The following is a 72089-nucleotide window of genomic DNA, read 5'->3' as shown; positions in this document are numbered from 1 at the left end:
TTTTACATGTGCATAATATATAGAAAATAGTTAGATCTCTAAATCGATGCATATGAAGCTACATATATATTCTTGGTCATAATCCCCTTATCTAAAGGGGATGGATGCATGGCTTCACGTCGTCGTCGCTTTCATCGTCGCATCTTCGTCGTCCGAGTAGTAGTACTTCCCGCATATTGTTCCGTCGAACACCTTCACCGTGAGCACATCATCGCCTTCATATTTGAAGTGTACGAAGCAGCCGAAATCCACACCGTGCGCGATGGCGAATTTCTCCCAGCCCTTGTCGAGGTACATCCGGCCTTGACCGTCAAATAGGACCTCCATGGTCCAGAGACGAGGACCACAGTCAGCTGCTCGCAGATACACCTTAGCTGGCTCCTGGCCGTCAAGATAGTCCGCAAACTTTTTTGGGAGAGCCTGCAAAGAGATCGAGCGCCAATCGTTTGAAATTAAAGGTTTTTTAGAACATGCCCATAATTAATCACATGCATCATATATGTGGGAACGCGTACGTACCTTCTTGACCAAAGGGTCTTCATAGACGATGATGAAGAACTCCTCTATGATCAATGGCAGTGTTGACGGTGGTGGTGGCAATGATGATGATCCACTTCCCCTTCCCCTTCCCCTTCCCCTTCCCCTTCCCCTTCCCCTTCCGGTCCGCGTCCGAGACGTGGAAGCCATGGCAATGGATCAAGTGTATGTGAACGAAGAAGAGAGAGGCAAAACCTATTGACACAAGGGATGGCCGTGTGGGTGTTTATAAGGGAGAGATGACCGTTGTAGGGGTTTACACAATAAAATAAGGAGGAGGTGAACGTTGGTGGGGGTTTACACAATAAATTAAGGAGGAGATGACCGTTGTGGGGGTTTACACAATAAATTAAGGAGGAGACGACCGTTGTGGGGTATATATCTCAACAAAATTAAAAAGTAATGCGGACTATCTTGATGGAAATGGAACTTCGTGATATAGTTTATCATTTTACCGTGAAAAATAATGCCTAAAAGAAATGGTAATTTGTGATAGTTTATCATTTACCGTAATGGCTACAACAAATCGTTGATGGTTTATCATTTTTTGCGTGAAAAGTAATGGCTACAAGAAATGGGTGATGGTGTATCATTTTTTGCGTGACAAGTAATGGCTACAACAAAATCGGTGATGGTTTATCGTTTTTTGCGTGAAAAGTAATGGCTACAAGAAATGTGTGATGGTGTATCATTTTTTGCGTGAAAAGTAATGTCTACAACAAAATCGGTGATGGTAAATCGTTTTTTTGCGTGAAAAGTAATGGCTACAAGAAATGGGTGATGGTGTATCATTTTGCGTGAAAAGTAATGGCTACAACAAAATCGGTGATGGTTTATCGTTTTTTGCGTGAAAAGTAATGGCTACAAGAAATGGGTGATGGTGTATCATTTTTTGCGTGAAAAGTAATGGCTACAACAAAATCGGTGATGATTTATCGTTTTTTGCGTGAAAAGTAATGGCTACAACAAATCGGTGATGGTGTATCATTTTTTTGCGTGAAAAGTAATGGCTACAACAAATCGGTGATGGTTTATCATTTTTTGCGTGAAACGTAATGCCTAAAAAGAGTTTATAATTTAGCTCGTGAAAAATAATGCAGAAAACCAAACTTTGCGTGAAGCTAACCGACGACGAGAGAGAGAGGGTGGTGGCCCCGACCAGAGAGAGAGATAGGGGTTATCCTGCCCGTTAGATCATACGATCAACGGTCGGCGGGCACGATCCGCGTGACATGGGTTAGACCAATCAGGGCAATGTTGGGCGTCTGTGAGAGTTTGTGAAGGGAGAGGGCAAAACTGAGTAGTATCAAGAAACCAAGGGCAAGTGAGTAGTAAACAGACTAAGGGATTCAAATATGAGATTTAAAAAATGGAAAATGCGTGTTTTGTACAATGAAACCCATCTTGGCCTACCTCAAACTATTTGCAATACAAATCTACATGAGTGTGAAAATTATGGCCTCATTCAGACAAAGTATGTTTTGGGGAAAGCTGTTTTGGGTAGGGCTTATTATGGAAAACCATGCACCTTCATAGCTACTAAGTGATTTGAGAAGTGGCAATTTGTGGTGAAACTTGATTTATCTATGATTTATCTATGATTTGAGAAGTGGCAATTTGTGGTAAAGACTCAATGAGTAAGTGCCACTCTCTTTCGGAATTTTTTGCACATTAAATAACTCATTTAACTAGTTAATCCCATTTGTTGACTCTCTGTTGACCAGCCACTTGAGGGTAAAACTGAGTATATTGCACTAGCCAGTATTAGCACTCAAGGGGAAAACTCGAGCACACAAAAAATGCTAGTATATGACTCGAGGGTATACCTGAGTATATCTAAATTTCCAGGGTTAGACCCGAGGACGCGTGTTGCGATGCAGAAGTGGAAGACGTGCCATTGTTGACGCGTGTCGCGGTGCAGACGTGCAAATAGTGGACGCGTAGGACGCGGGTCGCATTTAGGACGCGTAAGCCCCTCCCTCCCTCCCTCTCGCACACAGTCGTCTCATTCTCGCTCACGCACGAAACCACCCCTCTCACGTCCCATCAACTTCTCCAAATCGAAAAACCCCAACCGCCGTACGCACGCTACCCCGCCGGCGATGGAGAAGAAGAATGCGCCGGCGGTCGCCGCCTCCGAGCCCGTCGCCTCCGCGCCCGTCGCCTCCGAGCCCGTCGCCTCCGCGCCCGTCGCCTCCGAGCCCGTCGCCGCCGAGCCCGTCGCCGCCGAGCGCGTCGCCGCCGAGGGCGGCGCATCCAAGCGCGGCGCCTCCATGAACTGGGCCTCTCTCTCGGCTGATGGACCACTTCACAAGATCGGCGAATGCTTATCGGCGAACGAGGAGTACGCCGACACCTACTCGCTATGAGGCAAGTCTCGTAGAAATTGGCGCTCGGGTTTGCCCGAGCCCGACGTGCACCTGGATGAATGGATCATGCTAGACCACGCCCTTCCACGCGTCGCTGAGTTCACCTTCCTCCAACTCGGCACATCACGCTACGTCACCATAGATCTATCGGAAGTTCATACAAGGTTCAAATTCCTCCATATCTACCTTTTTATTTTCAATCTTAAACATCTTAGTGCTGAATGTTATCTTCATCAATATATTTTAGATACTACTTCGTCGGCTTTTGCCGTGGCGTCATCGTGCTTGCCCAGAAGAACCCGCCGCACAAGATACGGTTGTTGAACCCACTCACAAAGAAATCGAACACTATGTTTGAGGCGCAGATGCCATCTGTTTTTCTGAAATCAGTCGCTCTTATCAAATCCCCGACTATGGTCTTCGTTGCCGCACATTACCCACCGGAAATTGGTTGGGTCGATGAGAGCACTCCAACTAAGGATATAAATGAAGATTGGGGAGAAGGAAGATTTTCGATCAAGAACCATTGTTTGCGTTGCATTACCCCGTTCAATGGTGAACCGTATGCGATAGCCGCGGACAATTTTGAGATCGGAAGAATAGTGTGCACCAATGTACAGTTGCAGCAGCGCGCGAGCACCTTGTCAAGATGGAGACACTAATTTCATTTCCAGAACTTGGACGTCGAAGTTCTACCTTGTGAAGTCGGATGGTGATCTCGCTGCTTGTGTTGTTGGTCAGCGAGGCTTTGGCGGGCAAACCATTGGTGTACCGTGTGGACACTCGCAGCCGCTCTCTCCATCCGGTCGGTAACATTGGCAGTAATGCCTTCTTCGTGAATTATATCCGGTGTATCTCCGTCGACACCGAGTGTACTCGACACTTCAACCCGGCAGCATCTACTACACGGATTTGGGTTATATCAGAGAGTACTCTCATGATACAAATGCCTGGGATGAGTGGCCACTACGTGTGGATAGAATAGGACTCTACGGTTTGAGAAATGAACACAGGCCATACCGTTTGGAGGATGTATTGGCCTCACACTCGCAGACGGAAGGAGTTCAATGCATATTTCCTTGTGGTAATGCACGAATGGAGGGAGGAAGAAATATATGGGGAGGAATGAAGAACAAATTCATTCATCCCGGGGTCCCTATCCTAATCTTCTTGTTGTCCATACATTGCGTGCGTCTTGTATATTTTTCAGTTTAGTTTGTCGTTAGCATTAACAACGTTATTGGCTGCTTTTGGCTGCTGTATGCAGCTTTATGTATTATACTTAGTTTTCTCGATTATGCTGTTGTGAATTTATCATATACTAGCTTCTAGATTTGCTGCCATATTGGGCAAAAAACGAGGGCCAAAAGGCATAAATAACCCCAGAGATTTGCTACTAGATTTGCTGCCATATTGAAGAAAGACAGAAATAGAAGCTTCTCTAGATTTGATACTAATTTAGTGAAAAATACGAGAGAGAGAAAGAGGGGAAAAGGTGCTCTTAAAAATGCCAATTTGGGCCGAGAGAGAGAAAACCCAGCTCCTGCTCACGTGCAACCAAACGCTTCTCGTCCTGTCCCACGCGGTCCCTTTCTACCATCCCCACGCGACGCGACCCCACATGGCCCCACAGACGACGTGGCGCAACATGTCAGCACAGAACGTCCAAATAGACGGATTCCTTCCGTCTGAGCTCCTTCTGCGGGTTTCAGACATAGGCTTGGGGAAAACTGAGGAAAAACTAAGGGGCTGGGGAAAACTGAGTACAACTAACGAAGCGGGGGCACGAAAATAGAAATCCCTTTGGAAAAAGGTTCAAAGTAATAAGCAAACAATCATGGCAAAACACAAGTATTAGGTATGAGCACTATGCATAGCATTCTATGTAAGGAAAGTTTTTGCTGGTTCTCATTTTTGGAAAAAGGAAATTCATTTTCTCTTGTTTTAAAATTTGGGATGTTACATTCAGTAACGGACTACAAATATTTTGTTTCGCCAGTATAACCACACTGGAAGCCACACATGTTAAGCATGAGCAAGTGATCCGAAGGGACAAGGGAGGCACTACATATAGCAAAAGGGCGGTGGTGATCAATTAGATCAGAGTATGGTTAGCTCAAGCCACACCTCACAATCACTAGAATAGTCACAGCCAACTCACATTAGGTAAACAAACCAGCTCAACAGCAATCCAACAATATGTTCCAGGCCAATCCTATGTATGCACATGATCTAGAGATTCCATAACAGCAAAGCCACTAGAGCTGCATATAAGCCCACTAGCTCAAGCCACGAATCACATGATACCATAATCATCATAAAATCACTAAGACATTTAGCTCCACTATACAAATACATACCACCAGTAGCACAAGTTTGGAGCAGTAGTAATGGTGCAGCCCAAACACTATAACCATAAACAGAGATGGGAGAGGATTAGCTCACGGTGCCCTGTAGAGGAGGCAGGCAAGGCAGATGACCCCGGGGTTGCGCCTACGGCACCATCCTGCCAGCGTCGAGGAAGAAGTTGTCACCACGACACCATCCCACCGGCGTCAAGGTCGAGGGGGTAGTAGCAGCAATAGGGCACCATCACCCGCATCACCACCGCACCATCGGGATGCCAGGGGGTGGCCAAGGGTGACGAGGTTGAACTGGGGCTCAAACTGTAACATCCCAAAAATTTAAAAACAAAGACAATGAATTTCCCTTTTTCCAAATTTTGGAACCAACAAAAACTTTTATTAAATTAAGTTTGATACATAGTGATCTTGCTTAATTCTTGTGCTATTGCCATAATTGTTTGTTGAAGTATTTTTGAAATGATCTTAAACCCTAAACCTCACACCCCTTTTTACCAACCAAGTTAAAATAAAATAAAAAGAAGTTAAATAAGAAAAAGGCATATGTGCCTATGGCTATTTTTGGAAAACTTTACCATAGGCCTTTGTACTTTATTTAGAGGTTTGTAAAACCTTCATAAACCTTGCCTAGTACTTATCAAACCAAATCCAAAGTGAAACCAAAGAAAATAAAAAGAAACTAAAAATGTCATAGAGGCATATGAGAGTAAAATGCAAATTTATGAATTTGAGAATCTTGACCCTAAGACTTGTTGTGAATGGTTGGATCACTCCTCTATACCATTTCAACACTCAACAACCTCAATTGGGTCAAGCCAAGTCAACTCAAAAAGAAAATGCAACATATGCATAGAGGCATATGTGGCACATAGCCATTTCACCAAATCTTGACCTATGCACTCCTACCTTACCCAAATGGTGTAAAACCATCTTTAAACCTAATATCACACTAATTGGACCCTAACCCATGCCCAAGTAAAGCAAGGGAAACAATTTAGAAGAATAAGAAAATTTGACACATCACCTCTTATGTGTTTATGGCCATTTTTGCAAATCTTTGAACTAGACCATTTGGAATGGTTTCAATGGTTTGGAAATGCTCCTAAACTAATAAGAATCACTTTTGAGTCAAGAAAAGTCAAATCAAATAGAGAGAAATCAAATAGTGAGAAAATTCCATTTTCACTCACATACACTTTAGCCAATTTTGCAAATCTTCAACCAAGGTCACATTTGCTTGTGCCATTGCTTGTAAAATACTTATATATCAATAACACACCCTTTTGAATCCAAGAAACCCAATTCAAATCAAAGATGAATTCAAATCCAACTTACATATGATAATGGTCATGTGACCACTTTATAACATCTTCACCACTTTGCACCCCTGGTTTGAACAATTCTTAAACCAACCTTGGTCAACACTTGCCACCTCATCCAAGATCTTGTCAAGGTGAACAACTTTGCTGATGACCACTGATACGTCTCCGACGTATCAATAATTTCTTATGTTCCATGCCACATTATTGATGATATCTACATGTTTTATGCATACTTTATGTCATATTTATGCATTTTCCGGCACTAACCTATTAACGAGATGCCGAAGAGCCGATTCTTGTTTTCATGCTGTTTTTGGTTTCGGAAATCCTAGTAAGGAAATATTCTCGGAATTGGACGAAATCAACGCCCGGGGTCCTATTTTTGCACGAAGCTTCAGAAGACCGGAGGACTTACGAAGTGGGGCCACGAGGTGGCGACACAACAGGGCGGCGCGGCCTGGGCCCTGGCCGCGCGGCCCTGGTGTGTGGGCCCCTCATGACGCCCCTTTACCTGCCCTTCCGCCTACATATAGTCTTCGTCGCGAAACCCCCAGTACCGAGAGCCACGATACGGAAAACCTTCCAGAGACGCCGCCGCCAATCCCATCTCGGGGGATTCAGGAGATCGCCTCCGGCACCCTGCCGGAGAGGGGAATCATCTCCCGGAGGACTCTTCACCGCCATGGTCGCCTCCGGAGTGATGAGTGAGTAGTTCACCCCTGGACTATGGGTCCATAGCAAGTAGCTAGATGGTCATCTTCTCCTTATGTGCTTCATTGTCTGGATCTTGTGAGCTGCCTAACATGATCAAGATCATCTATCCGTAATGCTATATGTTGTGTTTGTTGGGATCCGATGGATAGAGAATACTATGTTATGTTGATTATCAATCTATTACCTATGTGTTGTTTATGATCTTGCATGCTCTCCGTTATTAGTAGAGGCTCTGGCCAAGTTTTTACTCTTAACTCCAAGAGGGAGTATTTATGCTTGATGACCCACAAGTATAGGGGGTGTATCGTAGTATCTTCGATAAGTAAGAATGTCGATCCCAACGAGGAGCAGAAGGTGTTGACAAGCAGTTTCGATGAAGGATTCACTGTAAATGCTCACAGACAAGTATTCGGGGGGTTTTGATGTAACAGATGAATAAAGTACAAGTAAGTAAAATGCAAGAGAAATAATTGCAGCGAGTGGCCCAATCCTTTTTAGCACAAAGGACAAGCCGGTTTGTTTACTTATAATGACCAAACGTTCTCGAGGACACACGGGATTTTAGTCTAGTGCTTTCGCTACATACAGCTGATTAATCTTCATTGTTTCGATAAGTGTTGTGTGGGTGAACCTATGCTAATGTACCGCCCTTCCTAGGACTAATACATACTTGTGATTATACCCCTTGCAAGCATCCGCAACTACAAGAAAGTAATTAAGATAAATCTAACCACAGCCTTAAACTCTGAGATCCTGCGATCCCTCCTGCATCGATATACCAACGGGGGCTCAGGTTTTTGTCACTCCGGCAACCCCGCAATTGGCAAACGAGTACAAGATGCATTCCCCTAGGCCCATAAATGGTGAAGTATCGTGTAGTCGACGTTCACACGACACCACTAGAAGAATGACACCACAACTTAAATATCATAACATTGAATATTACTCAACCATAATTCACTACTAACATTTAGACTTCACCCATGTCCTCAAGAACTAAACGAACTACTCACGAGACATCATATGGAACATGATCAGAGGTGATATGATAATGAATAACAATCTGAACATAAACCTTGGTTCAACGGTTTCACTCAATAGCATCAATAACAAGTAGAAATCAACACCGGGAGAGTTTCCCCTATCAAACAATCAAGATCAAACCCAAATTGCTACAGCGGTGACGAGGTGCTGCGGTGGAGATGGCGGTGTTGATGATGAAGATGATGGTGATGGTGATGGAGATGATGTCCAGCTCGATGGCGGTGACGATGGCGTCGATTTCCCCCTCCGGGAGGGAATTTCCCCGGCGGATTCCTGCCCGCCGGAGAGCTCTTTTCTCTCTGGTGTTCTCCGCCCCGCAGAGGCGGCTGTGACTCCTCGCGACGTACCCTCTGGAGCTTAGGTTTTCCGGACGAAGGGTTTCGCGAAGAAAAGGAGGCGAAAGGGGCTGTGGGGCCCCCTCACCACCAGGTGGCGCGGCCAGGCCATGGGCCGCGCCGCCCTATGGTCTGGGCCCACCTTGGGTCCAGCTGGCTCCCCCTTCTGGCTTCCTTCGTCATCTGGAAAAATATGATTTTTGGTATAATTTCCTTCCACGGTTGATCTTCCGAAATATTGCGTTCTGACGGTGCTTTTTCCAGCAGAATCCTGGCTCCGGTGCTCGATCTCCAAATAATCATGAAACATGCAAAATAGATGAAATAACATAAGTATTGTGTCCCAATATGAAATATATCAATGAATAACAGCAAATTATGATATAAAATAGTGATGCAAATTGGACGTATCAATGCTCGATAGTGGGTTCATGCCTCCATTAAATCTGGGACAGTGACAGAAAGTTCTAAGGTTGTGGATGTGATGTTGCCACTAGGGATAAAACATTGATGCTATGTCCGAGGATGTAGTTATTGATTACATTACGCACCATACTTAATGCAATTGTCTCGTTGTTTGCAACTTAATACTGGAAGGGGTTCGGATGATAACCTGAAGGTGGACTTTTTAGGCATAGATGCATGCTGGATAGCGGTCTATGTACTTTGTAGTAATGCCCAATTAAATCTCACTATACTCATCATATCATGTTGTGCATGGTCATGCCCTCTCTATTTGTCAATTGCCCAACTGTAATTTGTTCACCCAACATGCTATTTATCTTATGGGAGAGACACCTCTAGTGAACTGTGGACCCCGGTCCATTCTTTTACATCGAATACAATCCACTGCAATACTTGTTCTACTGTTTTCTGCAAACAATCATCATCCACACTATACATCTAATCCTTTGTTATAGCAAGCCGGTGAGATTGACAACCTCACTGTTTCGTTGGGGCAAAGTACTTTGGTTGTGTTGTGCAGGTTCCACGTTGGCGCCGGAATCCCAGGTGTTGCGCCGCACTACATCCCGCCGCCATCAACCTTCGACGTGCTTCTTGACTCCTACTGGTTCGATAAACCTTGGTTTCTTACTGAGAGAAACTTGCTGCTGTACGCATCACACCTTCCACTTGGGGTTCCCAACGGGCGTGTGCTTTACGCGTCATCAATCTAAATTTCTGGCGCCGTTGCCGGGGAGATCAAGACACGCTGCAAGGGGAGTCTCCACAATCCAATCTCTTTACTTTGTTTTTGTCTTGCTTTATTTTATTTACTTTCTTGTTTGCTGCATTATATCAAAACACAAAAAATTAGTTGCTAGCTTTACTTACTGTCTTGCACTCTATATCAAAAACACACAAAAAATTAGTTACTTGCATTTATTTTATCTAGTTTGCTTTATTTACTACTGCTAAAATGGGTACTCCTGAAAATACTAAGTTGTGTGACTTCACAACCACAAATAATAATGATTCCTTATGCACACCTATTGCTCCACTCTGCTACTACAGCAGAATTCTTTGAAATTAAACCCGCTTTACTCGAATCTTGTTATGCGAGAGCAATTTTCTGGTGTTAGTTCCGATGATGTCTGCTGCCCATCTCAATAATTTTGTTGAATTGTGTGAAATGCAAAAGTATAAAGATGTAGATGGTGACATTATAAAATTAAAATTGTTTCCTTTCTCATTAAGAGGAAGAGCTAAAGATTGGTTGCTATCTCTGCCTAAGAATAATATTGATTCATGGACTAAATGCAAGGATGCTTTTATTGGTAGATATTATCCCCCTGCTAAAATTATATCTTTGAGAAGTAGCATAGTGAATTTCAAGCAATTAGATAATGAACATGTTGCTCAAGCATGGGAAAGAATGAAATCTTTGGTTAAAAATTGCCCAACCCATGGATCGACTACTTGGATGATCATCCAAACCTTTTATGCAGGACTGAACTTTTCTTCGCGGAACCTATTGGATTCAGCTGCTGGAGGTACCTTTATGTCCATCACTCTTGGTGAAGCAACAAAGCTTCTTGATGATATGATGACAAATTACTCTGAATGGCACACGGAAAGAGCTCCACAAGGTAAGAAGGTAAATTCTGTTGAAGAAACCTCCTCCTTGAGTGATAAGATTGATGCTATTATGTCTATGCTTGTGAATGATAGGACTAATGTTGATCCTAATAATGTTCCGTTAGCTTCATTGGTTGCTCAAGAAGAACATGTTGATGTAAACTTCATTAAAAAAAAATAATTTCAACAATAATGCTTATCGAAACAATTCTAGTAATAACTATAGGCCATATCCTTATAATAATGGTAACGGTTATGGTAATTCTTATGGGAATTCTTACAACAATAATAGGAACACACCCCTGGACTTGAAGCTATGCTTAAAGAATTTATTAGTACACAAACTGCTTTTAACAAATCTGTTGAAGAAAAGCTTGGGAAAATTGATATACTTGCTTCTAAAGTCGATAGTCTTGTTGCTGATGTTGATCTTTTGAAATCGAAAGTTATGCCTAATGAAAATCATAATAATAAAATTGTTACTACAGCAAATGCCATCCAAGTTAGAATTAATGAGAATATAAGATTGATGGCCGAATTGCGTGCTAGGTGGGAGAAAGAAGAAAATGCTAAAGAAGATAATATAGCTAAAGTTTGGACTATTACCACCACTAGAAATGCTAATGCTCCACATGTTGCTGCACCTCCTACTAATAATGGTAAAAGAATTGGTGTTGGCAATGTTTCCACTTCTAATGCAAAGCCTGCAAAACTGCCGGAACTGCTAAAACTGCTGAAACTGCTCGTGATAAAACTCGCTGAAATTTTTTCCAACATTGGGGATGATGATCCCATTGCTTTAGATTATAATGGTTTGGATTTTGATGATTGCCACATCTCTGAAGTTATAAAGTTCTTACAAAAACTTGCTAAGAGTCCTAATGCTAGTGCTATAAACTTGGCTTTCACAAAACATATTACAAATGCTCTCATAAAAGCTAGAGAAGAGAAACTAGAACGTGAAGCTTCTATTCCTAGGAAGCTAGAGGATGGTTGGGAGCCCATCATTAAGATGAAGGTCAATGATTTTGATTGTAATGCCTTATGTGATCTTGGTGCAAGTATTTTCGTTATGCCTAAGAAGATTTATAATATGCTTGACTTGCCACCATTAAAAAATTGTTATTTGGATGTTAATCTTGCTGATCATTCTACAAAGAAACCTTTGGGGAGAGTTGATAATGTTCGCATTACCGTTAACAATAACCTTGTCCCCGTTGATTTTGTTGTCTTGGATATTGAATGCAATGCATCTTGTCCCATTATATTGGGAAGACCTTTTCTTCAAACTGTTGGAGCTATCGTTGATATGAAGAAAGGTAATATTAAATATCAATTTCCTCTCAAGAAAGGTATGGAACACTTCCCTAGAAAGAGAATGAAGTTAACTTTTGATTCTATTATTAGAACAAACTAGAATAATGGCCCTCGCAAATGCGAGGGCATCTCTAGTGGTGTCTCATCAAATTATTTATGAGCATGGATAAATAAAAAAAGTACTCCACTATTAAAACAAATGCACCAATCCCTATCCCGCTTTTTAAATAATAAAGAATTCCCAATGTTGATTTCCATGTCACTATGTCAGTACCTGCATTCTTGAACCACTTTTGAAAAGTCTGGCATGTTATTTTGATACAGCTCCAAACACACCATTAAGAATATAATAGTCACAGTAACTTTCCTTTCCTTATTGGCCGAAGATGTATCGTGGATACGACGGGCAAGAAGATCACAATACATCGTGTACAACCATTGCATGTTAATTTTGTTTGTAATTGCATCAAATGATTAACTTGCAGTTTCACACCATACAAACCTGCATTTAAATATATGATTATCACTACATTGTTTCATGATAAAATAATTCAAGTCTATTCCAATCTCTTAAACATGATTGGGGCTGAAAGGTATTAACATAGTTTCGTTTATATCAAATAGGAAATTTAATTATTACCTTTCCAAGCTCAAGATAAAAATTCATCATCCTTTACACCGATCTTTTGTAAATGTAAAAAACTAAGAGAATATTTTCATCCCTATAAATCAATGTGAAAAAAATGAATAGAGCAAGAATGTCGCTTGTACAAATTTATTACTTCCATGAACTCTGAACATGAACAATGCTCAATATCTCATTCTCAGAACGAATACGTATTAGTTCAGAATAGTTAAAACAGAAAATAAATGTATCTACCACATAAAACAAAATTAAAACCATCTTCTGGAGAAGTGTTGCATAATTTATAACTTCTATTCTATAAAACATGTTTGTCTATTAACCTGCATCATCCATTCTGATGGACATGCAACTCAGTGGCTAGAGATGATAGTGACTGATAATCTCACCAGATTTCAATTCCTTGTGGACTGAATGAATTTCAGATGGCACACAGAAATGACACGTGAGCTCAGCCCAGGAAAAGGAGATAGACACATCTTTTGAGCACAATCCGAGTTACTTGGAAGTCTCCAATATATTTCTTACTTCCGAGGGATGCACACGCTAAGGGGATATTGTCATCTGAGTGAGTAGTGTGTATCCTCCATGAACCACCAAAAAATATTCTACTATAATTTAACTAAAACATAAATACACATACCGGTATTTTATTCTGGTCTCAAATCAATCCGGCATCATTCTCGTAAACTCATGCCCATCGTTTGCTCTAGCACCATCACAACATCTCGAGGTCAATCCCGTTGAAGACAAAGTTCTATTACCTTATTATTTTTCTCTCGACAGGTAAACATGGAAGAACATGAGAAAATTAGCTTATGAGAAGAGATCAATCATTAAGCGTAAAGTGATTGTACATACCTTCTGGTAGTCCTCCTATGCACACCTCGTCTTGAAACCTGGAACCAAATATTGGTAATCCATTGCAGTATAAACATACAAAGTTCCAGGAAGATCTCTTCGCTTTTGTTTCCATTGGCAACATGAATAACTTACTTTTTGGTTGCTGATTAGCTTACATATCTAGGTGCATGGTACCAGCAGTTTCGATCAGGAATGCATACATATATAGGATTTCCATTTGCAAATTAATCTGCATTGTCACATCAGAATCCTGCTCGTATATCTGTGGATATAATCCCTGCATTCTGACTTCCAAAGGCTAACGTCTCGCCATACACTATAGCAGTGGTGCTTGGCAAAATTCTTGCACTAATGGTGCTACGGGTGGGATGGTGATCTCTGAAATTAAGGAGGCAAGCGAGCAGTTGCTAAGGCAAGAGAGATGAGATTATGTATAGCTAAGGCAGGAAATTAAGATGTCTCGGTGACATCGAAGGTGAGCGGTTGTTAGAATAGAATGCATCTTTGTAGAATATATGCTTGAGATAAGTAGGCACGACATATATAGTTGATCGTGCTAGATCTCTCCATTACCACGTATGGTAGCTTGATCGACGGATCGGCCGGCTAGTTCAGAATTCTCGGTGATGGCCCAACACCGCGTGGGGTTAATGACAAGAAAAAGATCAGCAGCTAGGGCAGATTTATCAGATGAAAGATACATATCACATCACACTACATATACATACCTTGCTTCAGGTTGTTATTATGAAGTCAGTCTTTGTACCTAGCTCTTCTGTCCCTAGAAAGCACGTCTCCGATCCATCTAGCTAGCAGGGATGCGTGTTGCTGCTAGTCTATTCCATCAATGACCGATTCATGATCCTGATTTCACATCCGCTTCTGATCTATTTACATCCATGAGATAAGCTAGATTAATTCATGAGCCGCTGATAGTGCATGTGCCTGGAGGTTGGCCGGACGGCCGGCCGGCCGACGACCGACGCAATACGGCGGCGGACGAAAATACGGCGGCGGCGGAGTGCTCCTGAGGACATGTGCTAGGTAGGCATAGGCATATTTTCCTTTGGACGATGGATTAAAACCGATGGGTTTGGCTGCTGCACATTGTTTGTTTTCTTCATAAACATATGCACGTGTATGATGTCACGTGAAAATCTACACCGTTCCTATTTTTCAGCTAGATGAAATTCCAATTCGCTTCAAGTCAGATCTTTGACCGTCCCTTTCATTTTCGTGGCGTGAATCTCAGCGCATCATTTCATCTAGCTCCACCGTTTTCAGTGTGGTTTTATTGTCCGGTTTCTTTCCGGTTTTTGTCTGGTTTTTTGTTGGTTTGAATTTCGGGGTCTGTGCCATCTGAGTCCCCGCATCAGTTTCCCTTCTCTTTTCACTTTCTCCTTCCACTCTCTCTTTGTCCGGCGGAGAAAGGTGGAGACGAGGAGGGACGGTGGCGGTGCTCTCTCGTGTGGCCTCTGGTGTTCTCGGCGGCGGTGCTTGAATCGGCGGTGGCGGTGGCTTCCAGTGGTCCGGAGGCGGAGAAAGGCGGAGACGAGGAGGGACGGTGGCGGTGCTTCTCGTGTTGGCCTGTGGTGTTCTCGGCGGCGGCGATTGAATCGGCGGCGGCGCTTGAATCGGCGGCGGCGGTGGCTTCCAGTGGTAGGTTTCTGTAGGTATTGAGCGAATCTGCCCTCTTCTCCTCCGTTTTTCTCTGGATTTTGGTGGATACAAAGTTGGGGACGATGAGGGATTTGAGGGCGGTGCTTTGGTCAGTCGCGCGTCTGATTTTTGTGTGTCCATTTCTGCAGCTGTGGAGTTGATTCGAAGGATTTGCAGAGGGAAGCGCCGGGAGTAGTCCCGGTTTGTTTCTCGTCTGGATCATGGCTCGCCGTGGAGCCAGAGGAGATGGTTTCCTCCATGGTGAAGCTCCCAGCAAGCGACCTGCGTTTCGAGGATGCCGTGGAGGCCGTCGGGATCGGTATGGTTTCCATCATTTCCTGCTTATTTCTGTAGCAAGACGAGTATGATTTTCTGTGTACGGATCTGTCTGTATTTAAGTGGTTCTTAGTTGATTTGAGTCGAATCTCGTCTGCGTGTCCTCTATATCCATCTCTGAATTAGTCATTGGAGGAGGTACGACAGGTTTGGTTGCTTGCTTCTAATTTAGGATTCAAGGTACAAGCATACGCACAGAGCACCACTAGCAAAGCATCTCGTATGTGTGTTTAGGCAGCCCATTGTTTTTAATTTTCAACTGAATTTCATATAGGGTTTGAATAGTCTGAGTCGTTTCAGTGTGTTTTTTATTGCTGCTGTTAGTCGTAAGGATCTCAGTGTCAGGTTAATGTACTAGACAGAAGGAGAGCATATTCACTATTACTGAGTTTTGGTTGCTGCTATTGCTGTATAAGTGAGTCGACCACGAGTTTATTTCAGATTTTCTGGACCTCTGAAATCACTTGTTATCTGTGCTCAAGTGCATGTGCTTGCGTTTTCGTTATTTTCAGGCTTTTTTTGTCACTCCACAAATATGTGAATGAAAGCTAGTAGTATATATATGTGTTTTTTTCTGTCAATCAAAGCTACTAATATATACATGGTTTTTGGCGTATCTGAAAGTAATTTTTTGTTTCATTCTTATTGCAACATAAGATTCATGATTTTTTTTGACTATGTAACATGGGCGTCTACTCTTATGAACTGATGGGGGTGTATATCATAACTAGCCCCTGTTCTCAGTTTCCCTCCTTTTATCATTTTAGTCTAAGTTTTGTGTCCCTGATGTAGTTTATAAGAACCATAATTTGTAAGTTAAACTCCATAATTACTCTGCATGTGTTTAGCCTCTTATAGTCTATGCAGGTATATTAATTTTACTCTGGAATTGATTTTCATCTTTGTTCTAAATAGTAAATCGTGGCCAGCTGGTGGTCATTCCACCTTAAGCACATCATGTGATATATATATGTATCACATGATGTTTAGCTGGTGGACATAATGTGGCCAATTGTTCTGCAGATACTGATCAGGTTTAGTCGCCAATACATGCCTGCTTGTTTTGCCGTATTTTTCATCATTTTCCTAAGAAGATAGTTTGTTGAGAGTGTTAATTTTCATCTTTGTACACACTTCTGGGGAAGCTTTTAATCCTCAATTGTATCAGTTGAACCGTAGTTTTTGATCATCATGAAACCCACTGGAATAGTGTTGATATCACGCGCATCTACACAGTGTACTAAAACAAGTTGTTCATTCTTTAAGTGTGCTAGCTGTTCGGAGTGTGTTTCATAGCTGTTAATTTTGTCAGGGGAATGTTGTACACATATTCAGTTCATTTTTAGTTTTTGATGTAGCATGTTAGATCTTGAAGGTGAAGTGCTCATGGTCCTGTTGTTTCACATGTAGGTATCGTATCAGCGGCCACCAGTGCATGTTTCGTGTGAATGGGCATGGTGGTTATACTCATTGTGGCGACGTGCCTGATTATCCTTCATCAAATGGCGATAGCCATGATGAAGCCAGCTCATCCAGTGATGACTTTGGAGTTATTACTTCACCCTATTACTCTGATCTTTGGCATTTTTTCTTGCGTTTTCTTTTGTTTCTCTTTCTCATTTCGGTTTTCATTGAAGTTACTTAATTACATAGGTTATTGTGAATTCAAGGAGGAAGAGATTTTTAGATGATGCGTTGTTTGAGTTTTTCAGCAAGGAGGTATTTCCCTTCATTTTTCCATGGTTTTAAAATTCTAATAATAAGTTTTTTGCATCTAAAGAGTGTTGCTTTTATTTGTTCTCTGAATATTCTTTTTCTTTCCATTTTTATCTTGTCAACAGGCTATTAAGTCCTTGAAGAGAGATTTTTCAAATTTCTGCAGGGGTTCCGATGTATGGAAAGAGGTGTGATATGTTTTGGTTATGTGTTCCTCTTCTTAATAGCTTTTTGCTAGTTATGCTTTACAACTTATCCTTTGTTTTTTTATCCTTTTCCAGAATAAAAGGGCAAAGTTATCTGGAATTGACAAGTCGTGCTTCACTGTTTATTCATCTAAGTATTTTTTCGAAGTGTTGCATAGGCTTACTGTGGAGCAGAAGTCTGTTATTCAGAAGTTTGGTTTCAGTTGTTTACTCGTTTTTGCGAAGACTCACATTCCTTCATCTTTCATCCGTTGGCTCTCAAGTTGTGTTGACTCCCAATCCTCTCAAATTATTGTCGATGACAAGATAATAAATATTTCTAAAGATTCTCTTCATTATGTTCTTGGCTTTCCCAATTCTGGTGTTGAGGTTGTTGATGACAGTGATGGTGGAGCGGACTTCATTATGTCTCTGTTCCATTTATCAGAAGTTCCTCACATCACGTTTTTTGGCGACAAGCTAAGATTCAGCAAAACTCTTTCTGATCAAGAGATCTTTGTTTGTTTCATGCAAATTGCCATATCTTGTTTCCTTTGCCCATCTGGTAATGACCGCTTAGACACCAAATACATAAAGCAGCTTGGGGATTGTGAACAAGCTAGAAGCTTTGATATTTGTCAGTTAGTCTACAACCATCTCATTCTTGGAATCACAAAAACTTTGAAGTTCATAAAAGTTAAAGGAAGGAAACCTAAGTCATTTGAGTTTTGTTCATATGCCCTTGCAGTAAGTATGATCATTTTCATTGTTCTTTTTAATTTTTATTCAAAGTTTCATTGTTCTTTTTTGAGTTTGTTCCCTTTTCCTTTATTTTTTTTGCCGTCTTTGCAGGTGCACTATCTAGACTGCCTTGATTTTGGTGTTCACACTGTTGGTAGTGGAATTCCTAGGGCAGTTTCGTGGTCTGGTGATATGATTGTAGAGTATTCTGGATTGGACCGTAAAGGCCAAAGATCATTTGGGCGCAGACGCTTGAGAACAGATCTCCCCGACTACTACCTAAACAATGTACATATGTTTTTTTAGCTTTTGTGTTTGTACTTTTTGGAATTTGTATTTATTCTTCCATTTTTTACTTCTTTTCTTGTTTTTAAAATCATGTTTTCTTCCTTGTCATTTTTAGCAGAGAACTAACATGGGCAACACGAATTGCATGAACCTTGGTACACATTTTCATTCTTTATCAGCACAATTCAAGCAATCACTTCACGATAAATTTGGCATTGTTTTGGATGGGAAGGTATTAAGATTTTATATTGTTCATCATATGGCCTTTTTATATGCACTGGTATATGCATTTTTATTATTCTTGTTTCTGACTTTTATTCATGGTTTATCACCACAGATAATTGATGGCATCTTTGAAACTGTTCAGTGTACTAATTCATCTCATTGTGGGAACAACAACATGTTAGAAAGTTTAACTCATGATGTTCTAGATTTTTTATCAAATGCATGGCCTGGGTACAAGAGCTGCAGAACTGTTCCGACTGATTTGGGTCATTTGGGTATTATTTTAAATTTTCTCTATCTATATTTCTGTAATTTTAACTCTTCATTTGCCTATCTATATTTCTGCAGAACTGTTCTTACTGATTTGGGTCATTGTCTCTCATGTACAGATACCCCAGTTGGCCTTGCAAGTAAACATGTTGTTCAAGACTCCAATATCACAGGCAATAAATCACTATATATCCTTCTCTGTTTTCTTTTTAATTCTGGGTTTCCGTGTTAATTTTTGAGATTTGTCTTTTTGTAATTTTTTTGGAAAGCAGCCCCAAAAATGCATCCTGTAGCTAAGTTCAAGTCAAGATTAACTCTTCATTTGCCTGAAAACCGTGCACCGGATCTTTGCCAATCTGATCTTATATCCCCCATTGGCCGTTTGAGTTTGTCACCTTCTGCACATGTCAAGGTTAGTTTTTTCCTATACTTCTAATATTGTTATTATGTAGCACGGAAGAATAAGGTACTGGAAATAAGTGCATTTTTCTCTCAATCTTTATTCATTATATTCTTCCTCACAGGAAGCTAGCAAGGTACAGGTTACCTCTGCAATTCAGAAGTTGGTATCAAAACCATCTGAGGGAAGCAAAGAAGCTCCAATCCGTGTTGGCGACACCACGCCCAAAACCATCTTGGTATTATTCTTTTTGTATTCACTTTTGTGTAAAGTTGTCTCTGTTTCTTTATTGTATTAATATTTGACAGAGTTTAAATCCTCATTTTGTTCCGTTCTTTCATTTATTACAGAAAGCAGATGACTCCCCTGAAGTTGTAATCAGCGGTACATCAACCTTCAAGGATCGGCAAAAACAACTTGCTGATGAAGCTGATGCAGTTTACAACAAAAAGGTGCATGCCAAATCCAGTCATGTCAATAATACTTTGAAAACGGGTGGAGCCAACTTGCAAGTTCAGGCAGAAGTTGTTGAGGTAGTAGATGTTGACAAGTTGATTCCAAAACGCACACCCAAAGTAAATGGGTTTGTCACTCTCCAGCCAAAGAATAGTCTTGTATTTCCTCTACCAGAGAATTCACGCTTCCCCGTATCAGATGAGGATATCATGCATTTTTGCGCAATTGTTGAGTTGGCGTACACTGATCGAGTTCAGAAGTATGTTTCTTCTTTTTGCACTTCTCATTGATATGAAATTGTTTTATATCTCTTTTTGTTTAGGAACTATGCCCTCTAATTTCATTTTTCTTTTTAAAATTAGGAACTATGCGTTGGAATACCATGGAGTCCACTGCAGTTTTATATCCCTTGGTCAGACTCTTATGCCTGATGGCCACATTGACAACTTTCTAATACCTTGTTTCTGCCGGAAGCTGTTTGAGGATAACCATCCTTCGAAATCTGGGAGACATTACTTCTTTTCATACATAGGAGTATGTAAATTTGTATCTTTTCACTCATTTTTTACTTTACCCCTGTGTTTTTCTTTTTAGGAAACTGTATATATTTATCATTTTAGTTTCAAATCTTTTCTCAAATTTATGTTCTCATTGTTTGCTCTTCAATCTGCCAGGAAAGCATACTTGAGTTATCTAATCCGATGCATGAGAACATGGTTCGTACTTCATTCCTTGGTGCTGCTTCTGCTAGCAAAGGCAAAAGACTTGATTTCTCTGACAGGGTATGTTGTTTCCCAATATGTCATTCTTGTGTATATTTTCCTTTTTTAATACCCTGAAATGTATGTGTTTAATTCTGGATTTTATACATGTTCCATGTAGTTATTTTTTCCAATATGTCATTTGGAACATTGGTTTACTTTCGTGGTCGACTTCAAGTTTAAGCTGTTTGCTTTTCTCGATTCATTCTATGGCCCAACTTCTGATTATCAGATTGCAGTTCGTGCTCCTTTAGTAAGTTTTTCTTGATTCTACTATTTTTCATTTCTTGCTGCCCTTACTCAACAGTCTTATGCGTTTATTTTTCTAATCTTTTTTTTATTGATTTTTCAACATAGATTAAAAAATTTACCACTCTTTGGTATAAGATCTTCAACACCGATGAACCAAATTTCAAAAAATTCCAAGTAATGACTCCGAACATGCCTAAGCAGGGAAATGCGTAAGTTATCTGTTGCTTTTTCCAAGTAATGACTAATGTCTTTTTCCTAGTACCATACTGGGTGTAGTTTCTGTTTATATCAAATTATATACAATAGCAATGATACATCATTCAGACATCATTTGTAGTTTCTGTTTATAGAGTAGTTCACTCTCTACCTTTTTAGTTGTTGTTTATAGAATTTGGATACAGCTTGAAATTCTAAGAGAAGCCACTATGATTGAGAAGCCACTTTTTTCTTTGTTTTTAGCAAATAATTAAAGTGTGTACATATTCAAGCAGGCATGATTGCGGTGTCTTTCAAATGAAGGCTCTGGAAGTGTTTGATCCCACGAAGGACCTCCGCAAAGAGTTCAGTAAAGCTGATATTATTCATATGCGTATTCAGTATGCGAACCGTCTGTTCTTCCATAACGGCAACAAAGCTGATCGTAGCCTAGTTACGAACTACTATGTTAAGGTAACATTTATTATGGGTTGGTTTTTATACAACCTTTTGTTTTCCTTGTTACTTTATTATTTTTGCTAACTACGGTTTTTAAATTTTTGTGTGCTGTAGGATGATTTTATCCGCCAGCTCCGTTGAATGTGGATGCTCAATATTTTTGTGTTGAAGAACAACCTTTTATGTGTCATGTTTTTTCTTTGCTAATATATCATGTCTTTTGTACATCATTGTTGTAATTATATATGTTCCTTTTCAGACATCGTTCATAGTTAATGAACACAACTAATCTCCTTTTAATTATTTTTTGTCTTTTACTATATGCAAATACCTGGGTTAACTGTATTAGTTTGTGCATATGGGTTTTAGCATTTCTTCTGCTGTCTTTTTTTCATTTTTGGTTGGTTAGGGGGGTGGGTAACTCCGCCTACGCCATTAAATTTAATGTTGGCTAGCCGGTTCCAAGCCCGGGAAAAGGAGGAGGAAACACGTTCCTAGTGGATCTTAAGTTTTTATTTCATATTATCATAAGTTTCTCTTTCTTATGTTTCTCCATGACATTCTTCCAACCTTTTTTCACTCTACTACTTGTGGATTTTTTTGGAGGCCTTTTTACTATTTAGCCTTTTTCATTTTGGTTTTACTGCACTAACCTGTGGGTGCCTTTTCTGCGGGCTAGCATTCGTGCATGTTTTCTCATTATATTTCATTGATCGTGAGCTAACAATGATCGTGAGATGTAGTCTTCTGAGATAGCCACGTGTGGAGCAGCTGCTGTAGGAGGTAAGTCAATTTCTTTCTTTAGTTCTAATAATCTTTTTCTGCATTTTTTGTGGAGATAAAGACAATTAAAAGAGGGCTACATTTTTTCTAGACCAAGGGGACAATTAAAAGAGGAACTTGAAAGGGGAAGGTGTGTGGGGCTTGAAGAACAATGGCCGACAGTAGATGAGATCCAGAAGTTTTCCAATCTTTATCTACCGTCTTCAATTTTTTTGCAGGTTATCTCATTCCCCTCCATCATTTATCACTTGTTTATCTGTGGATGTTTCTCTCTTTTCTATCTTTTTGTGATTGATTATTGTCCTTTGTTTTTCTCTGTTCTGGTGGCAGCCGGCGGTGGATGCGATGTGTATTTGCGTGATGAGAAAGAAGAGTGGTGATATGGTGGTAGTTGGCAGAACATTCCAGATAGTAGGCATTTTGCTGTTCGTGGGTAAGTCCCAAATTAGCAATAACAATTTTTTCTCTTTATTTTAGTGTGTTTCTTTCATTACCAGGGGCGAATTTCATTAACTGAGAATACTTTGAGTTTTGAAAAACAGGGTATAAAACCAGACTAACTTTGCGCGTAGTGACCATCATTGTCACTATTTTTGCCAGCAATTCATATAGTCACATGAATGTTACAATAAATAAGAACCACACATAATTGTTTTGTGCTACGATATATGATTACAAAATTCTAGAAATCAGATAGAAAAGGTTTTGAGATAGACAACGGGCTGGAACACATGTTGCTTCTTCTCCTTTTGAATCTTTCTATCAGTTCCCATTTGTGTGTGCATTCGTTGAGAAAGATGCGCTGGGCTGTAGCACATGTTGGACATGACTAGATGCTGAAGCACAATTTTGTCTTTTGGTGTTACCTCCATGGCTCTCAGTTTGTGTACCTGTCATGAAAGAAGCTAATATCAGTATCACTTTTCACATTAAGTCAACTTTTGGTCGTATTAAGGAAACCAACTCAGAACCTTGTATCTTTTTCTTCCTTGCTGTTTTCTTCTTAGGTAAATTGAAGACCAAATGTAGTCGATCACATTTCTTCTTTGTATGCTTAGGTGAACCACAATGGCTGCAGCTATAGAATTTATTTTTCTTTATCCGTTCCTTTATAGTCAGTAATCTAGGACGGCCCTTTGTATCAGCAACATCTGGGTCAAGTAATTGCATTGTTGCTGCACTTTCATCTGTAGGATCCAAATTGACAATTGTTCTGTTTGAACTGTTCTGGCCCATTGCTGATACTTGTTCATTTTCGTTATCCATCTTCGCCATTTCTGCCTCTAGCCTGGGTATTTCCTGTAGCAAATATTGATATTTTCTTTTGTTCTTAGATCCATTCGAAGCTGTTTGTCCCAACATTCTAGAAAGAACATTAAATCTTAAAAGAGTGCTGTCCTCATTTGTTGGTGGAACAACATGATGGAATAGTTTCCTTTCTCGCTTCCGCCACCTGTCTATTATGTACTTATCTGGTATCTTCTCTACCTGTAGTTGCAGCATGACTTTCAAGATGTGTGAGCAGAGCAGACCATCTTTATCAAACTTGCAGCAAATGCATGAATACTCTTGGTTTTCTTCATTCACTTGAACTAGGTAATCTCTTTGTCTGTGCTCTTTTATTGGATAATTTATTGCCTGAAACACCCAGTACATCTTGCCTTTCACTTCTTCTCTTATATGTAGTCTTGTAACATCCTTTAAGTTTTTCTGGAATTTCCTAAAGATTGAAATATTGTATAGCTCATGTGCCTGCCTTTCAATGCAGTATTCAGTGATGAACTTCTTCTCCTTAACTTTTTTGTTGATTGCATTATGATCTAGTTCATCCTCCACTGCATGCATATTATCCATTATGCGCTGGTATTCCCGTAGGAAGCTTGTCATACTAAATTGTGGTCCTACCCCTTTCTTGAACAATGCGTTAGTGCCTTCGCTTCTTGCTGTAGTTTGGATGAATGGGAAGAACTTATTCTTGAAATAAACTGGAACCCACTTCTCTCTACTTTTCCAAAGATCCTGAAATATCTTAATATGCCCCACACTGTACTCATTGATCATTGCTTGCCATAGTGTTTCAAATTCATGGACTGTCAAAGATTTGTCAATGATGTCTTGTAGTTCCTCATATAGGCCCTCATTTGCTTGAAAAAGTGGGCCTCCTTTATCATCAATTTTCTTTTTAATATGAAACAAACAGCATCTGTGTACAGCATCTTTGAAAATAGCTGGTATTGCACTTGCCATCCCTCTATCTTGGTCAGTTATAATTGTTTTTGGTGACTTTCCACCCATTGCTTTTTTAAACTCCCGGAAGCACCATTCAAAACTCTCTGATGTTTCATTGACAATGAATGCACATGCAAATAGGTAGGTTTTTCCATGTGGTGACACTCCAACAAATGGTGCAAACGGAAGATTATACTTATTTGTTAGGAATGTTGTGTCAAAGCTCACACAGTCACCACATATGTCGTAATATAGGATTGCCCTTGCATCTGCCCAAAATACACTCCTTACTTTGTTGTCCTTGTCCAAGTCAAGTGAGTGATAGAACCCTGGGTTTTCAGTCTTTTTTTTTGAAAACCAATCCAACACCTCCATCATGTCATTGTTTGTGACCTCCCTATTTATAGTGGTGCTGTAGTTGCTCACCTTTCTCTTGTTGTACGGTAGTTGGGCCATCCCTCCTCGTATGTATGCCAAGACAGCAACCATGTCTCTAGCGGGCATGTTGCAATGTTTCATGGTCCTAATCATTTCCTTTTCACCATCTGACATGTAAATGTGTGATCTGTAAAATCTGCTCTGCGGGCATAGTTCATGGTTGTGCAAAAGGATAAGCCCGGTGATTCGCCACATCCCCTTTTTCTCACTGACCACCATCTCAACTTTGCAGTCTGTTTTTGCTATGACTGTGCTCTGTCTCTGTGGTACTATTTGTGCAGATTCTTGTTCATTTGTTTTGCCGTACTTATTACACTTCATAGTGAACCTTATTACCTCATTATTTCTTTTTTTGCTTGTAGTACGGTAAGAAGAGACAATGCTGACCGAGAAGCCAACGTTGTAAGCATATAAGTTGAAGAACTTCTGAGCTTCTTCTCTTGTCTGGAACTCCATTCCCATTTCAGGTTTTAACTGGCTGTTGTCATTTTGTGTATCTTCATCCATTTCTTTTCCCTCAGCAGCTAATTCATCATTTTCTAGGAATATATGGATATCTTCTTCAGTTATGTCTTTTTGCTGGTCTTCATTTGAATTTGCTTGGGTGTGATTGCGAATCACCGTGCTCGTCGATTCTTGATCATGGTAAAACTCTGCCTTTTCTTTTCCCTTCTGCTTGTTTTCTTCTCCATCAGCATTATCATAAAGCTGCATGCATGTAATTATATTTAAAAGTTTGTACTTTTTTGAATATACTATAGAATCATCATTTAAATGTAATCACCTGGTCTAGCTCCAAGTTGTCGAACATGGTTAGATTCCATGGATCATCATCTTGTTGGAGAAGCAATGAAGATGATGTGTTTGCGTCATTTTCCTGAGTCAGTTCTGATTTTGTGTCTTTGCTCTTTCAATCCTGGTAATCAATAATTGTTATTACATATGCAACAAGCAGAAGGTGTTCTTTTTAATAGTTGTTTTTGTATTAACCATTATTTTAGCAAATACCTGAGCATAAGGTTCTTGATTATTTGCAGACCCCGTCATAGCACCAAGAAGGAATCCCGTGTATGTGAATCCTTCCTGTCACAAAGATTATATGAATTATGGATTTTTCTTGTTGCATCCTTATGTATGAGAATATAATTATACTGTATTGTTATTTGTATGCATACCTGACTGAAGAATTCATCCTGGACATCAATATGTTGTGAGTACATCCCTGAATCCTGCAGTAGAAAATGAGTATCTTTAAAATCAGCAATTGTACAAGAAATATTTGAACTCAGATGAAACAGGTTTTCATTATTCATTTCTCAGATTTAATATTTGATCATTGTTATTCTTCAGTTTTCCGTCCCTCATTACTTGTCGCTTATTTCTCTAATTATTCGATTTTCTCAGTTCATAGTCTTAGTTTTATTCTTCAGTTTATCGCTCATTGTCATAGTCAGTTTTAGTCTCAGTTTTTATCATTTTTCTGTCACTCATTGTACATCTCCTTCTCCGTCACTCATTCTCCGCCATGTCAGTATTCAGTTATCTCTGTCTTTCAAGCTTTAGTCATTGTCATAGTCAGTTTTAGTCTCAGTTGTTATCATTTTTCTGTCACTCATTGTACATCTCCTTCTCCGTCACTCATTCTCCGCCATGTCAGTATTCAGTTATCTCTGTCTTTCAAGCTTTAGTCATTATTCTTCAGTTAATCGCTCTTTCTCCGTCCCTCAGTTTTGTAGTGTCATTCTTCAGTCCTCAATGCTCTCATATCAAGCTCAATTCATCTTCAGATTTTCAGCGCTAGTACCTCATTATTCCTTTCTTCAGCCTCTGTCAGTTAGCGCTAGTTTCTCTATCCTCAGTCATTGTTTTCTCAGTTTGTCCTCAGTCATTGTTTTCTTAGTTTGATCCACTTCGGTCTTATGTATCATATTTTCAGTAACTTTTTTTCTGAATTTCTTGCCTCGCAGAAATTGTATAAGGTGGACATGTATCTCCTAACCCAGTACAATATTGGGTACTAGGTTGTGATAAGGCAAGCCAGCGAAATCTCAGGAAATGCTGACCTTCTTGTACGTGTCCTACTCTATGAAATATGAACACACACTATACCTGCTTCAATTGCTCCACAAGTTGATAACACAAAGCAGAATTAGTCTTTGTTATTCTTTTAACTTGACGTTGATATAAATTGAGAACATATATCGAATTTCTTGTTTTCTACTAGTTACGAAGTGGTGATCAGATGGATGTGCTCCCAAAGCAGCACCATCTCTGACACCACGGACTCCATTGCATAGCATATCTCAGTTTTTTTTTCTCAGTCTTTCATTCTTTATTTAACAGATTTTTCATTGTTATGTTCTCAGTCTTTCGGTGCTCGATAGGGTTTGCACCCTAGTTGTGTATGTTTCTGATTAACAATGCTTATATCCATGTCATAATAATTGTATTAAAATTGTGTTCTGTATGTCAATATGCCACTGTCTCCATTTGTACTGAATAGCTCTTGTGTTTCCCTCATTTCAAAAGGTATGCCGCGGAAATTTTTCACGACCTGCATGAAGATGTGATGGCCGCTGCTTCTAGAGGGCATGGTTTGATGCTTAGGTTGCAGCAGCTGGAGGCAGAGTTTCCCGCAGTTGAGAAGGCGATTATAATATCCCAGACTGACCATTTAAACTACCTACACGATGACGGTTAGTAAAGCTGGAAAAACACCGCACATGATCTGATTATATTATTTTGCGTTGTTCTGGTTCTTACTTCAGGTGTTCTCGGTACATTCTCGTGTAGGTATGATTGAAACAGATTACTTCAGAGAAAAGAATCCCCGTAAAGTAAAGGCAAGTAACACATTCTCAATTCTTGCCAACACTTCTCATATTTTTGCCATAAAATCTTTACTTTGTGCTAGCTACTTTACCAAGTGTCAGTTAAATATCTCAGTTATCTTTTTTTCTAAGTCTTTCATTCTTTATTTTCCAGATTTTTCATTAAACCAGTGTTCATGTTATTGTTTGCTGGGCGAGATGTATTGTGTACTGATCGCTGCTGTGTTGGGCTGGGATTCGGGGATGGAACAGCAGGCGGTGTGGCGGTGACGGCGGAGGAGTACGAGGACGTGCTGGGCCGGCTCTCGTCGCTCATCTCGCAGAAGGTGCGCGAGCACACCGGCAACCGGGGCAACCAGTGGGAGCTCCTCGAGCGCTACATCCAGGTACGTTATCCCCCTCCTTCTCCCATGCCCGCCAATTCGGTTGTGAATCCTGTTGGGATGTACTGTCTGATTCGGGTGGATTTGGCTGTGACGGTGCGAGCAGATTCTGGAGCTGGAGGAGCCCATCGCGCGGATGAAGGTGATTCATGTCGCGGGGACCAAGGGGAAGGTAAATCACTAGCTATGTTGATCAGAAATTCAGAGAGTGTCCGATGCTGTGTGATTCCTTCTATTCTGCGATGTAGAAATTTTATCAATCAAGTAGTGGGGCAGGCCTGGTGCACAACTGAAACGTAACCAATGTGCAATATGAAGCTTTACCGAAAGAAATACGAGTTTACTGCTAGTATTTGGCACTGAGATACACTAGTATTTTTCAGATTTTTCATTAAATCAGTGGTCATGTTATTGTTATGTGCTCGATAGGGTTTGCTTATTGACAAAGATTCCCATGATTGGGCCTTGATTCTCAACCCCATGCGCGAGTCATTTGTTTCCCAACCATTTCAACTACTGCTTGATTTGTTGCAGCGGAGCATTAACACATTCAGTAAAGCCTGAAGCTCACAGATCACTTGAACTGCAGTGACGGAAAGCCAGAGAAACAGTGGCGGAGAAGTTGGAGAAGCAGAACAGGTTCTCAGTTTCTGTAGAGTAGTTTGTCTATAATTTGTCAGTTAACTTAGATGGAATGGTGGATTTGATGAATTAGACTATATGATCTGATTTTTTTTCTGAAACATGCTGCTGGAAACGTAACAAGCTAGAACCATCTACAATTTCTTTTGCAGATCAAGACATTGTTGTTGGAGAGGTACTATCTCATCAAGGAAGAAATAGACAGTGGTGAGGAAGTATCGCGAATCAACACAAAATCGACAGTGGAGAGGTACTATCTCATCAAGAAATAGACAGTGGAGAGGAAGTATGGATGAGGAGTGGTCACGTACCTGTGGTGAGACGGATGGAGGTGCCAAATCTTGCCTAGCTTCATTGGCCTTCATTTTGAGGTAGGGTTCCTCATTACCATCCATCAGTTTTTGTGAATCTTTCTCTTCCCGGTTCCTGATCTGTGTTCTCTTCTCCCCCTCCGTTCCCGTCGCTAGTCCAGCCTGCTTTGCGTGAGGAGGAAGAAGAGATGGGATGGTGACGTGGAGGGAGTTGTTAGACAAGGCCTAGGCTTTTTTTGTTTTATTTGTAAGGCCCAAGAAGAGCTGACAGGAGCCCAGCTAAAACAGGACTGAAAGCTGACTGGAGCCCAGCTGAACCGGACTTAAATAATGAGATGGTTTTTTAGTCGGTTTTTTTTTGGGGACTGACGTGGCTGACAAAACTGACGAGGGGGGAGGGGGAACTGAATTAATGAGTGGGCGTGGGATTGAATTGGGTTGGGGGAAATCTGACTTGAGCCCAAATCTATTTTCAGCTAGATGATGATTAGAGAGTCCCAAAATCTAATATAAAAGTGCACGTCCACCATGTTATGCATGTTACACAAATTGAACGGCTCCTGCTTCGTAATTTCAGAAGATCCATAAATCAAGGGCCGGTATTTTCTAATTAACGTGGGATTTTCTAGCTATTTATCTCTCTTTTGGTTCACCCTATTTTACTTTTAATATATAATAGATTATGATGTTGATACTTCGTCTCTTGATAACACTTGATATACACTTTCTGCGCCTAGCTGAAAGGCGTTAAAGAAAAGCGCTTATGGGAGACAACCCATGTTTTTATTACAGTACTTTTATTTTATATTTGAGTCTTGGAAGTTATTACTACTGTAGCAACCTCTCCTTATCTTAGTTTTGTGCATTGTTGTGCCAAGTAAAGTCGTTGATAGTAAGGTTCATACTAGATTTGGATTACTGCGCAGAAACAGATTTCTTTGCTATCACGAATCTGGGCCTAATTCTCTGTAGGTAACTCAGAAAATTATGCCAATTTACGTGAGTGATCCTCAGATATGTACGCAACTTTCATTCAATTTGAGCATTTTCATCTGAGCAAGTCTGGTGCCTGAATAAAATTCGTCTTTATGAACTGTTCTGTTTTGACAGATTCTGCCTTTTATTTCGCATTGCCTGTTTTGCTATGCTTGATGGATTTTTCTATTCCATTGAATTCCAGTAGCTTTGTGCAATGTCCAGAAGTGTTAAGAATGATTGTGTCACCTCTGAATATGTGAATTTTTGATTATGCACTAACCCTCTAATGAGTTGTTTTGAGTTTGGTGTGGAGGAAGTTTTCAAGGATCAAGAGAGGGAAATGATCAAGGAGAGTGAAAGCTCTAAGCTTGGGGATGCCCCGGTGGTTCACCCCTGCATATTTCAAGAAGACTCAAGCGTCTAAGCTTGGGGATAGGGGTGGACTAGCGAGCTACTCGGATCGTTAAGGCTCGGCTCGTTAAGCTCGTGATCATTAAGGCTCGAATCGTTAAGTTCGTTAAGAATAACGAGCTGAAATCATTGTTCGGCTCGACTCGTTATGTTCTTGCGAGTGCTCGTGAGCAGCTCGTTAAGGATCGTTAAGGAGGCAATGGAAAACAAACATGTGTGCATTGCCTTGTGAGGAAGAGAGGAAGCATAGGTTTTTAGATCCTAATGTAGGAGTTTCAAGCATGGTTAAAGAACACTATTTTTCTTGGCCCCCTCCTGCCAAATATTTGAGATAACTAAAGTGACTCACATTCAAAACTGGTGAAGCCTAGCTTGTTACCGATCATAACGAGTAGCTCACGAACATAGTCGGCTCGATTGTTTAGCTCGTTAACCTTAATGAGCAAAAATTGATGCTCAGCTCGGCTCGTTAACGAAACGAGCCGAGCTCAAACGAGTCGAACAAACGAGCACTCATTTAACTCGCCGAGCTTCAAGCTTTTTGTCCAGCCTTACTTGGGGATGCCCAAGGCATCCCCTTCTTCATCGACAACATTATCAGGTTCCTCCCCTGAAACTATATTTTTATTCCATCACATCTTATGTACTTTGCTTGGAGCATCGGTTTGTTTTTGTTTTTGTTTTTGTTTGAATAAAATGGATCCTAGCATTCATTGTGTGGGAGAGAGACACGCTCCGCTGTTGCATATGGACAAATATGTCCTTAGGCTTTACTCATAGTATTCATGGCGAAGGTTGAATCTTCTTCGTTAAATTGTTATATGGTTGGAATCGGGAAATGCTACATGTAGTAATTCTAAAATGTCTTGAATAATTTGATACTTGGCAATTGTTGTGCTCATGTTTAAGCTCTTGCATCATATACTTTGCACCTATTAATGAAGAAATACATAGAGCTTGCTAAAATTTGGTTTGCATAATTGGTCTCTCTAAGGTCTAGATAATTTCTAGTAAAGAGTTTGAATAACAAGGAAGACGGTGTAGAGTCTTATAATGTTTACAATATGTCTTTTATGTGAATTTTGCTGCACCGGTTCATCCTTGTGTTTGTTTCAAATAACCTTGCTAGCCTAAACCTTGTATCGAGAGGGAATACTTCTCATGCATCCAAAATCCTTGAGCCAACCACTATGCCATTTGTGTCCACCATACCTACCTACTACATGGTATTTCTCCGCCATTCCAAAGTAAATTGCTTGAGTGCTACCTTTAAAATTTCCATTCTTTACCTTTGCAATATATAGCTCATGGGACAAATAGCCTAAAAACTATTGTGGTATTGAATATGTACTTATGCACTTTATCTCTTATTAAGTTGCTTGTTGTGCGATAACCATGTTCCTGGGGACGCCATCAACTACTCTTTGTTGAATATCATGTGAGTTGCTATGCATGTCCGTCTTGTCTGAAGTAAGGGAGATTTACCACTCATTTAATGGTTAGAGCATGCATAATGTTAGAGAAGAACATTGGGCCGCTAACTAAAGCCATGATCCATGGTGGAAGTTTCAGTTTTGGACATATATCCTCAATCTCATATGAGAACATTAATTGTTGCTAAATGCTTATGCATTAAAGAGGAGTCCATTATCCTGTTGTCTATGTTGTCCCGGTATGGATGTCTAAGTTGAGAATAATCAAAAGCGAGAAATCCAATGCGAGCTTTCTCCTTAGACCTTTGTACGGGCGGCATAGAGGTACCCCTTTGTGACACTTGGTTAAAACATGTGTATTGCGATGACAATCCCGGTAATCCAAGCTAATTAGGACAAGGTGCGGGCACTATTAGTATACTATGCATGAGGCTTGCAACTTGTAAGATATAATTTACATAACACATATGCTTTATTACTACCGTTGACAAAATTGTTTCTTGTTTTCAAAACCAAAGCTCTAGCACAAATATAGCAATCAATGCTTCCTCTCGCGAAGGGCCCTTCTTTTACTTTTATGTTGAGTCAGTTCACCTATCTCTCTCCACCTCAAGAAGCAAACACTTGTGTGAACTGTGCATTGATTCTTACATACTTTCATATTGCACTTGTTATATTACTTTACATTGACAATATCCATGAGATATACATGTTAAAAGTTGAAAGCAACCGCTGAAACTTAATCTTCCTTTGTGTTGCTTCAATACCTTTACTTTGATTTATTGCTTTATGAGTTAACTCTTATGCAAGACTTATTGATGCTTGTCTTGAAAGTACTATCCATGAAAAGTCTTTGCTTTATGATTCATTTGTTTACTCATGTCATTACCATTGTTTTGATCGCTGCATTCATTACATATGCTTACAATAGTATGATCAAGGTTATGATGGCATGTCACTCCAGAAATTATCTTTGTTATCGTTTACTCGCTCGGGACGAGCGAGGAACTAAGCTTGGGGATGCTGATACGTCTCCGACGTATCGATAATTTCTTATGTTCCATGCCACATTATTGATGATATCTACATGTTTTATGCATACTTTATGTCATATTTATGCATTTTCCGGCACTAACCTATTAACGAGATGCCGAAGAGCCAGTTGCTGTTTTCTGTTGTTTTTGGTTTCAGAAATCCTAGTAAGGAAATATTCTCGGAATTGGACGAAATCAACGCCCAGGGTCCTATTTTTGCACGAAGCTTCCAGAAGACCGGAGGACTTACGAAGTGGGGCCATGAGGTGGCGACACAACAGGGCGGCGCGGCCTGGGCCCTGGCCGCGCGGCCCTGGTGTGTGGGCCCCTTGTGACGCCCCTTTACCTGCCCTTCCGCCTACATATAGTCTTCGTCGCGAAACCCCCGATGCGAGAGCCACGATACGGAAAACCTTCCGGAGACGCCGCCGCCAATCCCATCTCGGGGGATTCAGGAGATCGCCTCCGGCACCTGCCGGAGAGGGGAATCATCTCCCGGAGGACTCTTCACCGCCATGGTCGCCTCCGGAGTGATGAGTGAGTAGTTCACCCACGGACTATGGGTCCATAGCGGTAGCTAGATGGTCGTCTTCTCCTTATGTGCTTCATTGTCGGTTCTTGTGAGCTGCTTAACATGATCAAGATCATCTATCTGTAATGCTATATGTTGTGTTTGTTGGGATCCGATGGATAGAGAATACTATGTTATGTTGATTATCAATCTATTACCTATGTGTTGTTTATGATCTTGCATGCTCTCCGTTATTAGTAGAGGCTGCGGCCAAGTTTTTACTCTTAACTCCAAGAGGGAGTATTTATGCTCGATAGTGGGTTCATGCCTCCATTAAATGCGGGACGATGACGGAAAGTTCTAAGGTTGTGGATGTGTTGTTGCCACTAGGGATAAAACATTGATGCTATGTCCGAGGATGTAGTTATTGATTACATTACGCACCATACTTAATGCAATTGTCTGTTGTTTGCAACTTAATACTGGAAGGGGTTCGGATGATAACTCTGAAGGTGGACTTTTTAGGCATAGATGCATGCTGGATAGCGGTCTATGTACTTTGTCGTAATGCCCAATCAAATCTCACTATACTCATCATATCATGTATGTGCATGGTCATGCCCTCTCTATTTGTCAATTGCCCAACCGTAATTTGTTCACCCAACATGCTATTTATCTTATGGGAGAGACACCTCTAGTGAACTGTGGACCCCGGTCCATTCTTTTACATCGAATACAATCTACTCGCAATACTTGTTCTACCGTTTTCACGCAAACAATCATCATCCACACTATACATCTAATCCTTTGTTACAGCAAGCCGGTGAGATTGACGAGCCTCACTGTTTCGTTGGGGCAAAGTACTTTGGTTGTGTTGTGCAGGTTCCACGTTGGCGCCGGAATCCTTGGTGTTGCGCCGCACTACATCCCGCCGCCATCAACCTTCGACGTGCTTCTTGACTCCTACTGGTTCGATAAACCTTGGTTTCTTACTAAGGGAAACTTGCTGTTGTACGCATCACACCTTCCACTTGGGGTTCCCAACGGGCGTGTGCTTTACGCGTCATCAACCACCAGGGTTGACTCTGACCAGGTTGACCAGAAAGGAATTGACAAGTGGAGACATTGAAATAAAGAGAAGATCAACCCCCATTTTGAGAACTTGCAAATCTTCACCAAATTGACCACCACCACCACCATTCTACCTCTCTGAATATATAATTGAGATCCACCAAAAAGATTTCCAAAATTTGACAAAAATGTTCTTGCGGCCATTATCACAAACACCTTGCAGGCAGAAATTGGAAAATGCAACACATGCTTTTACACACTGGTTTTTAGCCTAAACCTTGCATGATCAGATGTGATTGATACGCGTACAGCACGCGTCCGTTGGGAACCCCAAGAGGAAGGTGTGATGCGTACGGCGGCAAGTTTTCCCTCAGAAAGAAACCAAGGTTTATCGAACCAGGAGGAGCCAAGAAGCACGTTGAAGGTTGATGGCGGCAGGATGTGGTGCGGCGCAACACCAGAGATTCCGGCGCCAACGTGGAACCTGCACAACACAACCAAAGTACTTTGCCCCAACGAAACGAGTGAGGTTGTCAATCTCACCGGCTTGCTGTAACAAAGGATTAGATGTATAGTGTGGATGATGATTGTTTGCAGAGAACAGTAAAGAACAAGTATTGCAGTAGATTGTATTTGATGTAAAAGAATGGACCGGGGTCCACAGTTCACTAGAGGTGTCTCTCCCATAAGATGAATAGCATGTTGGGTGAACAAATTATAGTCGGGCAATTGACAAATAGAGAGAGCATAACAATGCACATACATGATATAATGAGTATTGTGAGATTTAATTGGGCATTACGACAAAGTACATAGACCGCTATCCAACATGCATCTATGCCTAAAAAGTCCACCTTGAGGTTATCATCCGAACCCCTTCCAGTATTAAGTTGCAAAACAACAGACAATTGCATTAAGTATGGTGCGTAATGTAATCAATAACTACATCCTCGGACATAGCATCAATGTTTTATCCCTAGTGGCAACAAGCACATCCACAACCTTAGAACTTTCCGTCACCGTCCCAGATTTAATGGAGGCATGAACCCACTATCGAGCATAAATACTCCCTCTTGGAGTTAAGAGTAAAAACTTGGCCAGAGCCTCTACTAATAACGGAGAGCAATCAAGATCATAAACAACACATAGGTAATAGATTGATAATCAACATAACATAGTATTCTCTATCCATCGGATCCCGACAAACACAACATATAGAGTTACAGATAGATGATCTTGATCATGTTAGGCAGCTCACAAGATCCGACAATGAAGCACATGAGGAGAAGACAACCATCTAGCTACTGCTATGGACCCATAGTCCAGGGGTGAACTACTCACTCATCACTCCGGAGGCGACCATGGCGGTGAAGAGTCCTCCGGGAGATGATTCCCCTCTCCGGCAGGGTGCCGGAGGTGATCTCCAGAATCCCCCGATATGGGATTGGCGGAGGCGGCGTCTCAGTAAGGTTTTCCGTATCGTGGCTCTCGGGGTTTCCCGACGAAGGCTTTAAGTAGGCGGAAGGGCAACCTCGGAAGGGTCACGGGGGCCCCACACAGCAGGGCTGCGCGGGCCCCTCCTGGGCCACGCCGCCCTAGTGTGGCGGCGCCCCGTGGCCCCACTCCGTCTTCTCTTCGGTCTTCTGGAAGCTTCGTGGCAAAATAGGACCCTGGGCGTTGATTTCGTCCAATTCCGAGAATATTTCCTTTGTAGGATTTCTGAAACCAAAAACAGCAGAAAACAAGCAATCGGCTCTTCGGCATCTTGTTAATAGGTTAGTGCCGGAAAATGCATAAATACGACATATAATGTGTATAAAACATGTAGATATCATCAATAATGTGGCATGGAACATAAGAAATTATCGATACGTCGGAGACGTATCAGCATCCCCAAGCTTAGTTCCTGCTCGTCCCGAGCAGGTAAACGATAACAAAGATAATTTCTGGAGTGACATGCCATCATAACCTTGATCATACTATTGTAAGCATATGTAATGAATACAGCGATCAAAACAATGGTAATGACATGAGTAAACAACTGAATCATAAAGCAAAGACTTTTCATGAATAGTACTTTCAAGACAAGCATCAATAAGTCTTGCATAAGAGTTAACTCATAAAGCAATAATTCAGAGTAAAGGTATTGAAGCAACACAAAAGAAGATTAAGTTTCAGCGGTTGCTTTCAACTTATAACATGTATATCTCGTGGATATTGTCAATGTAGAGTAATATAACAAGTGCAATATGCAAGTATGTAGGAATCAATGCACAGTTCACACAAGTGTTTGCTTCTTTAGGTGGAGAGAGATAGGTGAACTGACTCAACATAAAAGTAAAAGAAAGGCCCTTCGCAGAGGGAAGCATTGATTGCTATATTTGTGCTAGAGCTTTGATTTTGAAAACAAGAAACAATTTTGTCAACGGTAGTAATAAAGCATATGTATCATGTAAATTATATCTTACAAGTTGCAAGCCTCATGCATAATATACTAATAGTGCCCGCACCTTGTCCTAATTAGCTTGGATTATCGGGATCATCGCAATACACATGTTTTAACCAAGTGTCACAAAGGGGTACCTCTATGCCGCCTGTACAAAGGTCTAAGGAGAAAGCTCGCATTTTGGATTTCTCGCTTTTGATTATTCTCAACTTAGACATCCATACCGGGACAACATAGATAACAGATAATGGACTCCTCTTTAATGCATAAGCATGTGGCAACAATTAATGTTCTCATATGAGATTGAGGATATATGTCCAAAACTGAAACTTCCACCATGATTCATGGCTTTAGTTAGCGGCCCAATGTTCTTCTCTAACAATATGCACGCTCTAACCATTAAAGTGGTAAATCTCCCTTACTTCAGACAAGACGGACATGCATAGCAACTCACATGATATTCAACAAAGAGTAGTTGATGGCGTCCCCAGGAACATGGTTATCGCACAACAAGCAACTTAATAAGAGACAAAGTGCATAAGTACATATTCAATACCACAATAGTTTTTAAGCTATTTGTCCCATGAGCTATATATTGCAAAGGTAAAGGATAGAAATTTTAAAGGTAGCACTCAAGCAATTTACTTTGGAATGGCGGAGAAATACCATGTAGTAGGTAGGTATGGTGGACACAAATGGCATAGTGGTTGGCTCAAGGATTTTGGATGCATGAGAAGTATTCCCTCTCGATACAAGGTTTAGGCTAGCAAGGTTATTTGAAACAAACACAAGGATGAACCGGTGCAGAAAAACTCACATAAAAGACACATTGTAAACATTATAAGACTCTACACCGTCTTCCTTGTTGTTCAAAACTCAATACTAGAAATTATTTAGACTTTAGAGAGACCAAATATGCAAACCAAATTTAGCAAGCTCTAGGTGTTTCTTCATTAATGGGTGCAAAGTATATGATGCAAGAGCTTAAACATGAGCACAACAATTGCCAAGTATAAAATTATTCAAGACATTTTAGAATTACTACATGTAGCATTTCCCGATTCCAACCATATAACAATTTAACGAAGAAGATTCAACCTTCGCCATGAATACTATGAGTAAAGCCTAAGGACATATTTGTCCATATGCAACAGCGGAGCGTGTCTCTCTCCCACACAAAGAATGCTAGGGTCCATTTTATTCAAACAAAACAAAAACAAACCGACGCTCCAAGCAAAGCACATAAGATGTGATGGAATAAAAATATAGTTTCAGAGGAGGAACCTGATAATGTTGTCGATGAAGAAGGGGATGCCTTGGGCATCCCCAAGCTTAGACGCTTGAGTCTTCTTAGAATATGCAGGGGTGAACCACCGGGGCATCCCCAAGCTTAGAGCTTTCACTCTCCTTGATCATATTGCATCATTTCCCTCTCTTGATCCTTGAAAACTTCCTCCACACCAAACTCGAAACAACTCATTAGAGGGTTAGTGCACAATAAAAATTAACATGTTCAGAGGTGACATAATCATTCTTAACACTTCTGGACATTGCATAAAGCTACTGGACATTAATGGAACAAAGAAATTCATCCATCATAGCAATGGAGGCAATGCGAAATAAAAGGCAGAATCTGTCAAAACAGAACAGTCCGTAAAGATGGATTTTATCGAGGCACCAGACTTGCTCAAATGAAAATGCCCAAATTGAATGAAAGTTGCGTACATATCTGAGGATCACGCACGTAAATTGGCATAATTTTCTGAGCTACCTACAGAGAGGAAGGTCGAAATTCGTGACAGCAAAGAAATCATGCTATCGCGCAAGCAATCCAAATCTAGTATGAACCTTACTATCAAAGACTTTACTTGGCACAACAATGCACAAAACTAAGATAAGGAGAGGTTGCTACAGTAGTAAACAACTTCCAAGACTCAAATATAAAACAAAAATACTGTAGTAAAAACATGGGTTGTCTCCCATAAGCGCTTTTCTTAACGCCTTTCAGCCTAGGCGCAGAAAGTGTATATCAAGTGTTATCAAGAGATGGAGCATTGATATCATAACTTGTTCTAATAATAGAATCAAAAGGTAACTTCATTCTCTTTCTAGGGAAGTGTTCCATACCTTTCTTGAGAGGAAATTGATATTTAATATTACCTTCCTTCGTATCAATGATAGCTCCAACAGTTCGAAGAAAAGGTCTTCCCAATATAATGGGACAAGATGCATTGCATTCAATATCCAAGACAACAAAATTAACGGGGACAAGGTTATTGTTAACGGTAATGCGAACATTATCAACTCTCCCCAAAGGTTTCTTTATAGCATTATCAACAAGATTAACATCCAAATAACAATTCTTCAATGGTGGCAAGTCAAGCATATTATAGATTTTCTTGGGCATAACGGAAATACTTGCACCAAGATCACATAAAGCATTACAATCAAAGTCATTGACCTTCATCTTAATGATGGGCTCCCAACCATCCTCTAGCTTTCTAGGAATAGAAGTTTCAAGTTTTAGTTTCTCTTCTCTAGCTTTTATGAGAGCATTTGTAATATGTTTTGTGAAAGCCAAGTTTATAGCACTAGCATTGGGACTCTTAGCAAGTTTTTGTAAAAACTTTATAACTTCAGAGATATGACAATCATCAAAATCCAAACCATTATAATCTACAGAAATGGGATCATCATCCCCAATGTTGGAAAAAATTTCAGCAGTTTTATCACAGGCAGTTTCAGCAATTTTAGCAGTTTCGGGTAATTTTGCAGGCTTGGCATTAGAAGTGGAAACATTGCCAACACCAATTCTTTCACCATTATTAGTAGGAGGTGCAGCAACATGTGGAGCATTAGCATTGCTAGTGGTGGTAATAGTCCAAACTTTAGCTACATTATTCTCTTTAGCTAGTTTTTCATTTTCTTCTTTTTCCCACCTAGCATGCAATTCGGCCATCAATCTTATATTCTCATTAATTCTAACTTGGATGGCATTTGCTGTAGTAACAATCTTATTTTCAATATCCTTATTAGGCATAACTTTCGATTTCAAAAGATCAACATCAGAGGCAAGACTATCAACCTTAGAAGCGAGAATATCAATTTTATTGAGCTTTTCCTCAACAGATTTGTTAAAAGCAGTTTGTGTACTAATAAATTATTTAAGCATAGCTTCAAGTCCAGGGGGTGTGTTCCTATTATTGTTGTAAGAATTCCCATAAGAATTATCATAACCATTACCATTATTGTAAGGATATGGCCTATAGTTATTACTAGAATTGTTCCGATAAGCATTGTTGTTGAAATTATTATTTTTAATGAAGTTCACATCAACATGTTCTTCTTGGGCAACCAATGAAGCTAACGGAACATTATTAGGATCAACATTAGTCCTATCATTCACAAGCATAGACATAATAGCATCAATCTTATCACTCAAGGAAGAGGTTTCTTCGACAGAATTTACCTTCTTACCTTGTGGAGCTCTTTCCGTGTGCCATTCAGAGTAATTAATCATCATATTATCAAGGAGATTTGTTGCTTCACCAAGAGTGATGGACATAAAGGTACCTCCAGCAGCTAAATCCAATAGGTTCCGCGAAGAAAAGTTCGATCCTGCATAAAAGGTTTGGATGATCATCCAAGTAGTCGACTCCATGGGTTGGGCAATTTTTAATCAAAGATTTCATTCTTTCCCAAGCTTGTGCAACATGCTCATTATCCAATTGTTTAAAATTCATTATGCTACTCCTCAAAGATATAATTTTAGCAGCGGGATAATATCTACCAATAAAAGCATCCTTGCATTTAGTCCATGAATCAATACTATTTCTAGGAAGAGATAGCAACCAATCTTTAGCTCTTCCTCTTAATGAGAAAGGAAACAATTTTAATTTTATAATGTCACCATCTACATCTTTATACTTTTGCATTTCACACAATTCAACAAAATTATTGAGATGGGCAGCGAGCATCATCGAACTAACACCTGAAAATTGCTCTCGCATAACAAGATTCAGGAAAGCAGGTTTAATTTCAAAGAATTCTGCTGTAGTAGCAGGTGGAGCAATAGGTGTGCATAAGAAATCATTATTATTTGTGGTTGTGAAGTCACACAACTTAGTATTTTCAGGAGTGGCCATTTTAGCAGTAGTAAATAAAGCAAACTAGATCAAGTAAATGCAAGTAATTAATTTTTTTGTGTTTTTGATATAATGCAGCAAACAAGAAAGTAAATAAAGTAAAGCAAGACAAAAACAAAGTAAAGAGATTGGATTGTGGAGACTCCCCTTGCAGCGTGTCTTGATCTCCCCGGCTACGGCGCCAGAAAATATGCTGGATACGCGTACAACACGCGTCCGTTGGGAACCCCAAGAGGAAGGTGTGATGCGTACGGCGGCAAGTTTTCCCTCAGAAAGAAACCAAGGTTTATCGAACCAGGAGGAGCCAAGAAGCACGTTGAAGGTTGATGGCGGCGGGATGTAGTGCGGCGCAACACCGGAGATTCCGGCGCCAACGTGGAACCCGCACAACACAACCAAAGTACTTTGCCCCAACGAAACAGTTGAGGTTGTCAATCTCACCGGCTTGCCGTAACAAAGGATTAGATGTATAGTGTGGATGATGATTGTTTGCAGAGAACAAGTAAAGAACAAGTATTGCGAGAGATTGTATTTGATGTAAAAGAATGGACCGGGGTCCACAGTTCACTAGAGGTGTCTCTCCCATAAGATGAATAGCATGTTGGGTGAACAAATTACAGTCGGGCAATTGACAAATAGAGAGAGCATAACAATGCACATACATGATATAATGATTATTGTGAGATTTAATTGGGCATTACGACAAAGTACATAGACCGCTATCCAACATGCATCTATGCCTAAACAGTCCACCTTCAGGTTATCATCCGAACCCCTTCCAGTATTAAGTTGCAAAACAACAGACAATTGCATTAAGTATGGTGCGTAATGTAATCAATAACTACATCCTCGGACATAGCATCAATGTTTTATCCCTAGTGGCAACAAGCACATCCACAACCTTAGAACTTTCCGTCACCGTCCTGCATTTAATGGAGGCATGAACCCACTATCGAGCATAAATACTCCCTCTTGGAGTTAAGAGTAAAAACTTGGCCGGAGCCTCTACTAATAACGGAGAGCATGCAAGATCATAAACAACACATAGGTAATAGATTGATAATCAACATAACATAGTATTCTCTATCCATCGGATCCCGACAAACACAACATATAGAATTACGGATAGATGATCTTGATCATGTTAGGCAGCTCACAAGATCCGACAATGAAGCACATGAGGAGAAGACAACCATCTAGCTACTGCTATGGACCCATAGTCCAGGGGTGAACTACTCACTCATCACTCCGGAGGCGACCATGGCGGTGAAGAGTCCTCCGGGAGATGATTCCCCTCTCCGGCAGGTGCCGGAGGTGATCTCCGGAATCCCCCGAGATGGGATTGGCGGCGGCGGCGTCTCGACAAGGTTTTCCGTATCGTGGCTCTCGTGCATCGGGGTTTCGCGACGAAGGCTTTAAGTAGGCGGAAGGGCAACCTCGGAAGGGTCACGGGGCCCCACACAGCAGGGCCGCGCGGGCCCCTCCTGGGCCGCGCCGCCCTAGTGTGGCGGCGCCCCGTGGCCCCACTCCGTCTTCTCTTCGGTCTTCTGGAAGCTTCGTGGCAAAATAGGACCCTGGGCGTTGATTTCGTCCAATTCCGAGAATATTTCCTTTGTAGGATTTCTGAAACCAAAAACAGCAGAAAACAACAACTGGCTCTTAGGCATCTTGTTAATAGGTTAGTGCCGGAAAATGCATAAATACGACATATAATGTGTATAAAACATGTAGATATCATCAATAATGTGGCATGGAACATAAGAAATTATCGATACGTCGGAGACGTATCAGTGATCATCACTCCTCTACACCTCCTGCATCTCTACATGTCCTTGCCCTGCTGATTAAAGTGAGGAGAAAGCAAGAACATCACCACACCGTACCCATGTCGGCCACACTCACTCCATTTCTCTCTGGTCCTCTCCTATCCATCTCACCATGTCAGCAAGCATGCCCACACTCCCCTGAGCATGCTCGTACCAGCCCTAGTCGAAGGAGAGCACGGCATTGGCCGGAACGCCGCACGCCCAGACACGCCAGAACGATGCCAGGCATGCGGTGAGCGCGCACGGGCACGTCCTGGACGCGCCAGAGCACGCACGTGTGTCGTCGCTCTCGTCCTCCCCTGCAGACCTACCTCTGCATCGAGCTTGGCCACCACCTCCTCTACCCCGTAGACAAGCTCACTAGCTCGCGGAGGACCTGTCGCCGTCGCAATGATCCAACCCTTGCCGCGCCGGTACTGCAAGGACACGCACCTCGCTCGCACGCCATAGTCCATCATTCGCCATGCCCTCAAGCTCATCAGCACGACCTATACGTCGCCTACCTCCTGCGCCCCCTAACTTGCCCCTTCGCGCCCTGGAGGGCCATTGCCGTCGATGACCCTCCACGGCACCCCGCAGCACACCTCCACCCTATAAAAAGAGAGCTTCCGCGCTCGAATCCTTCACACCAACGAGTTTCTCTCCTCTCTCTGATCCTCCTCAACCCCTGCTCCACTCCGATTACGCCCTAGACCACTCCAATTGAGACGTCGATCGCCGGAGTCCGCCGCAAGGCAATCTCGCGATTCCGTCCACCCCAAGCTTCGCCGCCGGTACCAGTCAACTCCTCGTCGTCGACAACATCGTCTAGCATCACCGCCGCCCCTCGCCGGAGCTCCAGCACGCCGCCGACCCCCTACCTCCGCCGCGACAGCACGCCCCTCTCGACGACGAAGACGACGCAGTTGCACCGTCGATCCTCGATCTAATCCGACGGTCCAGGTTAGAACATACCGTTTCGGTAAACTAGAGTCGCTGACGCATGGGACCCTTTGTCAGCTGGCCCATGGCGTGTGAAACGTTACTGGGCTGGTTTCTTCTCTGTTTCAAACCATTTCGGCCCACTAGTTTTCCCGCTAGCCCATTTGGTTTAATTCAAATAATATTGTTTCAGTAAATTTTCAATACTGGTCTGTGCTATATTTTGAATAGTTTCAAATCTACAAGTCCAAATTTAGCAAATCAAAATGTTCCAGAAAGCTTATAAAATTATCTAACTAACACCACTGGTTTCAACCCCATAGCTTTTGTAGAATTTGAATAGCAAAAAAAACAAGTCAGAGACTTTTCAGAATTCAAATAAATCTTAAAAATCAACCACTTTGAATTTTGAAGTGAATCCAATTGCTATAATGCACATTCCACAAACTCTAATTGTTTATGTAAAAATATGATATGGGTACTGTGTATGATCATGAGCTAGAAGCAAAATATTGGCTATGTAGTCAATACTAGCCCATTTTAACTAGTTCAAAAATTAGGAATTTAAATCTATGAGGTGTAGCACCTCATTTAAATCACATTCCCAAGTGTTATGAAGTAATGTGATGACCTCTATTGCATGGTCTCATAATTGCTCACTTGAGGATCTTAAATCACATAGTTAGTTAAATTGCATGAGATGATGAATCTCATTTAAATCATTTTTCTCAAATGATAAATGTGAAGTGTTGACCTTGGTCAACATGTGATCATACATGGTTATTTGAGAAGATTAAATCTTAAGAAGATTCAATGAGAGGAAATTATTTCTCCAAAGAACCAAATAGAAACTCTAATTCCAATTTCAATGAGAGGTAATTAATTTCCTAATACTAAGTAGGAAACCCTAGCATAATTTTGGAATAAATGTTAAGTAGTAATGCTAGATCATTTGAGTGAGCCATTAAGGCTAATTAAGCCTACATAAGTGTTTTTTGGTGATTGTATCCTCGTATTCGTTTTTAGACGCTAGTACCGGAGACTATCAAGAGGAAGAGGTCTTCTACCAAGAGGAAGGAGAAGAAAACTTTGATCACCTCCCCAATCAAGGCAAGCTATTACCAATGCAAGATAGATTAATGCAAAGCTCTACAAGAGCAAGGCACCATTAATTTTTACTTTATGATCCTATCCCAAGTTTTTACTATACAAGCTTTATTGGATTTTATTTATCAAAGTTACTTTTTGATTTATGATTCACTTGGTTTAGTTATGGAGTAGTACTAGAGCATCACACTTAGCCTAGAAAACTATAAGCTACTTAGCACCCCTCATAACTAGTTGCTAGTGCTAAAGATTAAAAGTGACTATTCTAGTTGGGAACTTGTGAATTGAAATGACTTTGAAAACCTTGGAATGATGAGTCATTCTATTGAGAGATTTTGAAGGTGAATATGATTTGTGAATGACTTGGTGAAATTTACCCAATAACACTGATGGTTGGGTTCGGATGCGATACCATTCCAATTTTACAAGTACCCCCACAATACCTGAATCTGGGTAAGGCTTAGCTGGAAACTTATGTATTTTAGTATGGGTTCGCTCTGAACAAGCGTCATCGGGGTTATGCCGAGGCTGCCTCCATTGAAAGTGAAATGACGTGAAATGAGGTGAATGTCCTACCCAAGCCCTGTGCAGTTCCCGGGTTGACGGTTTGTTTTCACCGGGAGGCCAAGCTCATGGGGAGAGGTGTCTATACTAGGGTATGTAAATGAAAGGTTAAGATTGGTAGTTCGCGTACTACGTACGATAAATCAGGGCCGCTTACCCCCGACGAACTATTGCAATTGTTGTGGCACAAGTGTACAACCTCTGCAGAGTTTAACCTATTCGAATAGCCGCGTCCGCGGTCATGGACAGTTGGAAAGGCCATACTGTTCTATCATCAGAAATTTTTCTAAAAATATGAATGGTGACTTGTGACTTAAATTGAAAGGTGACTTTGACTTTGAATCACAACTGAGTTGTGGGAATGACACTAATGTTCCCACTTGAGTTAGGCAAATAAAGAGGCTTTGATTATTAAAGTGCTTATGAAATAAAACTGGCTTTATGCAAATAAAACTAGAGCTTAGAACCCCCTTACTATAGTTGATAGTATTCACATTAGTATTAGTTTGCGAGTACTTTAAAGTACTCATGGCTATGTCCCTGGCTATTCAAATGGCCAGACTATGAAGACGAGTACCAGAACCCGGAAGAAGGACAGCAGGACGTCTACGACAACTAGGATCACTCCTGACGTCAACAGTTGCCTGTGGAATAAATGGACTACTACTACGCTACTTCGCTTCCGCTATGTGTTTTGTAATTGATCAATAGATCATCTATTATTGTAATGAGACTGGATCATGTGATCCTTTGTTTGTAAGACAATTATGGCATGTAATGAATGATGTGTTGTGATATCAATCTATTATGTCTCGCAAAAACAATATTCCTGGGATTGCGAGGAATGGCATAATAGGCATCTGGACTTAAAAATTCGGGTGTTGACAAGTTGGTATCAGAGCCATTGTTGACCTTAGGAGACCCTAGTTAGAATGGACGTTTGAAAAACTTAGATTCAAAACGAATGAAGTGAATACTTGCGAAAACTTATTCTCACTCTTATCCTTGAGATCCTTTTCAAAATGAGAAATTCATGCTCTTTCTTGTATTTCTACATAAAAATTTGCACACTTGATCACACCTCTAACTTACTCATCCTAATTCTTCACAGATGGAGTACACCTGCAAGTCTTATCAACTTGGCCACAGAGGAAACCTCATGTTCGAGGAGGAATTGAAGCAACTAGTCAAGTATCTAGGACGCCTGTATCCCGAGTTCTTCGGAATACCCCTCAACAATCCATTAGGAGGACCACCTCGGTGGGAAGTTACTGCAGATCTGAGAGGAAAGCTTGGAGCCCCAATATGGGAAACCATCTGGTTTTCTGTCACGGGAAGCACTTGGAAGGAAGGACTAGTCAGAGCGATGCAAGAAGCAATTGCCCGTCTGTGCGGACAGAATATAAACAAGCTCAAGAATACCCGCTTCATTTACTACCCAGGACATGACCCCATGGGAAGACCAATAATCATGCCCCCGCACCCGGAGATGAACCACTATGTTGCCTACCTCGACTACATGTTGTATAAGACCCGCAAGGAGTTGGACAACGCCCTCTCCTTTCGCCAAGCACATTACCCGTGAAGATGAAGAATCCCCCCTGAAGAGTAGTATCACTAAAGCACTTAGTAGGTGTGAGTTTGTATCAGGATCCCCTTGTATCGTAGAGCGATGAATGGTTCTTCAAACCAATGGGGTGTTAGCTTTGTAATATGTGATGATTGGAATGAATGAAAAAGTGTTGTTGGTTTTTACCCCCGCAACACTACTCAATTTTTAAGTTATGAATTTTTTTTAAAAAAAAACTTTAACAAAACAAACCATAGAAAGTTCCCTCTTATCTTATCATCTATATCAATGTTCAGATGGCCCCACCAACCCGCAGCACCAACCAGGACGCAATGATGCAGATGCTCCAGATGATGATGGCAGACCGCGAAGCCGAGAGAGCTGAACGTCAAGCCAACATTGTCGCACTGCAGCAGATAGCACAGAACAATCAAGGCCATGGAAACCACGATCACCCCGGATCGAAGCTAAAGAATTTTCAGAACACCAACCCTCCAATATGGACTGAAGAGCCCCTAGATGCTGATGACTGGCTCCAGACAATGGAGAACAACCTCGAAGTTGCGGGAGTTGAAGCCGCAGAAAAAGTACTGCTCGCCACCCACTACGTGTCAGGACCTGCCAGAGCCTGGTGGACAAGTGCCCGTGCAATGAATGCGGGACAGATGATGACTCGGGAAGACTTCAAGCTGAAGTTTAGCAAGTACCATGTGCCCCAAGGACTGATCAAGAAGATGAGAGACGAGTTCCGCGAACTCAAGCAAGGCAGAATGTCCGTGGTGGAATACCGTGACAGATTTCTCACTCTGTCAAGGTACGCCCCGGATGAGACCGACACCAATGAGAAGAGAAAGGAAAGATTTCTGAATGGACTGCATGATGAGATGCAAACTGTGTTAGTAAACATACCGTTCGCTGACTTGGAAGCCCTCGTAGACTCAGCCATAGAGATGGAAGGAAAGCTGCATCAGGCCAATGAGAACCGCAAGCGCAGGATGATGAACCAGAGTGGACCCCACCATACCCAGAAGTACCGCAACAACTCCTCTGGAGGATTCACCCCAAGACACAACAAACCCTCTGCTCAGAATTATCGCCCCAACTACACCCACAACAACGCAGGACCCCCGAAGCCCGGAGGTAACAACAACAACAGCCACAACAACAACAACAACCACCCCAACAGCAACAACAACAATGGGAACAACAACCACACCAATACTGCCCCAATGACTGGAAGCAACGCTACCCCCATCACCCCAAAGGACAAGGCAACCATCACCTGCTATGAATGTGGCACTGTAGGCCACTACTCAAATGAATGCCCCAAGAAACTTGCCAAGACTGCCCCCAATACTGCTGCACCTGCCCAGCAACAGCGTCGCTTCGCAGGTAGAAGGAACCAGAACAACAACAACGGCCGTCTCTACCACATGACTGCCACTGAAGCTCAGGAAGCACCACAGACCATGCCAAGTATGTTTTCCTGTTAATCAAAATGCTCAATCTCTCTTAGGAACCTAACTTTTCTTAAAATCTCGGGACGAGATTTGTTTAAGGGGGAAGGGTTTGTAACATCCCAAAAATTTAAAAACAAAGACAATGAATTTCCCTTTTTCCAAATTTTGGAACCAACAAAAACTTTTATTAAATTAAGTTTGATACATAGTGATCTTGCTTAATTCTTGTGCTATTGCCATAATTGTTTGTTGAAGTATTTTTGAAATGATCTTAAACGCTAAACCTCACACCCCTTTTTACCAACCAAGTTAAAATAAAATAAAAAGAAGTTAAATAAGAAAAAGGCATATGTGCCTATGGCTATTTTTGGAAAACTTTACCATAGGCCTTTCTACTTTATTTAGAGGTTTGGAAAACCTTCATAAACCTTGCCTAGTACTTATCAAACCAAATCCAAAGTGAAACCAAAGAAAATAAAAAGAAACTAAAAATGCCATAGAGGCATATGAGAGTAAAATGAAAATTTATGAATTTGAGAATCTTGACCCTAAGACTTCTTGTGAATGGTTGGATCACTCCTCTATACCATTTCAACACTCAACAAGGGTCAAGCCAAGTCAACTCAAAAAGAAAATGCAACATATGCATAGAGGCATATGTGGCACATAGCCATTTCACCAAATCTTGACCTATGCACTCCTACCTTACCCAAATGGTGTAAAACCATCTTTAAACCTAATATCACACTAATTGGACCCTAACCCATGCCCAAGTAAAGCAAGGGAAACAATTTAGAAGAATAAGAAAATTTGACACATCACCTCTTATGTGTTTATGGCCATTTTGCAAATCTTTGAACTAGACCATTTGGAATGGTTTCAATGGTTTGGAAATGCTCCTAAACTAATAAGAATCACTTTTGAGTCAAGAAAAGTCAAATCAAATAGAGAGAAATCAAATAGTGAGAAAATTGCATTTTCACTCACATACACTTTAGCCAATTTTGCAAATCTTCAACCAAGGCCACATTTGCTTGTGCCATTGCTAGTAAAACACTTATATATCAATAACACACCCTTTTGAATCCAAGAAACCCAATTCAAATCAAAGATGAATTCAAATCCAACTTACATATGATAATGGTCATGTGACCACTTTATAACATCTTCACCACTTTGCACCCCTGGTTTGAACAATTCTTAAACCAACCTTGGTCAACACTTGCCACCTCATCCAAGATCTTGTCAAGGTGAACAACTTTGTTGTTGACCACCAGGGTTGACTCTGACCAGGTTGACCAGAAAGGAATTTACAAGTGGAGACATTGAAATAAAGAGAAGATCAACCCCCATTTTGAGAACTTGCAAATCTTCACCAAATTGACCACCACCACCATTCTACCTCTCTGAATATATAATTGAGATCCACCAAAAAGATTTCCGAAATTTGACAAAAATGTTCTTGCGGCCATTATCACAAACACCTTGCAGGCAGAAATTGGAAAATGCAACACATGCTTTTACACACTGGTTTTTAGCCTAAACCTTGCATGATCAGATGTGATCATCACTCCTCTACACCTCCTGCATCTCTACATGTCCTTGCCCTGCAGATTAAAGTGAGGAGAAAGCAAGAACATCACCACACCGTACCCATGCCGGCCACACTCACTCCATTTCTCTCTGGTCCTCTCCTATCCATCTCACCATGTCAGCAAGCATGCCCACACTCCCCTGAGCATGCTCGTACCAGCCCTAGTCGAAGGAGAGCACGGCATTGGCCAGAACGCCGCACGCCCAGACACGCCAGAACGATGCCAGGCACGCGGTGAGCGCGCACGGGCACGTCCTGGACGCGCCAGAGCACGCACGTGTGCCGTCGCTCTCGTCCTCCCCTGCAGCCCTACCTCTGCATCGAGCTTGGCCACCACCTCCTCTACCCCGTAGACAAGCTCACTAGCTCGCGGAGGACCTGTCGCCGTCGCAATGATCCAACCCTTGCCGCGCCGGTACTGCAAGGACACGCACCTCGCTCGCACGCCATAGTCCATCATTCGCCATGCCCTCAAGCTCATCAGCACGACCTATACGTCGCCTACCTCCTGCGCCCCCTAACTTGCCCCTTCGCGCCCTGGAGCGCCATTGCCGTCGATGACCCTCCACGGCACCCCGCAGCACACCTCCACCCTATAAAAAGAGAGCTTCCGCGCTCGAATCCTTCACACAAACGAGTTTCTCTCCTCTCTCTGATCCTCCTCAACCCCTGCTCCACTCCGATTACGCCCTAGACCACTCCAATTGAGACGTCGATCGCCGGAGTCCGCCGCAGTGCAATCTCGCGATTCCGTCCACCCCAAGCTTCGCCGCCGGTACCAGTCAACTCCTCGTCGTCGACAACATCGTCTAGCATCAGCGCCGCCCCTCGCCGGAGCTCCAGCACGCCGCCGACCCCCTACCTCCGCCGCGACAGCACGCCCCTCTCGACGACAAAGACGACGCAGCTGCACCGTCGATCCTCGATCTAATCCGACGGTCCAGGTTAGAACATACCGTTTTGGTAAACTAGAGTCGCTGACGCGTGGGACCCTTTGTCAGCTGGCCCATGGCGTGTGAAACGTTACTGGGCTGGTTTCTTCTCTGTTTCAAACCATTTCGGCCCACTAGTTTTCCCGCCTAGCCCATTTGGTTTAATTCAAATAATATTGTTTCAGTAAATTTTCAATACTGGTCTGTGCTATATTTTGAATAGTTTCAAATCTACAAGTCCAAATTTAGCAAATCAAAATGTTCCAGAAAGCTTATGAAATTATATAACTAACCACACTGGTTTCAACCCCATAGCTTTTGTAGAATTTGAATAGAAAAAATAACAAGTCAGAGACTTTTCAGTATTCAAATAAATCTTAAAAATCAACCACTTTGAATTTTGAAGTGAATCCAATTGCTATAATGCACATTCCACAAACTCTAATTGTTTATGTAAAAATATGATATGGGTACTGTGTATGATCATGAGCTAGAAGCAAAATATTGGCTATGTAGTCAATACTAGCCCATTTTAACTAGTTCAAAAATTAGGAATTTAAATCTATGAGGTGTAGCACCTCATTTAAATCACATTCCCAAGTGTTATGAAGTAATGTGATGACCTCTATTGCATGGTCTCATAATTGCTCACTTGAGGATCTTAAATCACATAGTTAGTTAAATTGCATGAGATGATGAATCTCATTTAAATCATTTTTCTCAAATGATAAATGTGAAGTGTTGACCTTGGTCAACATGTGATCGTACATGGTTATTTGAGAAGATTAAATCTTAAGAAGATTCAATGAGAGGAAATTATTTCTCCAAAGAACCAAATAGAAACTCTAATTCCAATTTCAATGAGAGGTAATTAATTTCCTAATACTAAGTAGGAAACCCTAGCATAATTTTGGAATAAATGTTAAGTAGTAATGCTAGATCATTTGAGTGAGCCATTAAGGCTAATTAAGCCTACATAAGTGTTTTTTGGTGATTGTATCCTCGTATTCGTTTTTAGACGCTAGTACCGGAGACTATCAAGAGGAAGAGGTCTTCTACCAAGAGGAAGGAGAAGAAAACTTTGATCACCTCCCCAATCAAGGCAAGCTATTACCAATGCAAGCTAGATTAATGCAAAGCTCTACAAGAGCGAGGCACCATTACTTTTTACTTTATGATCCTATCCCAAGTTTTTACTTTACAAGCTTTATTGGATTTTATTTATCAAAGTTACTTTTTGATTTATGATTCACTTGGTTTAGTTATGGAGTAGTACTAGAGCATCCCACTTAGCCTAGAAAACTATAAGCTACTTAGCACCCCTCATAACTAGTTGCTAGTGCTAAAGATTAAAAGTGACTACTCTAGTTGGGAACTTGTGAATTGAAATGACTTTGAAAACCTTGGAATGATGAGTCATTCTATTGAGAGATTTTGAAGGTGAATATGATTTGTGAATGACTTGGTGAAATTTACCCAAAAACACTGATGGTTGGGTTCGGATGCGATACCATTCCAATTTTACAAGTACCCCCACAATACCTGAATCTGGGTAAGGCTTAGCTGGAAACTTATGTATTTTAGTATGGGTTCCCTCTGAACAAGCGTCAACGAGGTTATGCCGAGGCTGCCTCCATTGAAAGTGAAATGACGTGAAATGAGGTGAATGTCCTACCCAAGCCCTGTGCAGTTCCCGGGTTGACGATTTGTTTTCACCGGGAGGCCAAGCTCATGGGGAGAGGTGTCTATACTAGGGTATGTAAATGAAAGGTTAAGATTGGTAGTTCGCGTACTACGTACGATAAATCAGGGCCAGTTACCCCTGACGAACTATTGCAATTGTTGTGGCACAAGTGTACAACCTCTGCAGAGTTTAACCTATTTGAATAGCCGCGTCCGCGGTCATGGACAGTTGGAAAGGCCATACTGTTCCGTCATAAGAAATTTTTCTAAAAATATGAATGGTGACTTGTGACTTAAATTGAAAGGTGACTTTGACTTTAAATCACAACTGAGTTGTGGGAATGACACTAATGTTCCCACTTGAGTTAGGCAAATAAAGAGGCTTTGATTATTAAAGTGCTTATGAAATAAAACTGGCTTTATGCAAATAAAACTAGAGCTTAGAACCCCCTTACTATAGTTGATAGTATTCACATTAGTATTAGTTTGCGAGTACTTTAAAGTACTCATGGCTGTGTCCCTGGCTATTCAAATGGCCAGACTATGAAGACGAGTACCAGAACCCGAAAGAAGGACAGCAGGACGTCTACGACAACTAGGATCACTCCTGACGTCAACAGTTGCCTGTGGAATAAATGGACTACTACTACGCTACTTCGCTTCCGCTATGTGTTTTGTAATTGATCAATAGATCATCTACTATTGTAATGAGACTGGATCATGTGATCCTTTGTTTGTAAGACAATTATGGCATATAATGAATAATGTGTTGTGATATCAATCTATTATGTCTCGCAAAAACAATATTCCCTGGGATTGCGAGGAATAGCATAATAGGCATCTGGACTTAAAAATTCGGGTGTTGACACAAACTGGCGGTCGAGCACAAACTCGTGAAGGGGCGCATTTGATGCAGAGGGCCATAGGGAGGCGCAGCGGCAACGCCGATAGTGATCGGCAACGAGCAGAACCACCACTGGTAGCAGCGAGGGTTTCATGGCCGCGCGCGTGGAGGAGTTAGGGGGCGTCGTGGCAGTGACTGTTGAAGGAGAAGTCAGTGGCGGAGCCACTCCGACAAACGACAACGCCAGAAGAGACCGGGTGGCGATCAAATCGACCGGCCACCGCTATGGTTTCCAGGGTCATGGGCAAGCGACCTAGGCCACGAAAATCATATCGAACTGGAGGGAGTTGTAGAGCTAGTCGAGGCAATCTAGAATACCATCTTGCCGGCGCCGGAGAGGGCCGAAAGCGGCCAGGAGAGAGCAGCGGTGCGGCCAGGCTATGGAGAGCTCGGGAGTGTATGCGTGCGTTAGAGAACGAGAGGATGAGAGGACGACGAGAGCGTGAGGGAGAGGGGTTGGGTCGGGTCGAGTTTGACTCAAGCCCAACCGACCGAGCGGGCCATTTGGCTATTTTTTTAGAACAATTCTTTAAATAAATAAAGTGATACAAAAAGCCAAATAAAAATAACTTCTGAACAAGAGGAAAATTATAAGAAAAACAAAAACCGCAACAAATACTTTAAAATCTATTATCTATTATATATTAAAAGTGCATTACAGGCTAACCAGAAATTAGAAAATTAATCTAGAAATTTCCACAATAATTAGAAACATCTGACCATCAATTTAATTAACAAGAGGATGTCAGCCAATGGATTGTAAACAAAATCTATTAGCGTGCCATTTAAAAGAAATTACCCACCAATGCCCTTGGTAAGTCATACCCTTTCAATAATAAGGTCACGTATGGTTCCATCCAAACAAAAAGAAAGCTACGTGTTCTTCCATCTAAAGAAAAAGAAGCTGCTTCCCACATCATTGTCGCTGTATTTATCTTTCCCTCTAACTTCAGTTTTGGCCGGCAGCCGATGGTTCCAATTTTGGTTTCCTTTTGCACGTACAGAAGTCTAAACCACTAATTCAGATAGAAGCTGCAAGATCGATTGAAGGTTTGTTTCACCCTGAAGCGTAGAGCTAGCCCTAGCAAGAGTAAAAGTGATGGAACCATGCCGCGTCACTTCTTGCAAATTTGCATCTTTAATTTGGAGCGCAGCCATGGCAACCTCATACAACCTAAGTAAGTTCTGCCGGCCACGGTCGGACGTGCAATCAGATCTTAACTATGGCGAGAAGCTGCATCCGTGGCGTGGACATATTTCTCCAAAGCATAAATTTTCCCGATTCCAATCTAGATATGTGCAGATGCATTACAAAGTGATCCAATCTAGGTGCATTGCAAGGTGATCCAATCTGCATATTGATATTTGCAGGCGGAGTTTGAGATTATGTGTGTCAAAACTGGCTAAAGATTTCTGAGTCGCCGGTATTCTATTAGTAAACTGAAATCGACGTTGCCGATCTGCTCGATCGGCGCCTCCAGCACCAAGAAAATAAGTTGTTGAGATCAATCTAGGTGCATTGCAAGGTGATCCAATCTGCATATTGATATTTGCTGGCGGAGTTTGAGATTATGTGTGTCAAAACTGGCTAAAGATTTCTGAGTCGTCGGTATTCTATTAGTAAACTGAAATCGACGTTGCCGATCTGCTCGATCGGCGCCTCTAGACCAAGAAAATAAGTTGTTGAGATCACTTGAGAGAAGCGGCAAAACCAATCAAGTTATCAAGACCTAATTGATTTTCTTACGCAGGTTGATACCTAATTGATATGGTGGTGCTCTTACGATGGACGAGGCCTAGCTTTGCTGTGCGCGGAGTCGCTGGAATACTGAAATAGGAATCAATACTACCTAGGCCTCATGCCTACGTGTGAACATCAGCATAAAGCATTTTGGGGAAGTACACCAATAAGAATCAGATCTCCACTCGATCCAAATCACAAGCAGCAGTGTGACTCTTTCCTGTAGGCGGTATGCTCTCTGTGTCATCGTGTTCACGGGTGACAGGGTGTCAATTGTGGATGGTTCAGTCCGATGTTTAGAACACGATCAGGTGCGTAAATTTGGAAATATATTCCAAATAATGTTGATTGGAGATTACATCTGATTTTACACAAGCTCTATTATTGTATTGTAATTTGCAATTTGAAATTTTAGGCATAATTAAAAGTTTGAATACCACAACGAGGATTAGCAGAGTAATGAAAAAAAGTCAGTAAATAGGGAATGCATTGAGAATTGAAAATTATCATGATGTAAATGGTAGAGTGCCAGCTGATGCATCCTTTATAGCAGGTGCAGTTTTTTTTTGCTGAGACAACATACATAAACACAATTTTCATGTTTGCTTCCCAAGTATCAAGAATAAAGATGTAATATGTGCATAGAGAAAAAAACATATTATTTATTTTTATCGATTTGAAACTAAATTATCTGTTAAGATTCATATACATTATGTATTTGTTGTCAAGTACGCATCAACACTACTTAATTTACCTTTTGTTTGTTAAAAGGTTTACTGTTTGTTGACTTCAAACGGTATGCATTTTCTTGGTCTAGGGTTGATAATCAATTAACCTAAGTGCATTCTTAGTCATTCGCAGGATCCACAATATAGTTGATATCGTGTGAAGGACTCATGGTAAAGCTAATACATACTATTTAACATTAATTCTTTCATTGACAATATATACCGCAGAACTAGAAAATATTTGTTGGGTCATGGTAGAAATAATTATCTTACCATTGTTGTCTCCTACTCCATAGGTTTTGAGATTTTTTTTTTTTTTGAGGTAAAACAGTGGGCAAAAGCCCCCTGCAATTTTTATTAATATAAAAACATTCAAAATTACAAAAGGAGAGAGTGAGAAACTCTCAAGAAAAGGAAAACCTAAAATTAAAAACTAAAACTAACTTAAAGATTGGATCCATTCTTTGAATGAATTTACATGCTTCTTTTTCATTCTATGCACTACCAACCTCAGCTTTTGAAGAAAGATTGATGTCCAGTTATTGAACTCAGCATTTTGATCTTTGAATATTTTGTTGTTTCTGACTATCCAAATTCCCCATGCTGCCAATATTAAGACTTCCATGGCAAAAGGCAACTTCATTTTAAATCTCATATCTTCAAGCGCTTCAAGAATAGATAAACCTCTATCTCTCTGTGGACATATGAAGTCCCAGCATTTCTTTGCAAAAGAGCAGGCCCAGAATAAGTGTACTAGAGTTTCTTCCTCATTACAACTTTCAAAGACACACTGGTATGATTGCAACACGAAATTCTTCCTTCTCAATAAGTTTCTTGTGTTTAGTCTGTCATGTAGTAGCAACCAGAAGAAGAATTTATGTTTTGCTTGGCATGAAGATTTCCATAATATGGAGAATATCTTAGGAGCTGGAGAGAAGCCAATCATAGCTTTATATGCTTTCTGGGAAGAGAACTCTGCATTTCCCCAGATGTAAGACCAATTATCGTGTATTTTCCATAGAAGAACATAGATTAGTGGCATTTTAATAGCTACTACAAATACTAAGATATTAATTAATTGATTTTTTTGCATGTTTAACCTTTAGTAGATATAATACGAAGTTTTACAAGGAAAGCTATCGTGTATGACAAGTTAGAAGTAACGATTTTATCTTATAATTTTTTTTATTACCACATCTTCTGCAGGATGAGAACATTCTACTTATGATGCATTTAATATCTTAGATGTTATTGGTTGGTTAACTAAATAAAGCTGCATAAACTACTATCCTTTCCAGTAAGCAAATAACAGATTTTTTTTATTGTGGATGTTGATGGCTATGTACCATGTTCAATGCATCGTAAGAAGAATGTGATCATCTTGTGGAGGATGTGGCAGTAAAATTTATTAGATAATATCGTTACTTCAAAATATTAATATGTTCGAGAGGGTCCAAAATCGCCCGGCTATTAATATTGATATATATGTTATTCTACCACTGCTGACCAATTTTTCAAAATATACCTATCATTTACATGACACAAAGAAAATAGGGAAAAAATTATTATTAAAATTTCTTATTATGCGCAACATATTATTTCGTTGGATAATATTACATGTTATTGGTTGGTTAACTAAATAAAGCTGGATAAACTACTATCCTTTCCAGTCACACTCTGTAAGCAAATAACGGGTTTTTTTTCATTGTAGATGTTGATGGCTATGTACCATGTTCAATGCATCGTAAGAAGAATGTTATCATCTTGCGGAGGATGTGGCAATAAAACATTATTAGATAATATCATTACTTCAAAACATTAATATGTTCGAGAGGATCCAAAATCGCCCGGTTATTAATATGATATATATGTTATTCTACCACCTGCAATTCAATTTTTCAAAATATATCTATCATTTACATGACACAAAAGGGGAAAATTTATTATTACAATTTCTTATTATGCACAAAATATTATTTACTTGAATAATATAAAATATAGAAGTGAGATTATAGGTTCCTACTATAATACATTTTCGTGAACTTCAAATATGTTGCCCGCGCGGAAGCGCGGGCCACCTTGCTAGTTAAAATAACAATACTATGTTCCTGTAAATTTTAGAACACCAATTTTAAATCTTAAATTGTTAAGACCTAAATACTAAAAATATAATTTCCTTATTTCTATTTTTCCATCAAGAAATAGTAAATATCACCTTGTATTAAAATTTCATATAATACAAAAATTGTTGATCATGTTTAATCATATGGAAACCCTAATTCAACATTACTTCAACATATAATCCCAAAACCTATAAAAGAATTAAAAGATATACCCTTATTTCAACTACTATTTAAAACCCTAAAACCCTAGTTCTATTAGGAACCCTAGCTCCATTATTTCATGTGAATCCTAACTTGCTTATAAACCTAAACCCTAGGTTATACATGTGATCATGTTATTTTCTTTTGACTCATAGATCCATAATTAGCAACTAAATGCATGATCATGTCCACATAAAATATAAGAGCCCTATCACTAATAAAATTATACTTCATGTTCTCATCCAAATAAAACCAGATGATCAAGTAGGATCAACCCTAGTTCCTAATACCAAGGCTCTCATCCTTAATTATTCATATTTAGTATCACACCATTGTGATGAAATCTAATAGCAACCATGCCCAATATTTTGCATCATATACCATGCACACTAAACCCTACTAGTGTTAGATATTTATGAACCATCTTATTTAGGAACCAATTATTCTTTACTCAGTGGATCCAATAACAAACACTAGACACCATAAGCATTAATTGAAATACTTCGTACTACTTATGTAATATGTTCCTCGAAAGTTGTTCTTTTGAAGTAAATATAGAGTAATCAACAACCCTGCCTAATAGGACCTATAAACCCTAGTTATCTATCACCAATAAGATATAACCAACCATGGTAGCAACCAATTATAATCAATTGCCTAATATGATCTTGCTTAACCCAAACCATGCAACCATTACATAACTAGGAACTCAATCCAACTTTGTTGTGATCCATCTAATACTTTCTCAATAAACTATGTTGGAACCCATAGTAAACCCTAGAACTCCACAACCCTAATTATTATACTTGTTCTTTATTAAAGAATATGTTCTTTAAAAGTTATTCTTTTTAAGTAAACAACAAGTAATCATTAACCATATCCTTTAGTACCAAAAACCAACAACTGTTCTTTACATGTTAACATTATGCCAACTACCATTCCTTGTGTGCCAAATTGAATACTATGCTTTGTTATACCACTTGTTTATGATACTAAGATAACCAAACCCTAATAAGAACCTTGCTTGTGAAACCACTCTAAAAGTGCAACACATCCTAAAAGAAATCCTTCCAACTCACTAATCCTAAATCATCGGGGTTAGGTCACGTTTAGAGCTACTGCATCTTATACTTATGCATTATAGCATATTTGCCAATCTTTTAAACATCGTCCTTACCGGACGATGATACTATTTCATAATTTGGAGTTATTGCGTATCGAAGACCTTGCATGCATAATATTGAAGTCAAGAAAGGCAAGTTCATCGCTTGCTCATGTCAATTTGAGTGCTTTTATCAAATTATTTGCAAAGTACTATACTTATCTCTCTTGCATGAAAAGCAAAAATGCTACTTTCATAACTATGAATATGACTATGTGGTGGGTAATGGAACCATGGTATGAGTATGGTGGAGGTTCCATTGCAATGGGTTTGTATCCATCTAGGATTAACAATAAATGTCGTCCAGTGATTCTTGTGCCGTAATACCCGTGTCAACCATAAGATCTGGAGTGGGACGGAGTAGTCAGCTGATGGCGTGTATTTCACACGTTCGTTGGGCAACCCCAAGAGGAAGGTATGATGCGCACAGCAGCAAGTTTTCCCTCATAAAGAAACCAAGGTTTATCGAACCAGGAGGAGCCAAGAAGCACGTTGAAGGTTGATGGCGGCGGGATGTAGTGCGGCGCAACACCAGAGATTCCGGCGCCAACGTGGAACCTGCACAACACAACCAAAGTACTTTGCCCCAACGAAACAGCTGAGGTTGTCAATCTCACCGGCTTGCCGTAACAAAGGATTAACCGTATTGTGTGGAAGATGATTGTTTGCAGAGAAAATAGTAAAAACAAGTATTGCAGCAGATTTGTATTTCAGTATTAAAGAATGGACCGGGGTCCACAGCTCACTAGAGGTGTCTCTCCCATAAGATAAAAGCATGTTGGGTGAACAAATTACGAGTCGGGCAATTGACAAATAGAGAGGGCATAACAATGCACATACATGACATGATAAGTATAGTGAGATTTAATTGGGCATTACGACAAAGTACATAGACCGCCATCCAACCGCATCTATGCCTAAAAAGTCCACCTTCAGAGTTATCGTCCGAACCCCTCCAGCATTAAGTTGCTAACAACAGACAATTGCATTAAGTATGGTGCGTAATGTAATCAACAACTACATCCTCTGGACATAGCGCCAATGTTTTATCCCTAGTGGCAACAACGACAACACAACCTTAGAACTTTCTCGTCACTCGTCCCGTGTGTCAATGCAGCATGAACCCACTATCGAGCATAAGTACTCCCTCTTGGAGTTAAAAGTAAAAACTTGGCCGGAGCCTCTACTAGAAACGGAGAGCATGCAAGATCATAAACAACACATGTATAATAACTTGATAATTAACATGACATAGTATTCTCTATCCATCGGATCCCGACAAACACAACATATAGAATTACAGATAGATGATCTTGATCATGTTAGGCAGCTCACAAGATCCAACAATGAAGCACAATGAGGAGAAGACAACCATCTAGCTACTGCTATGGACCCATAGTCCAGGGGTGAACTACTCACTCATCACTCCTGAGGCGACCATGGCGGTGTAGAGTCCTCCGGGAGATGAATCCCCTCCCGGCAGGGTGCCGGAGGCGATCTCCCGGATCCCCCGAGATGGGATCGGCGGCGACGGCGTCTCGCAAGGTTTTCCGTATCGTGGCTCTCGGTACCGGGGGTTTCGTCACGGAGGCTTTAAGTAGGCGGAAGGGCAAGTCAAGAGGCGGCACGGGGGCCCACACCACAGGCCGGCGCGGCCGGGGGGGGCCGCGCCGCCCTAGGGTTTGGCCACCCCGTGGCCCCTCTTCGTCTCGTCTTCGGACTTCCGGAAGCTTCGTGGAAAAATAGGCCCCCGGGCTTTGATTTCGTCCAATTCCGAGAATATTTCGTTACTAGGATTTCTGAAACCAAAAACAAGCAGAAAACAAGAATCGGCACTTCGGCATCTTGTTAATAGGTTAGTTCCAGAAAATGCACGAATATGACATAAAGTGTACATAAAACATGTAGGTATCATCAATAATATGGCATAGAACATAAGAAATTATCGATACGTCGGAGACGTATCAAGCATCCCCAAGCTTAGTTCTGCTCGTCCCGAGCAGGTAAAACGATAACAAAGATAATTTCTGAAGTGATATGCCATCATAACCTTGATCATACTATTTGTAAACATATGTAGTGGATGCAGCGATCAAAACAATGGTGATGACATGAGTAAACAAGTGAATCATAAAGCAAAGACTTTTCATGAATAGTACTTCAAGACAAGCATCAATAAGTCTTGCATAAGAGTTAACTCATAAAGCAATAAATCAAAGTAAAGGTATTGAAGCAACACAAAGGAAGATTAAGTTTCAGCGGTTGCTTTCAACTTGTAACATGTATATCTCATGGATAATTGTCAACATAGAGTAATATAACAAGTACAATATGCAAGTATGTAAGAATCAATGCACGGTTCACACAAGTGTTTGCTTCTTGAGGTGGAGAGAGATAGGTGAACCGACTCAACATAAAAGTAAAGAGAATGGTCCTTCAAAGAGGAAAGCATCGATTGCTATATTTGTGCTAGAGCTTTTATTTTGAAAACATGAAACAATTTTGTCAACGGTAGTAATAAAGCATATGAGTTATGTACATTATATCTTACAAGTGGCAAGTCTCATGCATAGTGTACTAATAGTGCCCGCACCTTGTCCTAATTAACTTGGACTACCGGATCTTTGCAATGCACATGTTTTGACCAAGTGTCACAATGGGGTACCTCCATGCCGCCTCGTACAAAGGTCTAAGGAGAAAGCTCGCATTTTGGATTTCTCGCTTTTGATTATTCTCAACTTAGACATCCATACCGGGACAACATGGACAACAGATAATGGACTCCTCTTTTATGCATAAGCATGTGGCAACAATTATTATTCTCATATGAGATTGAGGATATGTGTCCAAACCGAAACTTCCACCATGAATCATGGCTTTAGTTAGCGGCCCAAAGTTCTTCTCTAACAATATGCATGCTCCAACCATGAAGGTGGTAGATCTCTCTTGCTTCAGTACAAGACGGACATGCATAGCAACTCACATGATATCCAACAAAGAATAGTTGATGGCGTCCCCGTAAACATGGTTACCGCTCAACAAGCAACTTAATAAGAGATAAAGTGCATAAGTACATATTCAATACTACAATAGTTTTTAAGCTATTTGTCCCATGAGCTATATATTGCAAAGGTGAATGATGGAATTTTAAAGGTAGCACTCAAGCAATTTACTTTGGAATGGCGGATAAATACCATGTAGTAGGTAGGTATGGTGGACACAAATGGCATAGTGGTTGGCTCAAGGATTTTGGATGCATGAGAAGTATTCCCTCTCGATACAAGGTTTAGGCTAGCAAGGTTATTTGAAACAAACACAAGGATGAACGGTACAGCAAAACTCACATAAAAGACATATGGTAAACATTATAAGACTCCATACCGTCTTCCTTGTTGTTCAAAACTCAATACTAGATGTTATCTAGACTCTAGAGAAACCAAATATGCAAACCAAATTAGCAAGCTCTAAGTATTTCTTCATTAATGGGTGCAAAGTATATGATGCAAGAGCTTAAACATGAGCACAACAATTTCCAAGTATCAAATTATCCAAGACATTTCAGAATTACTACATGTAGCATTTTCCAATTCCAACCATATAACAATTTAACGAAGGAGAAACTTCGCCATGAATACTATGAGTAGAGCCTAAGGACATATTTGTCCATATGCAACAGCGGAGCGTGTCTCTCTCCCATAAAGTGAATGCTAGGATCCATTTTATTCAAACAAAACAAAAAACAAAAACAAACCGACGCTCCAAGCAAAGTACATAAGATGTGGCCGAATAAAAATATAGTTTCAGGGGAGGAACCCGATAATGTTGTCGATGAAGAAGGGGATGCCTTGGGCATCCCCAAGCTTAGACGCTTGAGTCTTCTTATAATATGCAGGGGTGAACCACCGGGGCATCCCCAAGCTTAGAGCTTTCACTCTCCTTAATCATATTGCATCATACTCCTCTCTTGATCCTTGAAAACTTCCTCCACACCAAACTCGAAACAACTCATTAGAGGGTTAGTGCATAATAAAAATTGACATATTCAGAGGTGACACAATCATTCTTAACACTTCTGGACATTGCATAAAGCTACTGGACCTTAATGGATCAAAGAAATTCATCCAACATAGCAAAAGAGGCAATGCGAAATAAAAGACAGAATCTGTCAAAACAGAACAGTTCGTATTTACGAATTTTAAAATGGCACCAGACTTGCTCAAATGAAAATGCTCAAATTGAATGAAAGTTGCGTACATATCTGAGGATCATGCTCGTAAATTGACATAATTTTCTGAGCTACCTACAGGGAGATAGACCCAGATTCGTGACGAAGAAAGAAATCTGAAACTGCGCAGTAATCCAAATCTAGTACTTACTTTTCTATCAAAGACTTTACTTGGCACAACAAAACATAAAACTAAGATAAGGAGAGGTTGCTACAGTAGTAAACAACTTCCAAGACACAAATATAAAACAAAAATACTGTAGTAAAAACATGGGTTGTCTTCCATAAGCGCTTTTTTAACGCCTTTCAGCCTAGGCGCGTAAAGTGTAACTCAAGTAACATCAAGAGATGAAGCATCAACATCATTACCAGCGGTGTTGGGAGTTTTATCAATTTTAGGCCTATAGTAATTCTTTGGTTTAGGCACCTTAGAGACATACATGAATTTTTGCTCCTTACCCACATAAGCTTTCTCATTAAATTTAAGAGAAGAAAAAGTTGAACCCAATTTTCCCATAGCTTCTTCAAGTTTACCAATCTTATGGGTTTGATTATCATGGATAGCACAAGTTTCTAGAGTAGCAATTCTTTCGTTAATTCCTCCTAGGATTTTATCAAGTTTATCAGTATTATCAAGTAATATTTCCAATTTAGTTTCAACACTACAATTTTTCTCTATGGTTTCCAATTTTTTCATAACATCCTCAAGGGAGGTTTCACTTTTAGTTTCATTAACAGGTGGTGTTCCAAATAAACTCTCAATAATGCAGCTAGCTTCTAAAGCGGGAGCACCTAGAAAGTTACCTCCCGCGAGACAATCAAGAACATATCTATTCCAAGCTAGAGATACCAACATAAAAATTCCCGAGTAGAATAGTAGTGGAGTGTTTCTTAGTGCACCTATTATGGGCATCACTAATTCTATACCAAGCATCTTTTAAACATTCTCCCCCTTGTTGCTTAAATGAACGAACTTCAACTTCGGGATTACTCATTTTAACGATAGCAAATAAGACAAACTAGATAAAGTAAATGCAAGTAAACTAAATTTTTTTGTGTTTTTGATATAGCAAACAAGACAGTAAATAAAGTAAAGCTAGCAACTAATTCTTTTTGTGTTTTGATATAATGCAGCAAACAAAGTAGTAAATAAAATAAAGCAAGACAAAAACAAAGTAAAGAGATTGGGAAGTGGAGACTCCCCTTGCAGCGTGTCTTGATCTCCCCGCAACGGCGCCGTAAAAAGAGCTTGATGGCGTGTATTTCACACGTTCGTTGGGCAACCCCAAGAGGAAGGTATGATGCGCACAGCAGCAAGTTTTCCCTCGAAAAGAAACCAAGGTTTATCGAACCAGGAGGAGCCAAGAAGCACGTTGAAGGTTGATGGCGGCGGGATGTAGTGCGGCGCAACACCGTAGATTCCGGCGCCAACGTGGAACCCGCACAACACAACCAAAGTACTTTGCCCCAACGAAACAAGTGAGGTTGTCAATCTCACCGGCTTGCCGTAACAAAGGATTAACCGTATTGTGTGGAAGATGATTGTTTGCAGAGAAAATAGTAAAAACAAGTATTGCAAGCAGATTTGTATTTCAAGATTAAAGAATGGACCGGGGTCCACAGCTCACTAGAGGTGTCTCTCCCATAAGATAAAAGCATGTTGGGTGAACAAATTACAATCGGGCAATTGACAAATAGAGAGGGCATAACAATGCACATACATGACATGATAAGTATAGTGAGATTTAATTGGGCATTACGACAAAGTACATAGACCGCCATCCAACCGCATCTATGCCTAAAAAGTCCACCTTCAGAGTTATCGTCCGAACCCCTCCAAGTATTAAGTTGCTAACAACAGTACAATTGCATTAAGTATGGTGCGTAATGTAATCAACAACTACATCCTCGGACATAGCGCCAATGTTTTATCCCTAGTGGCAACAAGACAACACAACCTTAGAACTTTCGTCACTCGTCCTGTGTGTCAATGCAGGCATGAACCCACTATCGAGCATAAGTACTCCCTCTTGGAGTTAAAAGTAAAACTTGGCCAGAGCCTCTACTAGAAACGGAGAGCATGCAAGATCATAAACAACACATGTATAATAACTTGATAATTAACATGACATAGTATTCTCTATCCATCGGATCCCGACAAACACAACATATAGAATTACGTATAGATGATCTTGATCATGTTAGGCAGCTCACAAGATCCAACAATGAAGCACAATGAGGAGAAGACAACCATCTAGCTACTGCTATGGACCCATAGTCCAGGGGTGAACTACTCACTCATCACTCCGGAGGCGACCATGGCGGTGTAGAGTCCTCCGGGAGATGAATCCCCTCTCCGGCAGGGTGCCGGAGGCGATCTCCTGGATCCCCCGAGATGGGATCGGCGGCGACGGCGTCTCAGTAAGGTTTTCCGTATCGTGGCTCTCGGTACTGGGGGTTTCGTCACGGAGGCTTTAAGTAGGCGGAAGGGCAAGTCAAGAGGCGGCACGGGGGGCCCACACCACAGGCCGGCGCGGCCAGGGGTGGGGCCGCGCCGCCCTAGGGTTTGGCCACCCCGTGGCCCCTCTTCGTCTCGTCTTCGGACTTCCGGAAGCTTCGTGGAAAAATAGGCCCCCGGGCTTTGATTTCGTCCAATTCCGAGAATATTTCGTTACTAGGATTTCTGAAACCAAAAACAGCAGAAAACAAAGAATCGGCACTTCGGCATCTTGTTAATAGGTTAGTTCCAGAAAATGCACGAATATGACATAAAGTGTGCATAAAACATGTAGGTATCATCAATAATATGGCATAGAACATAAGAAATTATCGATACGTCGGAGACGTATCATCAGCTATGTTTCTTCCTCTCGTACATCTACGGATGCGCTTACCGTAGCAGTTGTGTCTTGCGAGAGAAACTTGAGGGTGGGGATCCCATTCTAATTCCACACGGTAATGTGGTCTATGATGGGTTGCAGCGACCGGCAGAGGTATCAAGGTCGTGGAACCTAATAGTAGTCGAGGTCAGATGGTATCCAACGGATACGCTAACTAGCGAGGACCCAAGGTCGGAACTGCAACAAAGGGTGGGTGTGCGGGGTCGCGGAGGAATGAAATGATTGACTAGGACCTTACACCTGGCCTCACACCAAGGAAGTGTTAACGAGCCTGCAACTTGGTTGGCAACAAGGATAAGATCTCTTATGAGTAAAGCAACACACCTCTGCATAGTGTATCAAATCGTGACCTGTCACTCCCTGTTCCGGGTTATGGAACTGCGAACGCGGCCAGAAAGGAACTCCATGAAGTTCTAGACACCCGGTGAAGGCTGACAGACATAGTTGTTCAGAATAAAATCAACCTTTTTAAGAAATGATTACAAAAACTTGCATTGCCTATGACTTTCTGGTCTATGGCTATAGCTAGTGCATTGAACACCTCTTTCCTAAAATGAACTTGTTGAGTATGCTCGTACTCATCCCTCTTTAAATCCCCTGCTTAGATATGAAGGCATCGAAGGAGGATCTCTACAGTTCAACTCAAAGGCCGAGGAGTCAACAACTACTTCAAGGGACAGGACACTGTCAGAAGAATCAAACACCATATCCACCATGGAGAAAACCTAGATTAGCAGTAGAGGGGAACTAGCTCCCTAAACCTAGCTCCTATTTAGCTAGAATCCAGTCATAGCCTCTATATCTAGTCAAATTCTCCATAGATAGAGTTCAAGATAAGATTAGAATACGAGTCGTTCTTCTGGAGTTTATTTGTAGTTTTACCTCATTGTAAAGTAGGAAGCTGTGCTGATCTTCTTTAAAAAGTATGTGTGTAACTCTATAGACATGCCTTGGACCCGCATATGTTTCTGTTGTACCACTCTGAGGGATGTAATACTAATGGAATGGTGTTTCACTGGTGTTATGTCAACAACTTGCATACTACACCATGCAGTGGTATGCTGGGTCACCACACTGGTGTCCGGCGAGGCGGTCGAGGCCACGGGCCTGGGCGCCCCTGGGGCCGGGGAAGGGGCTACCGTGGTGGAGCAGCTACAGCCCCACGGTCGTTGTCGACTGCGCCTTCCTCATCTTTGCAGGAGGAGTGCTGCTTCGAGTTCCTCCTCCGCATCGACGACGACCCACTCGGCATCAAGCGGCTCCCGGACAAGTTCGTTGATGGCGTTGAGTCGGCCCAGTTGCAGCTATGGTAGGCCAGCTGGAACTTCTTCCGGTGGCCTGTCAAGGTCTTGTTTGACGGGCAGGGCAAGATGTACCTGCACACGGGGTGGGGCAAGTTCGCTCGCGACCTCGCGCTCGAGCCCGGCTGCCAGCTCACCTTCCTCTACGAGGGGGACGACGAGATGATCGTCAAGGTGTTCGACGACACAGCTTGCCGCAGGCACTACCACACCAGCGAGTCTGGCTCGGACACCGACAGTTAAAACTGTTAGAGCGTTCTTTCTTTGCAGCGAATATGGCCACAAGCCAATTGAAGCCAGTAGTGGCGGTTTCTGTATGTTCTTCCTTGGTGGGAGCAACAGGTTCATCATTGCCAGCTGGATTTTCCAGTTTGGGTGATTGAGTGTGTGTCCGAGAGTGTTCTTTCTTGGCAGCGAACATATGAAACCAACACTACTGGCTTTCCTCATTTTGCAATGTTTCAATTTGTGTCAACCATGGTTCAAACTATGTATTAGTGTGTGTGAACCATGTTCCAAATTATGTATTAGTTTGTGTAAAACCATGTTCCCAATATGTAATGTTTGGAACTATGTTTAAATTGAGAAGAGAGAAAAAACAAGTATTAAAAAAATGAGTCGCCGCGCTGGAGCCACCCACAGACGCAAACGGACGCGCGGATAAAAACGGTTATTTTCACGTCCGCGGGGCGATGCAAATGGACGGCCGCGGATAATTTGGACGTTCGAAATGCGTCGGCCCGTTGGAGATGCCCTAACTTATAAGGTAGAGCATATCTTCTCCATTTAGTTTAGTCTTTTAGGATGGAGTGAGCTTTCTTCCTGTAGCTGGATCTAAGCCCATAAACGTCCAAACATAGACAACATAGACTTAGGCCATCTCCAACAGGCCAAAAATGCGCCAGGAACCAGGTCTAGCGGCCCGACGCATATTGACCGGGTCGTCCGCAAAGATGAAAACGCGGCGCATATTTGCGCCTGGGATGGCAGCGAGCCATAGGACTGTATCGAGCGCATCATTTCGACGGTCATCGCTTCTGCATCTGCGGAAGCCTTCACCATCAATGTCGTGGCTGCCTCTACTGCGTGCGCACTGGCGGGCGGCGGCTGGGCTTCTGTGCGTCCATCAATGGCATCGTGTCCCACGCGCACCCGGCCTTAAAATTCGACCGGCATCGTCTCTTCCATTGCCCATACCAGCGACACCTCCACTCCCACCCCTCACCACCGCACGCCACCGCAATACTCTGAGGCATCCTGCAGCGGCACCAAGAAGGCGGAGCGGACGCACATGGTGCCGCTACCCATCGAGGTGGCGCGGCTCATGCACAAGAACTTGACGCCATGCGCCGGTGATACGTCCAATTTGCATCACTATTTTATATCATAATTTACTATTATTCATTGATATATTTCATATTTAGAGATGATACTTATGTCATTCCATCTATTTTTGTATGTTTGATGATTATTGGAGAATTAACTGCCGGAGCCAGAATTCTGCTGGAAAAAAGACCGTCAAGAGACCATATTTCTGAAGAACAACAATTCCCTGGAAATACCCAGAAACTCCTATTTTGCCAGATGACGGAGGAAGCCAGAAGGGGAGGCAGACATGGTACAGGAGGGGCTCACACCACCCCTAGGCGCGGGCCACCCCCTAGCTGCGCCTAGGCCTGGTGTGGTAGCCCTGGCCCACCTCTGACGTTGCCCCCTCGCGTATTTCATCCCCCCGAGAACCCTCAGACTGGGTGAGCGAACAGAGAAATATTCTGCCGTCGCTACGGGGAGGAGAACCAGAGAGAGAAAAGCTCTCCGGCAGGCAGAAATCTGCCGGGGAAATTCCTTCCCGAAGGGGGGAAATCGTCTCCATCGTCACCACCATCAAACTGGACTTCATCGGGGTCATCATCACCATCATCTCCACCACCAGCACCATCATCACCGCCGTCTCCACGTCGTTCCGCTGTAACATCTTGGGTTTGATACTTGTCTAGTTCATAGGGGAAACTTTCCCGGTGTTGATTACTCCTTGTAGTTGATGCTATTGAGTGAAACCATTGAATTAAGGTTTATGTCCAGATTGCTATTCATCATTATATCACCTCTGATTATGATCCTATGATGTCTCGTGAGTAGTTCGTTTAGTTCTTGAGGACATGGGAGAAGTCATGCTGTTAGTAGTGGAACTATGTTGAGTAATATTTAATGGTTTGATATTTAAGTTGTGGTGTTACTATTCTAGTGGTATCATGTGAACGTCGACTACATGATACTTCACCTTTATGGTTCTAGGGGAATGCATCGTGTATTTGGCTACTAATTGTGAGGTTGCGGGAGCGACAGAAATCCAAACCCCCGTTAGGAAACCGGTGCACGAGGAGTGTAGGATCTCAAGATTTAAGGGTGTGGTTAGATTTATCTTAATTACTTTCTTGTAGTTGCGGATGCTTGCAAGAGTAATCACAAGTATGCATTAGTCCAAGTAGGGGTAGTGCATTAGCATAGGTTCACCCACACAACACTTACCAAACCAATGACGATTATTTAGCGATGTGAAGCGAAAGCACTTGACGAGATTCCCCTGTATCCTCAAGAACGTTTAGTCATCATAAGTACAACAACCGGCTTGTCCTTTGCTCTAAAAAGGATTGGGCCACTCGCTGCAATTATTTTTACTGTATTTTATTTACTCGTACTTTATTTATCTGCAAAACCAAATACCCCTGAAAACTTGTTTGCTATTGTTTACATTGAATCCTCGATCAAAACTGCTCGTCAACACCTTCTGCTCCTTGTTGGGTTCGACACTCTTATTCATCGAAAGTACTACGATACACCCCCTATACTTGTGGGTCATCAGCCGGCTGGCAGGACGTGCACCTGCCTACCGGCGGCTGGCGGCTCAGCCACCTCCGGGCTACTGTCCCGCCCGTGCCTCCGCGCGACCTAGACATGAGCGCCGAGATCCGGCGCAGGCGGCGGTACTTGCCGCCGGACCTCCGCCGCTTCGCCGTCGACTCCAACACCTGGCGCACCTGGCGCAAGACCGAGAAGGATCCGAGGAGGCATGCTTCCTCGGCGACATGGACTTCCCGTTTGACCATCCAACACCGTCTCATCATCGAACACGGCAGCCGCCGACGCCTCCACAGGACGACGACTACATCAACACGCTGGCATACCACAACGAGGAGGCCAAGGACGACAACAACGACTATGTCGCTTGCATTTTCCAGGAATGGCAGGCGGCCATGGCGGAGGGTCGGGAGTTCGAGTAACCGGCGACGATGACAGACGACGAGATCGAGAGGCTCGGCGTCCTCGTCTCGGAGATGGACCGACCGGTGCAGCCGCCGCTGCCCCGGTACGCCACCGGCATCATGCCGCCGGGCCTCATGGAGGAAGAGGCCCTACGGCGGGTGCTCGAGGACTCGGCACCGCAACCGGTGCAACTGTCGCCTCCATCTCCGCCGTACAATCCGTGGGCGGCTCAACCTCCACCACCGGCGTGGGCTACTCCACCTCCACCATCGGCGTGGGCTGCTCAACCTCCACCACCGGCGTGGGCTGCTCCACCTCCACCACCGTCGGCGGCACCGACATATGTTGCGCCGGTTCTCAACTGGCAGTTGCCGGTATCAGATTTCGTCGTGATCGACAACGACAACAGTAGGTGCAGGAGTTATTAGGTTTTATATTTTTATTTTTCTTTATTTACTATGTAAATTATGTTTTTTATGTTGAATAAATGCAAAATCAAAAAAATACGTCCTATCACTGGAGCCACACACCTGGCGGCACTGGAGCCACACCGACGCAAACGGATGCGCGGTCGATTTCGACCATTTAGGCCGACACAGGCCATATCCATTTGGACAAGCGGGTAGTAAATATGATTTACAGTCACGACAATTATTTTGAAACTGAAGGAGTAGTGATCATGTTCTTCCATAGAAGCATTCATGCCC

The 72089-nt window shown here is 41.5% G+C and overlaps 1 long non-coding RNA gene across 1 annotated transcript; it reads right to left on the bottom strand.

The window, feature by feature from the left end:
- Window positions 1–25997: 25997 nt before the first annotated feature.
- Window positions 25998–29310, bottom strand: LOC124687484. Its single transcript, XR_006998231.1, has 3 exons — window positions 29148–29310; window positions 26156–26209; window positions 25998–26063 (listed from the first exon to the last, which is right to left on the bottom strand). It is a non-coding gene; the product is annotated as an uncharacterized LOC124687484 (long non-coding RNA).
- Between the last annotated feature and the right edge of the window lie 42779 nt (window positions 29311–72089).

This window comes from Lolium rigidum, chromosome 2 (genome assembly GCF_022539505.1).
Source record: "Lolium rigidum isolate FL_2022 chromosome 2, APGP_CSIRO_Lrig_0.1, whole genome shotgun sequence".
Taxonomy (NCBI): Eukaryota; Viridiplantae; Streptophyta; class Magnoliopsida; order Poales; family Poaceae; genus Lolium; species Lolium rigidum.
This window is presented reverse-complemented; position numbering and strand designations above follow the sequence as displayed.